The sequence below is a fragment of the Cajanus cajan genome, chromosome 10 (genome assembly GCF_000230855.2).
Source record: "Cajanus cajan strain Asha chromosome 10, NIPB_CcT2T_4, whole genome shotgun sequence".
Taxonomy (NCBI): Eukaryota; Viridiplantae; Streptophyta; class Magnoliopsida; order Fabales; family Fabaceae; genus Cajanus; species Cajanus cajan.
Genome location: NC_138526.1, coordinates 35,830,608 through 35,901,579, shown reverse-complemented (window position 1 = coordinate 35,901,579; position 70,972 = coordinate 35,830,608). Strand labels below are relative to the sequence as shown.

Sequence of the window (70,972 nt, the reverse complement as noted above, 5' to 3'; positions counted from 1 at the left end):
TTTGTTTCACAAGTTGAACCTAAGAACATTGATGAAGCACTTAAAGATGAACATTGGTTAATGGCTATGCAAGAGGAACTAAATCAGTTTGAAAGAAATGAAGTGTGGGATTTAGTGCCATTACCAAAAGATTATCCAATAATTGGAACCAAGTGGGTTTTCAGAAATAAGCTTGATGAATCTGGAATAATTCTTAGAAATAAGGCAAGACTAGTGGCTAAGGGGTATAATCAAGAAGAAGGAATTGTCTATGATGAGACTTTTTCCCCTGTAGCAAGGATTGAAGCAATTAGACTACTTCTTGCTTATTCTACCATAAGGAATTTCAAGCTTTATCAAATGGACGTAAAAAGTGCTTTCCTCAATGGGCTGATACAAGAGGAAGTGTATGTGGAACAGCCACCTGGATTTGAGGATTTCAAAAATCCTAATCATGTGTACAAGCTCAAAAAGGCACTTTATGGCTTGAAGCAAGCTCCTAGATCTTGGTATGATAGGTTGAGCAAATTTCTAATTGAGAATGATTATGAAAGAGGAAAGGTGGACAATACATTGTTTGTTAAGAGATTTAAAAATGATACAATGTATGTGCAAATATATGTGGATGATATTGTGTTTGGATCTACAAATTCCTCTCTTTGTAAAGAATTTGCTAAAACAATGCAAGGAGAATTTGAGATGTCAATGATGGGAGAACTTACCTTCTTTTTGGGATTACAAATCAAACAAATGCATGATGGAACTTTCATAAGTCAAAGCAAGTATTGCAATGAACTTTTGAAAAAGTTTGGTATGGAAGGGTGTAAGGAGGCTGCCACACCAATATCAAACAATTGCAATCTTGACTTAGATGAGAAAGGAATTGCTGTTGATAATTCAAAATATAGAGGTATCATAGGATCACTCTTGTACTTGACGGCAAGTAGGCCTGATATAATGTTTGCTGTGTGCCTATGTGCAAGATTCCAAGCAAATCCTAAAGAATCTCATATGAAAAGTGTAAAGAGAATCCTTAAGTATTTGAAAGGTACAACTACTGTTGGTTTGTGGTATCCAAAAGGAGTCTCATTGAGTCTAATTGGCTACTCAAATTCAGATTTTGCTGGGTGTAGGCTAGACAGAAAGAGCACAAGTGGAACTTGTCACTTGTTAGGTAGTGCACTTGTTTCATGGCATAGCAAAAAGCAAGCTTGTGTTGCCTTAAGTACAGCTGAGGCTGAGTATATAGCAGCTGGAAGTTGTTGTGCTCAAATTCTTTGGATGAAGCAACAGTTAAGAGACTATGGAATTGAGTTGAACAAGATTCCTTTGAGGTGTGATAACACTAGTGCAATAAATCTGACCAAGAATCCAATTTTGCACTCTAGGACTAAGCATATTGAGATAAGACACCACTTTTTGAGAGATCATGTTCAAAGGAATGATTGTGTTGTGGAGTTTGTAGAGACAAGTAAACAACTAGCTGATATTTTTACTAAACCTCTACCTAGAGAAAGGTTCAATCAATTGAGAATTGAGTTGGGAATAATTAGTGAATCAAGTTTGAATTGATTATGTTGTGAGAATGAATGTAAGAGATGTGTGGAAGAATATAATTGAAAGTGGCAAACAAGTCTTGGTAAAATTTGAGAAGTTAAAGCTTTTCAGAGAAGTAAATCTTCACTGTAATAATCGATTATCTTAAGATATAATCGATTATCTTAAGTGATTTATGGAAATAATCGATTATCTTGGGAAATAATCGATTATCTGGAGCATGGAGAATTCTAAGAGTCTCTGAAATAATCGATTATTTGGGAAATAATCGATTATCTGAGTAGTAGAATCTGAAAGGCCATTGGAATAATCGATTATTCTGTAAATAATCGATTATCTGGGGAGTATAAGGAAAATGAACCCTCTGTAATAATCGATTATCCTTAAAATAATCGATTATCCATATCAGAAAGTGGTTTAAACTGAGTTTACTGATGCAAATAATCGATTATTTGCACAACTAATCGATTATTTGGGCGTTTTTTTTAAATTTTCCTAAAACGGTTAACTCCGCGCCAAACCTTAAAACCACCCATTTTCTCTATACCCAGAACGTGTTAGGACCTTAAAACATCACACAACCTCTGTTTTCTCTCATTCTCTCATTTTTCCCAAACCCTCAAAACCCTAACTCTCTCAAAACCTCTCAAATCCTTCATCTTCTTCATTTCTCTCTAAGACCCAACCATGGCATCTTCCTCCAAGAGACCCAAGAAGCTGGAAGTGAGGGGGAGCAAGCGCCCTCTTCCCTCGGAGCAACTAATCTCGAAGTGGTTCGCTGATGAGAAAGCCCAGGAATACTATTTCGAATGGTATGCCGGTCGGAGAATCATCCCTCCGAAGACCCTAAAGCTTGATTGGTTCAAGAATGAGGGTTTTAGCTTTCCAACCCTCCTGGAGTATCAAGAGTTGAAGGCGTTTCTAGAGATGGACGGACCCTATTATCCGGAGCTCATCCGGTTATTCCTCTGCTTTGCCACCACAAATGGAGGAGTTATGCAATCCGTGGTGAAAGGCAAGCTGATCAAGTTAGATGGACCAACTTTGAAGGCGGCTGCGGGTCTGAGCGGAACTGGAGCAGAGAAACCCCATCCATTCAACTTTGGAGATTTTGAGGAGCTGATCACTTTCCGGGATTGTCAACGGAACCCATCCAACACCAACTATGAAAAGTTCTTGGCGGGAGGTATGAAAAAGAACTCTCGCTTGATTTCCTTCATTATTGCCTGGATGTTAAAGCCTAGGTTGCACAACCATGCACAAATGTCTCGGGATGACATTTTGTTAATGCATGTCATTAAGAAGAAAATTAAGATTGATTGGGTGGCGGTTGTGAATGACTGTATTTGGAAGGCAAGGAGAAAGGAAGACGGTCCAATTCCTTATGCTTTGCTTTTGTCAAAAATTTTTGAGATTGCTGGTGTAGATTTAACAGGTGAAAGAAAGATTGTTCTGCACGCATCGAACAAAATAGAGAAGTCTTCTTTGCATCATATGGGGATGCTGAAGCAAGAAGACAAGTGGGTTTTTAAAGGAGATGTTCCTCCTACCCCGGAGCCAGCTACAGATGAGGACGGTGTGCCTTCTCATGATGAGGATCAGCCACCACAGGTGGAAGCTGAGCCTGGAGAAGCTGAGCCGGAGCTGAAACCATTCTCACCGTTTGAACAGATCATGATCAACAAAATGGATGCTATGATGGAAATGTCACGGAAACATGAATCCATGTTCTCTGGAATTCTTGATAGGTTTGACGACCTAGATCATGAAGTCAGAATCATCAAGACACAGCTTGGTATTCCGGATGATGAGGAGTGATTTCTGTTTTTGTTTAGTTTTTAAATTCAAGTTTGGAACAATTTTAAGATCATTTGGGTTGTAATGATTTTTGGTTATTGAACAATTTTAAATTCCTGAACACTTTTAATATTTTCTGTTATTGAACAATTGCATCTTGATGAATTTGAAGTTTGTTTGTTAATGTGTTGGTTTGATTCTGATTCCAATGATTGATTTGGAATGCTGGTGCAGGGTATCATATGTTCTGTTTTTTTTGTGAGCATATATGTTGATTTGTATGGTTCTTTCTGGTTTACATTGGCATACTCTGTTTTTGAAATGATGCACATTCTTGCCTAGTTTAATTTGGTCTGAATTGAGGCTATCTGATGCACAAATGAGTTACCTTGGTTATTGCTGAATCTGTTCTGTACATAGCTTATCTTTGCCAAACTTGGCTTACTTTGTTTTTGATAATGCCAAAGGGGGAGAAATGGTATATGGTGTGTTTGGTAGTTGTTTGCAGGTACCTGTGCTTGTGTGTGTATTGTGCAGGTTTTGGTTCATGGTACAATAAGAAGTTTCAGGCACAAAGTGCATTGTGGGCTGAGATCATTATCCATGGGTTGTCATCATCAAAAAGGGGGAGATTGTTGAGCTTAGGAGAGCTTGAAGCTTAAGGAGTTTTGATGATCACAACATGCAACAACTTGGAGAACACAAAAACAAAGTTAAAGAAGAGTCAAGAGAATGCTATGATCTAAGACTATGTAATAGAACTTAGGAGATGAATTTTTATATTTGTGTATACTTGTGTGTGTGCTTTGTGCATTGAGCAAAACTTGTCTAAAATCAAGTAGGGAGTAGATGATGATGAATTGAGAACATTGGAAAATTATTTTGAGACTTAAAATGAAGTTTTAAGAACTGACTCAAAATAATCGATTATTGTTAAATATAATCGATTATTTCAGCAAATGGGCTAAGTGGAATGCCTTGCTGTAATAATCGATTATTTGTCAAAATAATCGATTATTTCAGAAACAACTCTCTGGAATAATCGATTATCCAGCTAAATAATCGATTAAATTGTTCTTGGTTGATTTCCAGAAATCTGAAGAACAAAATAATCGATTATTCTTTAAAATAATCGATTATCTGGGTTTGAACTTTTATAAATAGACTTGAACTATTTTGAAACTTCATAACATTGAGTGAGAACTGATACTCAACTTCTAAAAACGCTTTAGAGAGTCTGTGTGACATCTTGGAGAGGTTTCTTTGTGAAAATCCAAGAAGAAAAACATTTGTGAAAGAACTTGTGAAAATCATCATCATCATCATACCCTTGAAAGAGAAAGACAAAGAATTGTTCAAGAATTCCAGGTGAATTCGTTTCATGTTTGTTTCTTTGTGAATCTTTGTGGAAAATCTTGAGAAGAGTTTCTCAAGTGATTAAGGTTCTTGTAGTGGGATCTACAAGGGGTGCTTTCTTGGGGTCAAGAAAGTGATTATCTTTTAGTAGTGAAGTATATGCATGTGTGTTTGCTTGTAAACCTTCTTGCTTAAAGATAGTGGAAAAATCTTAATCAGGTGGTGATTAAGGACTGGATGTAGGTCACATGTGGAGTGGCTGAACCAGTATAAAAGACTTGTGCAATCTTCTTCAACCTTATCTCTTGTTTTGCAATTTCTTGGTTGAGCTTTAAAGAAGATAAAACTTGATTAACATGTGTATGTGAATTTAGATGGGTTAAATCTATAATTGGATATTATATTTGAACATCATTATCTTGTAATCAAGTTGCACATTGCATTCATATCATTGTAACAAGTCTTTAAGAGTGCTTCATTTGAAAATTCTGTCATAGAAAAGTTTTGATTGAAATTAAGATCCAAAAAACTCTGATAAATTTTTAAAGGGTCATTAAATCCAATTCACCCCCCTCTTGGATTAGGCCATTCTTTTCTAACAATAGAATCATCAATTTAGTAGAATCTTAACTCAAATAGTAAAACTCCCCAATTTTTCCAAAACCTAACTCACAGGCATTTTTCTACAATTTCGTTCTCTCTCCTAGATCATCATTTTTGCAAATTAAATATATATTTCTAATCCTCAATACATACAGAATCTAATGGGATCATCAATTCCTTAAACAGAAATAATTATAAAATTACCCGTAATTCTAAGGGACTCTTTCTTTACCCAATTCCCCCATGTAACTCTGCATACAAATAATCTCATTTTCCCTCGTACCTCGATAAGCAGTAGCTGAAACTAAAGCAGGATCTGGTTGGTCTCTTCCTTTAGGTTCCCCTTGGTCTTTGGAGAATGTAGAAGGAAAAAAAAGTCAGAACTGAAAGAAGTCGAAACTGAAAGGTGTGCTTTTTGGAGTGTCAGAGCGCTTTATTTATAAGCATCAGGAGTGGCCGGAATGGCCCGTTTCAAATCTGGAACGGCCTGTTCTGGACTCTTTGTCATGTGTAAAATTTTACATCCAGAATGACCCGTTCTCAAACCAGAACAACCCATTATAGGGTTGCATTTAACCCATAACGGCCATATTTGGAACGGCCCATTCCCAACTAGGGTTATAGGCTTTTTTAGTAGTTTGGAATGGTCCGTTCTAGTTTGAGAATGACCCGTTCTAGGCTACTAAATCACCCTTGTTTTAGTAGTTTAGAATGACCCGTTCTAATTTAGGAATGGTCCGCTCTAGGCTACTACATAACCCTTATTGGGCTTTTGGGCCTTCATGCAATTTGTGAAAATTGGATTGTTACAATTCTCCCATTCTTTTACAAATTTTGTCTCCGAAACCCTAAACCCTAAACCTCACTACCCCACTAATGTACATCTATATCAATCTCTCTAAAGAATATCTAATATCAACAAGGGTAAGGTGAGCCACCTTGGTGAGTTTATCCACTATGACCCAAAAAGAATCAAATTTATTAAGCATCTTTAGGTAAAACTACAACTAAGTTCATAGATACAAAGTGTCACTTCCAAAATGGGACGTCTAAAGGCTGCAAAATTCCTAAAGACTTCTAGCATACTAAACATGAGTCCACAAATTACTCTACTCCTCTCTTTACCTTAGGCCACTACGCTTCCGCTGCGCCACTCTAATACATCTTAGTAGCTCCTAAATGAATGCTAAGAGTACTCTTATGTCCTTTCTCTAAGATCATCTTCCTTAATTCGGGATTACTAAGCACCCAAGTTTTGTTCTTGCACCTCAAAACAACGTCGATTCCTACTCAGAAAAGGTTATCTATACTCCTATCAATCTTCTCCACTTGGTTCACTAAGAAAAGCTCTAACTCCTGGGCTTCTATAATCTCATCCATTAATTCACTAGTCACTTTCGACATATCCAATCCAATGCTCTAAAGGGTGAGCTCACACATCACGCTTAAGTCTCTAAATTCTTCTATCAGATCCAACCTTTAAATCATCAAATATGATAGGTGAATGGTCATCCTAATCAAGGAATCTGCCACAATATTAGTTTTACTTCTATGATCCTCTCCAAAGATCAAGCACCTAAGCGTAAGTTCACTAGGTATACATACCAGATCTCTAATTTCACCACTCCATCTATACCCAAGTCAAACTCTTATCCATCACCTTATCCTATAGCCTCACGTTTTACCACCAAAAATGAATAATCTAAATGTGCTTTTCCAATTTCCTTTGACAATCCATTAGTTACTCGAGTCATACCTAGTTTCACACTACTAGGAGTAATTTCATAAGTCAAACTTAAATCCTTAGACCGAGCCAAAAGGTCTATCTCTCTAATCTTAAAGGAAGTTAACTTAGAGGCTTCCTACTCAAAGCATCGACCACTACATTCACTTTACCCAAATAACAAATAAGATCAAAATCTTATTCCTTAAGAAATTCTAACTATCTCTTTTGTCTCATATTCAACTCCTTTGGTCAAAAGATATTTAAGGTTCTTATGATTACTAAATACCTCAAGCTTAGAATCATATAGGTAGTGTCTCCAAATCTTAGTATAAATATTAAAACCGCTAACTCAAGGTCATGGGTATAAGGTAATTCCTTTCATGAATTCTCAATTTCCTAGAAGCATAAGCTATTATTATTCCTTCTTACATCAACACTCTGTCCAAACCTATCTTATAAGCATAACTATATACCACAAAAGACTTACTAAAATATAGTAGTATTAACACTAGTCAATCTTTCGTTAAAAATTTGGAAACTACTCGCACACGTACTATCCCACACAAAGACAATACTCTTCCTAGTCAATCTAGTCAAAGGTAATGGTATCTTAGAAATTTTCTCAATAACCACCCATAATAATAAGCTAATCTAAGAAAACTCTTAACCTCACTAATTGACTTAAGTACCTCCCACTTAAGGACAACTTCTACCATGGATAGATCTACATTATACCTTCGCTAGAATTTATAGGGCCTAGAAAACTCATTTCATATAACTAAAAATCATACTTAGATAACTGCATAAAACTTCCTTGGATACATCTTCATCCTCATCTCCAATATGATGATATCACACCCTAAGATCAATCTTTCTAAACACATAAACACTCGCTAATTGATCCATAAGGTCATCTATCCTCATATCAACATACATGCATATCAAATCATATTAGAATACCTACTTTAAACCTTCATATATACCATCCCTAAGCATGTACGAATCAATCATCGTTTACACCATATAGCATGTATATGAACCAACCTTACCACATAACATCATACCATCTTAAACAACCTCTCAATGACAACACCTCAGAACATCATATCCAAATCATTTTTTATCCTTGTTATGCCTAACAACTCAAAAATATCATGACAACATATACCTCCCTTCAACAACTGTCAAAGCAAATGACACACAAAGAGTTATACTCATCCAAATGATCTCAAACCTATCTCAAAAGAAAGCTAAGAGAATAAGCTATAACTCTTATGAAAACATAAGATTCTAAAACAATCATATTCTTAGCTAAAAATTCAAAAACCACAACAAATATATTTAATGCTTACAACTAGACTTATAATCACCAAAGCATTTATAACTGAAGTTCTAGACCTCCATTTTACCTGATTCCAGTTCCATTAGAAAGATAACGTCCAAGGCTACAACTTTTATGAAGACCACAAAATCTAATTCTATCAATATAACACTTGTACTGGCACAATAAAACTACAGTGCAAACATCCCCTACACCAGACAACAATAGTGTATCAACACCTAAGCCCACAATATAACACTTGTTAGTTTGATTTTATTGTGAAAGAAACTCTTCTTCAAACGTTGACCTTGAATTGGAAGGAGCACTTGGTTTAGATGAAAGCCATCTATACTGATTTTTTTCAATAAACAATTAATTTGGATCAAAAAAGGATCAGAATCATCAGATTGAATTACACAAGATCCATGTGCATGCGCGCATGCTTGCTACAGTATATGTAACAACCCGCCTAGCTGTCACATAGGAAAACACCACAGTCCCACACAGAAAAGAGCATGCATATATATATAAGCAGCTAAAATATATACACAAGGTCTAGCTTGGGGCATAAAATCAATATACAAAATACAGCCCAATTGCTACACTAAGTAGCTAAAACAACAAAATATCAAAACTACATCCACTGCATCTGTCAGCTACAAATCTGCCTCTACACACCAGACAATCCCTGCTCTGCTCCCACACATAGTATGATCATTGCAGTCCAAACTACATGGAAACAACAAAGGATAAGCTAGTGAAAAGAATCAACTTATACACATATAATTACAAGAATTATAATCAGCTACAACTATCAGCACATCATTAGATTCAGCATGACTCAGCATACAACACAACACAACATACATCTCACATCATTCAGCAAAGCAACATTAAACAAACAATGCGTTGTCACGCATATCAGCTCAGAGATCTCCTACAACAGCTCAGCCTTACGGCCTACAACAGCTCAGCCTTATGGCCTACAACAGCTCAGCCTTACGGCCTACAATAGCTTAGCCTTACGGCCTACAACAACTCAGCCTTTCGGCTACAACAGCTCAGCCTTACGGCTTACAGCAGCTCAGTCTTACGGCCTACAATAGCTCAGCCTTACGGCCTAAAATAGCTCAGCCTTTCAGCCTACAACAGTTCAGCCTTACAGCCTACAACAGCTCAGCCTTACGGCCTATAACAGTTTATATTCACAACACAGCTCAAAATCAACATTCATCACAACACAACATAATAACATTAACAATTTAGACAACATACAACTCAGCTCGGCTCAACAACATTAATCAGCATAAGCATCATACAACATAAACATCATACAGGACAGCTCAGCTTAACAGCAATAACAGCTCAAACAACATACAGCACAACTCACCTTAACATTATTAACAGCATGATCAACAACTTCACAACATACAACATATTCAACACATAATACGACTCACCCATCTTGTTTACAACTCATCTATCATGCTAAATTACTCACCCAAACAACACCAATCAACCTAAGCACCTAAAACAACTTTCAACTTAACCAAATCACTAATTGTCAAATGGAAACCTTCACATAAAACAGCGTATTAGGAGTTATACTACTCCTACCATGCTCATCCTTATCTCATATGAAAGATAAGAAGATTTCCTACAAATCTCATGAAGACACCAAGTCCTAATTTCTTCATCTACCTTGTTAAAAATTCTAAAAACCACAACAGCTATAACCAATACTGGAAGCTTGACCCTTCTTCACTAAAACAGCCATATCTGGAGTTATAGAACTCATTTTTGGGTGATTCCAGCGCCATTGGAAAGCTAACATCCAAGGCTACAACTTTAATGAAGACTATAAAGTCAAATTCTAAAAGCAAACGCACGCCCGGCGCAAATCTCAACCAAAGACCTACAAAGGTCTTTGCGCCCAACGCAATTATCCTATGCCTGGCGCAATATCAGTAACAAAACACAAGACTCACATCTGATAGTGCGCCCGACGTGGTTATCCTCATGCCCGGCGTGATTCACCTAGGGATTCCTCATTTCAAATCACGCCCGGCACAAAGAACTGCACCCGGCGCAATTTTAAACAGTAACCCTCACCACTTCGAAAAATTCAACCAAAACCTGCAAATCAGCCAGCTCAAACACATGCAATCCATAAAATGAACTACATTTACATCATACAACTCAAAAACCATCTCTTTTTCGACATGCAACCATCAAACGCATCAAAATTCCCATTTTTCTCTATTTTCCTGAAACCCCAAAAATGCATAACTCATCAAATCCGACCATCAATCTCCAGAAATCAAACAACATTTGAGTTTCTAAACTCATTACCAAACAATCTGCACAAGATCTAGCTTCCCTTACCTCGGTGAGACGATTCCGAGGTTCGGGAAGAGAAGAATGGAAGAAGAATGAATGGAGGAAAAAAGAGACAGAGAAGAAAAGAAAGCTCCACGCCCACAGCTAGCTCCAAATCACCTACTCAGCACCTAAGAATCACCACAGCCACCACAAGAGATGAAACGAGCAAGTGATGAGAATGGGGAAGAAGAGAGTGAGAGTGAAAGTCAAGGGTAAGGGTTGGAGAGAAAATGAACGGGATGGGGTCTCACAACCTTCCCAATAACAATAATTTTCGTCCTCGAAAACAGACTTACTTGGGAATAGAAAAGGATATCGCTCTCTGCACTGCTGCTCAACCTCCCATGTAGCCTCACCAGTAGCTGCATCCCACAACACCTTCACCAAAGCAATGGACTTGCCTCTCAGCTCCTTCAGCTTGTGATCAACCACAGTTACCGGCGACTTCTTAAACGTTAGATTCTCCTTCACTCGTATATCATCCAACTCAACCACATGACCAGGGTCATGGACATACTTCCTCAACTGGGATACATGAAATACATCGTGTAGGTTTGAAAGAGACGGTGGCAAAGCCAACCGATAAGAAACCAGACCCACACGCTATATAATCTGATAGGGACCAACAAACCTAGGTGTCAACTTTCTTGCCTTCGGCGCTCTACCCACACCAGAGGTTGGAGTCACCTTCAGAAACATATGCTCCCCTTCGGCAAACTCCAAAGGATTTCACCTTTTGTCAGCATAAGATTTCTGCCTACTCTGAGTAGTCTTCATCCTCTCCTGAATCAGCTTCACCTTCTCAGTAGTCTGTAAGATCAGCTTCGGTCCCACAACCACTGACTCACCATCTTGATACCAACATAGAGGAGTCCTACACCTCCTGCCATACAAGGCTTCAAACGGCCCCATCCCAATACTAGAATGAAAGCTATTATTGTACGTAAACTCCACCAGCAGTAGGACCTCTTCCCAACTTCCTAAGTGGTCTAACACACAAGCCCTTAGCAGATCCTCCAAGGACTGGATTGTCCTCTCTAACTGACCATCCGTCTGTGAATGATAAGCAGAACTCAACTTCAGCTTCGTGCCTAAGGCTTGATGTAGACTCTGCCAAAATCTGGAAGTGAACCTCGGATCTCTGTCTAAAATAATACTGGAAGGCACCCCGTGCAACCATACTATTTCCCTCACATACAATTGTGTCAGCTTCTCCAAGGACCACTTGATGTTGACAGGCAAGAAATGCGCACACTTGGTCAACCGATCAACAATAACCCATACAGCATTACTATTCCTAGCCGACCTAGGCAACCCCATAATGAAATCCATAATGATACTATCCCATTTTCATTCCAGAATCTCCATCTGCTGCGTCAAACCACTCGGCTTCTAATGCTCCACCTTCGCCTTCTGACAAGTTAGACAGGCCGTCACATATTCAGCAATGTCCCTCTTCATACCATACCACCAGAAAGTCTTCTTGAGGTCTTGGTACATCTTAGTCATACCAGGATGTATGCTAAGTCTACTCTTGTGGCCTTCCTCCATCACAGCTTTCTTCAGCTCAGCATCATGAGATAGGAAAATTCTGCCCTTAAACCTCAAGATCCCATCTCTGCCCAGCTCAAAACCAACAACCTTCTCGGTACCCAGCAACCTAAGAAGTTTCACCAACTCCACATCCTGCAACTGCTTTAGTCCAACCTGCCTCAAGAACTCACTAGTTATGGTAATCATCCCACAACTAATGTGATCCTGAGCTAGCTCCACACAGAGATTCAAATCTTTGAATTCCTCCACTAGCTCCAGCTCTTTCACCATCATACTCGACATGTGGATGAATTTCCTACTCAGCGCATCCGCTACAACATTGGCCTTCCCAGGATGATACATGAACTAGAAGTCATAATCTTTCAAAAACTCCATCCATCGCCTCTGCCTCATGTTCAGCTCCTTTTGATCAAACAAGTACTTCAGGCTCTTGTGATCACTAAAGACGTTGAACCGAGCACCATACAAATAAGGCCTCCATATCTTCAAGGCGAAAACAACTGCCGCTAACTCCAAGTCATGAGTGGGATAATTCCTCTCATGATTCTTCAGTTGTCTTGAAGCATATGCCACCACTTTCCTGTTCTACATCAGCACACACCCCAATCCCTAGTGAGAAGCATCACAATACACATCAAAATGCTCACCAAAATCGGGCAACACCAGCACAGGAGAAGAAGTCAACCTCCTCTTCAGCTCATCAAAACTCCATTCACAGGCATCTGTTCAAATGAACGGCTGATCCTTCCTTATCAACTGGGTTAGAGGCGCTACTATCTTGGAGAATCCTTCAATGAACCTCCTATAGTAACCCGCTAGACCCACAAAACTCTGAATATCAGTGACAGTTCTTGGACGCTCCCACTGCAACACCGACTCCACCTTAGATGGATCAACAGTAATCCCCTCAACTGAAATCACATGGCCCAAGAATTTCACCTCTTCCAACCAAAATTCACACTTTGACAGCTTGGCGTACAACTGTTTCGCCTTCAAAATCTCTAGCACCAACTGCAAGTGCTCTCCATGCTCCTCTGAGGTCCTTGAATAAATCAAGATGTCATCAATAAACACCACCAAAAATTTATCCAAGAAAGGGCGGAAGATCCTGTTCATGTAATCCATGAACACTACCGGGGCGTTGGTCACACCAAATGACATCACAACATACTTATAGTGACCATACCTAGTCTTGAAAGCAATCTTAGGTATGTCACCCTCCTTCACCCTAATTTGATGATATCATGACCTCAAGTCAATCTTGGAGAATACTGATGCTTCCTTCAATTGATCCATTAAGTCATCTATCCGGGGAAGTGAATATTTGTTCTTAATGGTCAATTTGTTCAACTGCTGGTAATCAACACACAGTCGACTACCTCCATCTTTCTTCTTTACCAATAACACGAGAGCACCCCACGGAGATACACTCAGCCTTACCAACTACTTCTCCAGCAAATCTTCCAACTGACCTTTTAGCTCAACCAACTCAGCTTGGGTCATCCTATAGGGAGCAACCAACACTGACCCTACACCAGGAACCAAATCAATGCTGAACTCCATCTCCCTAGTAGGAGGCAACCCAGGCACCTCATCCGGAAATACCTCAGCAAAATCCTTCACAACCTCAATCTCAACAATGACCCTCTCGGTCTCCACACTCATAGCAGCAAGCAGAATACAACACTCTGCTCTGTCTCTCATCAATGTTTTAGCTTGGCTAGCTGAAAGCAACAACTCTTCCTCCACTTGAGGAAATATCAACCTCCTAATGGCACAATCTATAAGGATGCGATTGGCAGACAACCAATCCATCCCTAAGATTATGTCAATATCTACTAAAGGCAAACAAATCAAGTTTACCTTATACCTCTTCTCATTCACAACTATCGGACAACCAGCACACAGATCTAGGAAGTACTTATCGAGAAACACCCTCTTGAGCACTCCCAATCAACCATCACTCTTCATAAATCAACATCACAATCAGCACAACACAGAGTTCAACACAACAAAACCCTAAAGGAACCATCCCCACAAAGTGTCCACTAGACTCGAACTGCTCTGATACCAAAAAGTGTAACGACCTGCCTGGCCGTCACATAGCAAAACACCACAGCGCTTCACAGAAAAGAGCATGCATATATATATAAGCAGCTAAAATATATATACAAGGTCTAGCCTGGGGCTTAAAATAAATATACAAACTACAGTCCAATTTCTACACTAAGTAGCTAAAATAGCAAAATATCAAAACTACATCCACTACATCTGTCAGCTACAGATCTGCCTCTACACACCAGCCTATCCCTGCTTTGCTCCCACACATAGTATGATCATTGCAGTCCAAACTACATGGAAATAACAAAGGGTAAGCTAGTGAAAAAAATCAAGTTATACACATATAATTACAAGAATTATAATCAGCTACAGCTATCAGTACATCATTAGATTCAGCATGACTCAACGTACAACATAGCACAACATACATCTCACATCATTCAGCAAAGCAACATTAAACAAACAATGCGTCGTCACGCATATCAGCTCGGAGATCTCCTACAACAACTAAACCTTACGGCCTACAATAGCTCAACCTTACGGCCTATAACAGCTCAGCCTTTCGGCCTACAACAGCTCAGCCTTACGACCTACAACAGCTCAGCCTTTCGGCCTACAACAGCTCAGCCTTAAAGCCTACAACAGCTCAGCCTTACAGCCTACAATAGCTCAGTCTTTCGGCCTACAACAACTCAGCCTTATGGCCTACAACAGCTCAGCTTTACGGCCTACAACAATTTATATTCACAACACAACTCAAAATCAACATTCACACAACACAACATAATAGCATTACCAACTTATACAACATACAACTCAACTCGGCTCAACAACATTAATCATCATAAGCATCATACAACATAAACATCATACAGGACAGCTCAGCTTAACAGCATTAATCAGCATAAACAACATTCGGCACAGCTCAGCTTAACAGCAATAACAGCTCAAACAACATACAACACAACTCAGCTTAACATTATTAACAGCATGATCAACAACTTCACAGCATACAACATATTCATCACATAATATGACTCACCCATCTTGTTTACAACTCATCTATCATGCCAAATTACCCACCCAAACAACACCAATCAAACTAAGCACCTAAAATAACTTTCAACTTAACCAAATCACTAATTGTGAAATGGCAACCTTCACATAAAATAGCGTATCAGGAGTTATACTACTCCTACCATGCTCATTCTTATCTCATATGATAGATAAGAAGATTTCCTACAAATCTCATGAAGACACCAAGTCCTAATTTCTTCATCTACCTTGTTAACAATTCTAAAAACCGCAACAGCTATAACCAATACTGGCAGCTTGACCCTTCTTCATTAAAACAGCCATATCTGGAGTTATAGAACTCATTTTTGGGTGATTCCAGCGCCATTGGAAAGCTAACATCCAAGGCTACAAATTTCATGAAGACTATAAAGTCAAACTCTAAAAGAAAACCCACGCCCGGCGCATTAAATTCACGCCCGGCACATTAAATTCACGCCCGGCGCAAATCTCTTTTTCAAACTATAACCCTCACCACTTCGAAAAATTCAACCAAAACCTGCAAATCAGCCAGCTCAAACACATGCAATCCATAAAATGAACTACATTTACATCATACAACTCAAAAACCATCTCTTTTTCGACATGCAACCATCAAACGCATCAAAATTCCCGTTTTTCTCAATTTTCTCGAAACCCCAAAAATGCATAACTCATCAAATCCGACCATCAATATCCAGAAATCAAACAACATTTGAGTTTCTAAACTCATTACCAAACAATCTAGCTTCCCTTACCTCGGTGAGACAACTCCAACGTCCGGGAAGAGAAGAATGGAAGAAGAACGAACAGAGGAAAAAAGAGACGGAAAAGAAAAGAAAGCTCCACGCCCACAGCTAGCTCCAAATCACCTACTCAGCACCTAAGAGTCACCACAACCACCACAAGAGAAGAATCGAGCAAGTGATGAGAATGGGAAAGAAGAGAGTGAGAGTGAAAGTCAAGGGTAATCCGACCATCAATCTCCAGAAATCAAACAACATTTGAGTTTCTAAACTCATTACCAAACAATCTAGCTTCCCTTACCTCGGTGAGACAACTCCAACGTCCGGGAGGAGAAGAATGGAAGAAGAACGAACATAGGAAAAAAGAGACGGAAAAGAAAAGAAAGCTCCACGCCCACAGCTAGCTCCAAATCACCTACTCAGCACCTAAGAGTCACCACAACCACCACAAGAGAAGAATCGAGCAAGTGATGAGAATGGGAAAGAAGAGAGTGAGAGTGAAATTCAAGGGTAAGGGTTGGAGAGAAAATGAACGGGAAGGGGTCTCACAGTATAATGTGCTGAAAATTTAAACCACATAGAAGATAAATAAATCTACCAAAACCAAAAGTTCTGAAAGTTAAAATATTTCTTCTTTGCTTTCAACTTGAGGCCTGATACCTAAATTTTACATTCCCAAATCCATGATTAACATATGTAGGATTACAATGTCGAACAAAACATGAGTTTAGCAGAACCTTTATGCTAGTAATGTGATAGGAAACCACTAATTACCAAGGAGTATATTAGGAAGGAGCACAGGGAATTCGAGCCTTTGAATATATTAGATGCAAAAAAGATAATCAAGGGATATTGAAATCCTCAGGTAGGAAAAATTGATGTAACAGATTACTAATAAGGCAATTAAGGGGAGAGAGCAGGGTTTCTAATATACCCTGCATCATTTGTTTCTATTTGTGTTTCAGTATTTACCTTTCATGGTAAATCCACTCACAGGTGTTAACAGTACACTAACATCAGTATCCGCGGAAAAATAATACTGAGGGCTTATTAAATTTGTGTTTGATTGCATTACTATCATAATGAAATTGAAAAGGACAAACACCTAATTTTACCATTATTAAGTCAATTCTAGCGTTCCTGTTGAGTGTAAAATAAGATCAAACAACACCAATAAAACAACAAAACTGCAACATCCATGGTTATAAAAGAAAGGAATGACATCAAAATACCTACAATGACATTAAATCTAATCCTCAGAATAATCTGATATGTTTTCCGTCAACTATCAGTTATCCAAACCAATAGGCATTTTAAACAAAACATTTAGGACATAGTCAAAGATTTTTCAGGCAGGAAACATGATCAATGGATAAAACTAACCTTGGAATTCTTGCACACGTTTCAGAAGCACAAGCTATAGCATTCAATTTTCCACACTAGGAAACAACACTAGGAAAAAAAATCAAGTTGGGCAAGAGACAACCCACAGGCATACACGAGCATTTAGGTGCTGGAGAACGACTCTCACCTGTCATTGTCGTTGGAGGAAGTAACGACACTTAAGGGTTTTCGAAGGGTTTCTTTGGAGAGGGAAGTCAACCCACAAGCATACACGAGCATTAAGGTGCCGGAGAACGACTCTCACCCATCATCACCGTTGGAGGAAGTCACGGTGCTTAAGGGGTTTCAAAGGGTTTCTTTGAAGAGGGAAGTCATGGGTTTCTTGATTTTTTAGGGAGGGAAATCACAATTTTTTTTTAATTTTGTTGGAGAGGTAAGCAGTAAAGTTAGAGAGGGAAATTGAAGATTTTGGGATTTGTTTTAGAGGAAAATTTATTTGGAGGTGGAAACTAGAAAAATATATTTAATTAATAGAGGTTATAAACCTCTGCAAATTAAATAAAAAAATTGTAGTTTTTAATAAATTAAGGAGGTTTTAAAACCTCTACAAAATAACCTCCACTATTTAACATTTTTGTTGTAGTGATTCTTTGACCCAAGGATCTTCTTCAAGAACAAACTACCATCATTGATTAGTCTTTTAATGAAATGGTATCTCAATTGGATGTGCTTTGTCTTTGCATGGAACACAGGATTCTTTGCAAGATGAATGACACTCTGATTATCGTTATAAAAAGCACTGTCACACTGCTTCTTGCCCAACTCTTCAAGAAAATTCTTCAACCAAATCATTTCCTTACCAGATTTTGAAATAGCCATGTAATATGCTTTTATGGTTGAAAGTGCAACACTTTTCTGAAGTCGAGACATCCAACTAACTGTTGTGCCACCTACTATGAAAACAAATAATATAGTACTATTCCTTGTGTCTAAACAACCTCCCAAATTTGCATAAGAATATCCTTCCAAAACAACATCATTCTTACTAAAACATAATGCAATCTTAAAAGTACATTTCAAGTAGCATAGCAACCTGTTAAACGATTTCTTCCAATATGGCAAGCAAATCAATCGCACAAGTAGTAAGTAGAAGTAATAGTCGTTTTTCCCAAAGGACTTGAGTAATACAATGGCAATATGTGAAATTTAAGCTATACAGACTAAAGAATGATTTCATATTTGGTGGATTGTAATTTTTAAGCTAAAAGGAGAAAAATGAACTAAAGTGAACTTTCATCAAACACTTGAAATGCGGTTTTGGAAATTAACAATATGAATGAAATGTTAAGGTTAGACTTCACCAACTTTAATCTCATGCATAGAAAGCTTCTTTCTCATTCAAACATTAATGCTAGCCCACTAATTTTCTCAAATTCCAATTCCTTGGTTAAAAGAGCCTAAGTTTCATTACAAAATATCAATCCCTTGAATACTTCAATAAATCCACTTGCATTAAATTTAAGGGCTCCAAACAACAAGTAACTCATTTTCCATTCCTAGACACAAGTTTACTAGGTACCACATTCTCAAACAAGATTACCAATGATATTCCCACACCAAAAGTAATCACCAATAATGTAATAGTTGATCATTCTATACAAGCATTAAGCACAAGAACATGATACTAACATTTGAATGAAGAAGATAGATATATATATTCAAACAAGTTACATGAGAGTCAAGTTGGCTACATCTAACCCCAACAAGGGGTTTTAACAATCCATGTCCATGAGATTAGCAAGATACATCAAATGGGTGAGAATGGAAGAAAACCAATGAGAAACAATGGTGAAGAGATGAGCCCTAGCTTCTCCCTTTCAGACCTGCGCTCTGCTCCTCTTTTGATTCTGCTTCCAATCACCTCTCTTCGCGCTCAGCCAAAAATTATATCAATCTACGCAACTCTTTAAGTGACGCGCTCAGCGGGATACAATACGCACTTGGCGCATGACGGAAGGCGCGTCGGGCGCGTGATTGAACACACCCAGGGTGATGCCAAATCTCCATCAACTCAGCCTGATCCGTTGTGTTGAGCGAGCTGAGATATGGGCTCAGCGCAGGTCTACTGAAAATGCCAGCTAGCTTCACTGGAGTTCAATCGAGCTTCTTCTCTTTGACATGACTTCTTCCCACATGATTACCTATCCAAAAAATCACAAAAAATGAGGATTAAATATGTATAAATTGTATGTGTAACCAAAGTGTCTTTACTTACAAAAGAGAAGTTAAATTGAGGATTACATAAGTCAAAAGTTAGAAAAGAGTTGAATGTGTTAACAAATTTGGTACTAGAATGTAAGTAAAAATTAACATTATCACAACCACTTGACAACTTCCTAATGCTTCCTTCCTGGATTAGACATGAATCTGCTAACAACTCCCACTACATGAGCAATGTCTGGTCTAGTGCATACCTTTGCATACATTAAGCTACCAACTACATATGCATAAGGAACCTTAGCCATTACTGCCTTGGCTTCATCCATCTTAGGTGAATGCTCCATTATGAGATTGAAGTGAACCCCCAAAGGTCTACTTACGATCTTGGCATCTTGTATGTTGAATTTCTCTAACAATTTCCCAATATACTTCTGATGGCATCCTCACTTGCATGGACATGAGATGATGGACAAGGAAGATGATGCCTCACTCCAAGGATCAAGTTCTTCAAAGGTGGCATAAGGTTTTAGGGTGGATGATGATAGAATGGATGAAAATGGAGGTTGGGTAGAAGGTGTTTGAGGAAATGCTTGAGAAGGGTACTCTAGGGTTGGCTCACTTCATGATGATGAAGGCCACTTCTAGGGTTGTTTCTCTCAAGGTGGAGATGGGAGGGAGGTGGCCGAATTAGCCAAGGGTGACTAAGGAAAGATATAAAGGCACAAAAGGCTCTCTTTATATTTAATATCCAAAGTATTTACAAGGTGTGGTGCATTGGGTATTTATAGGAGGGGATGCATCTAGGGTTGCATTTGGAGTAGGCAAATGCATTCCAAATGAAATGCAAATGAACCCTAGATGCAACTTGGTGGCCAAGGATGGAATCTTTGGGTTTAGATTGGCTATATCTAGGTGCATGATAAGACCATGCAACCTTTGCCCTCCATTTGGGCCTAAGCCTTTCTAACACCAAAAATAGACCCAATAGGCACCAAAAATATGTGTCACCCTCTAATTAACACCCTAGCCCAAAATTAAAAACCCTAATCATCTAGAGCACCCCATAATACAAGGGTAAAATGGGAAATACAAGGGAAAATAAATTCTAAGTCCTAAACACCCCAAAATACAAGGGTAAAATTGGAAATACAAGTAAAATAAATTCTATGACTAAAATACCCCAAAGTACAAGGGTAATTTTGGAATCAAAGATAAGGGAAAAAATAGGAATAAAAATAAATGCTATGCTAATAAGAACTTAGGAGCTAAGGTCCAAAAGTGGCCTCACTCCTCCTATGGTTTTTTTTCAACACTAACCCATTCCTTTTGCTTCCTTCAATACATCACCTCTTGGACTTCTTGGCCTTAGTGTTATTCCATCAACTTCTCTTGAGATAATATTAAGGAAACCTTAAATCTATTCCTACTGATGTTCATGCCCAAAATCTGCTTTGTAGCACCCAAATCCTTCATTCCAAACTCTTCAGACAATTGTGCCTTTAATTTATTGATTTCATCCATATTAGATCCTGCAACTAACATGTCATCAACATATAATAGTAATATGATATAGGATGGACCAAAATTTTTCAAATAACAACACTGATCCATGCTACATTTCTTGTACCCTTTCCTACTTATAAAATTGTCAAACTTCAGGTACCACTGCCTTGGTGCTTGCTTCAGCCCATACAAACTCTTGGTCAACTTACAGACCAAGTTCTCCTTCCCTGCTATTTAGAAACCCTCTGGCTGCACCATGTAGATGTTCTCATCAAGGTCACCATGTAAAAATGTTGTCTTAACATCTAGCTGCTTTAGATGTAAATCCTCTATAGACACAATGTTCACACGAGTCTAATGGTAGTCATTTTAACAATAGGAGAGAAAATCTCATTATAGTCAATACCTCTTTTCTACTAAAAGCCTTTTACCAGTAACCTTGCCTTATACCTCTTGTTGCCATCATGTTCTTCCTTCATCCTGAATACCCACTTGTTCTGCAATTCCTTCTTTCCTATTGGTAGGTAAGTCGAACACCAAGATTTATTCTTCTCAAGTGAGTTCATCTACTCTTGCATGGCTAATTCCCACTAGGTTGCATCGTCCATCTACAATGCCTCATGATAACATATAGGTTCTTCAATGTCAGTCAACAATAAGTAATTTGCTGAAGGAGATAATCTATAAGGAGGCCTAATAACTCTGCAAGATCTCCTCACTTCAATTACTGGAGCGATCTCCTTAGTTGTCTTGTTTCTTGAGCTCTCATCTTTTCTTGTAAGATCGTCTTCTGTAATGTCATCTAACATTGCCTCTTACTTTTTTGTTGGTCTCTTTTCATCTTTAGCATTTGTCTCATGTTTATCCTTGAACATTTCATTTTCATTGAAAGTAACATCTCTACTTCTAATGATCTTTCTGTTTTGATCATCCCAAAAACGGTATCCCATATCATTTTCTCCATAGCCAATAAAAATGCACTTTCTTGCTTTTGGATCAATCTTGTCCCTGTTAGCATCTTTAACATGAATATACGAAACACAACTAAATACTTTCAAATGAGAAAGACTTGCATCCTTGCTTTGCCATTCCTCCTTATGAATCTTGAACCCTATGGGAACTGAGGGTCATCGATTAATGAGGTATGTTGTTGTGCTCATTACATATCTACCCAAAATGTCTCCAACAACCATGCATGAATTATCGTACTCTTTGCCCTCTCATTCAAGGTCTTGTTCATTCTTTCAGCAATACCATTCTGTTGAAGTGTCTCAAGAATAGTTTTAAGTATTCTAATTCCATTCTCAGCATAGTAATTAACAAATTCAGTACTACTATATTCACCACCATTATCACACCATTTTGAACATTAAGCATACCCATAGAGATTAACATTCTCTTTAGTCTTGGAATATATCTAACATCCTTTAGTGTCCATATTGTACCAGATAAAGTTCTAAGATTTATATCTCCCATGCCTACGATGTCTAAAACTTCATCATCTATTAGACAAACTTTGCCAAAATTCCCAGTTCTAAAATTTTTCATCAAGTCCTTGTAAGGAGAAGCATGGATAGATGCACCAAAATCCATGATCTAGGATTCAAACTTACTCTCAACACAACCGATTAATGCATCATCAATGTCTTCTTATGTTGCATTATGTTGTCATGCCTCTTTCCTTTAAGAGTAAAAAGAGTAGTACACTGGTTTCTAAAGTGACCATTTTGCTAACAATTCCAATAGGTCATATCCTCGTGAGGTTTGGACTATCCTCACTTCTTGGACTTTGATCTATCTCGCCTAGAACCTTGCCCCCTTTTAAGCCTTCTGCCTCTACCTTCTATGCTCAATAAGGAACTTGTTGGTTCTCCAACGTTTCTCCTACAAACATCCTCACCAAGGATTAAATCCTTAATTCCTTTGAAGGTCAATTTTGTAGTCCCAGATGTACTGGCGACTGTTGTGACTAGGCATGGCAATCTAACCCGCCCCCGTGGGTACCTGCCCGAACCCGCCCCGATTTAGATGGGGAAAACCCGTGTTTATCGGGTTCGGGTTTTCCCCGATTGATAAAATCGGGGGCGGGGATGTTAATACCCACCCTGCCCCCGCCCCGCTTAATAATATATTTAAAAATTATTTTTATATATATATATAAACCAAAATTATAAATATTTATATGTAAAAATTTATATTATTTTACTTTTCTTTTATTTTGTTTTAAAATTGTTCATATTTATTTAAAAGAAAAAAAAGAAGAAAAAAATATAGGAGCAGGGGCGAGGGCGGGGCGAGGAAACCCGAACCCTGCCGGGGGCGGGGATGGGAACCCAGATTTTATCTCCAGCGGGTATCGGGGGCAGGGGCGGGGGCAATTTAAATTTGCGGGAGCGGGGGCGGGGAACATAAAACCCGCCCCTGCCCCGCCCCGTTGTCATGCCTAGTTGTGACAGTTCTTGACCAACTATCAAGTAATGATGATAGTAACAATAGGGCTTGTACCTCATCATCAAATATAATATCCACTGATACTAATCTCGACAACAAGGAATTAAATTCGTTAACATGATCTGTAACACTAACACCTTCTCGCATCTTCATATTAACTAGTTGACGAATCAGAAATACCTTATTTGATATTAATGGCTTCTCGTACATGTTTGATAACGCCTTTATCAAACCATATGTCATTTTCTCGTTGATGATGTTGTAGGTGGCATTCCTCGCCAACGTCAATTTGACGACGCATAGAGCTTGTCGATCTAGCAACTCCTAATCTGTCTAAGACATCATTTCTGGTTTATTCTCGGACAAAAGGCTGGTACATCTTCTTCTGATATAGATAATCTTCAATCTACATCTTTCAAAATCCGAAATCGCTCCCATCGAACTTGTCAATCTTCACTTTCCCGTCTTCTGTCATTACTCCCACTCGCGTAAAACCCTAGGCTCTTGATACCAATTGTTGAGGATCACAAACCTACTTACACGCACAATTACAAGAGAGAAAGTAAATTCACAAGACACAAAAATTTACTTGATTCAGTCAGAATAACCTATGTCCACGACCTCACTTGATGGTATTTTCTATTTCATATTTAGGTTTACAATTATATGAGTATTTTTATAAAAGAAAATACAAGAAAATGGGTCAAACCCAATAAATCCTTCAGACTCCACATATTCAACAGATAGTTCTCATAAGCAACCCACACTTTTATGATTTTTTATTTATCTCAAATTTTTATTTTTCCAATTTCAATTTTAGTTTTATTTTTCCAGATCTTGTACCGGGTTCCATTTCAAGTTTCAATTTTTTTCGCCGGATTTTATATTGATTTATTTTTCTTGTTTATGATGTATTTTGAAGTTATTGTATTTGTTGAAGGTTAAAGTTTTGATATTTTTGTTCAAGTTTCGGTTTTCTTTTTTATTTAGATGTATGATTCTTCTTTTTCTTCTTCTATGATAGTATTGTTTCTTTCCTACTATCTGATTAGGATATTTGTAGGCAGACTTTGAAAAAAACAATTATTTTTTATTTATAAGCGCCATCTTTTATTTAAGTAAAGTTGTTTATTTTCAAATAACTCAATTTACCACATAATCAAACTCTAGAACAAGTTGTATCTATGCATTTATTAATAGTAATATATAATACAAGCAACCCACAGTAGACACGCTCTTATGAACTTTCGAAGGATGTATCATTTTCTTCTTCTTTTAAAGGGATAGCGACACTGTTGTAGTTAATCGCCTGATTTAGAACTTAATGCAACTGCAATGTATTTTCGGGCTATACGAAAAGTCTTCTCTTGACTAGTTTATATTTTTACTTTGTCCAAGTCTCACCATATAAAGATGATGTATGCGAATTAAAGCATGAAAAGACGTTAATTAACCCACAAGGTTGATATAGGATTTTTTAAGGAATTAAGATATGTTTGGTTTCATGACCGAATTCAATTCTATTTCATCTAAAATATTATAAATATATTTGTAGCATGTTTAATTATTGAGATAATTAATTTTAAGGAGTAAAAATTTGTTATTAATAGTTTTTTATTAAACAAGATTAACTCTAAAATATTTGTATTCAGATTTATAATTATACATTCAAAAATAATTTTGATAACAAATTTTTAAATATTTTATGTGAAAATTAAGTCTATGTCTTTTGTCTTTTAAATAAAATTATATTATTTTTTATTTATATTTACTTAAAATTAATTGTACAAATTCACATTAATTATAAATAAATTATATCGATACATATCTAAACAATTTATATAGATCACAAATCACATTGAATGCTTTTGGAGTCAATACCAAATAGAGTACTATATGTAAAAGGTTTTTTGAGATAAATTTATTTTAAAAAAATATTTATATGAAGAGAAAATAAAAATAAATATTTTTAAAAACTAAAATTACCTTGTTTATGAATTAATTTGCAGAGATTATCTCATGTTAAAAATATTGGGAAAAAAATCCAACAATATAAAAAAAAAACCTAAAAATACTACAACAAAGTCTTTATCGCCCATCCTTATAATGGTCGAGAAAAATGTATAACTTTCTATGACATTTTTTTACTAGTATTTAATATTTTTTAATTATCTTATTTCTAGCCGATATGAAACTTGTAAGATGAGTACAAATATTCTTTAGTTACCTTGTTTATAGTCGATGTGTGACTTGTAAAATGAAGGTTATCTTCTACTTATATATTCTTTAATTTCCTTTTTTTTTAATTGTCTTATTACCTAAATACCAACTTAAAATAGTAAGTTATAGGTCTAACTCAACCCTACAAAATAAACTTGTAAAGTGAGAGTTATCATCCACTTATATACTATTTAATTATCTTATTTCTAATCGATATGAGATTTAATTTTTTTCTAACAAATAATTATCGCTAATAGTAAATTTTGATGTGATGTAAATATATTTTTAATGACCATTATATATTAATCATTAATATTTTTTGTACTATCCGTACTCCGAAGCCGAGCTCCGAGCTCGGTACCACAGCACGAGCTGACCTCGGACACGTGCTACGTGGGATCAACTCGGCACTTAAATAGGTCGTAACCGATCTCAGGAAATCCCGGTCTAGGCGAGATTCTCTACCTAATCAAATCACAACTAATCTCGGGCCCAAGGCCCAACGCAACCCTAATATACATCAAGGTACGCGCATTATATATAAGAGATTCATACTCATACAAACCCTAACTTTGGCATCGGAGTCTCTTTTGCAGGTACCACCCCCATCTTGGAGCATCAACGTACTAGTGAAGGAGGCTCATCAATCTTACCCAGCGGATCATCCCTACCTCGGATTCCCGGTAAGTGTAACACCCAGTTTTTTTTATTTGATGGCATTTTCGTAATTATTGACGGCATTTTCGTAATTTTATTAAAGTTATAGGGGTAATTTGGTAACTTGGAACGGGCTGTTCCAAAAATGGAACGGGTCGTTCCAAGCATTAAAAATGTGTTGTTTTTGTTGTTTCAGAACGACCTTGGAACGGGCCGTTCTGGAAGCAGTACGGCCGTTATGCTGAGTCTGGAAGAAGAACGGGTCGTTTCAGAGGGAGAACGGGCTGTTCTGCTAAGATTGAGAACGGGTCGTTCTGGTTTCAGAACGGGCTGTTCTGCTTTTTGGGAACGGGCCGTTCTGATTTTGGAACGGGCCGTTCCAGTTGAGAAATTTGCCCACGTTTGAAGGCTCCGGAACGGGCCGTTTCGAAATCAGTACGGGCCGTTCCGGGGACCCCAAGATGCCTATAAATAGAGACTGGGGGGTGAAAAATTATAACTGAGTGAAAAGTGAAAATTCTAGAGAGAGAGGGAGAGAGAGAGAGAGAGAGAGAGAGAAAGAAAGAGAGGGAAAGAAAGAGGGAATCTAGAGGAGGAGGTTCTGCTCAAGTTTTAGTTCCTGCTTATTCAGGTAAGGGGGAGGAGAACCTTATCTCTTTAAAAATTTTATATACTACTATTTTTATTTATTTATGTTATTTTTTATGTATATTTATTTAGTGGGGTGTCCCTAACCTCATTTATTTGCTTAACCTTTGATTATTTTTGTCTATAATAATTATTGAAGTGTTCATATTTTATATTGTTTCATTATTTTATAATGATTGTCATTTTTATTTATATCATTGGTATTCTTAATATATTCTTTTTACATAGATATATTTATGGTAAATATATTTATAATCAACTATGTTATAGTTGTGATATCTTGGACTCGTTTTGTTATTATTTCTTCACGTATTTATGAAGATAAATATTGTTCTATGGCCATAGAAGATAAAGTTTGAATTATTTGTAGCTGGAGGTTTGACCTTGGGGATTTAAATGAGTAAAGAATGAAGGTGGAATATCCTATTGTTGGTTAAGGTGAAATATCCTTTTATTGGTTGATATTTTGATGATGCTCATTTATCCTGACTAGTCACTACAAGTATAATTCAAATTTTATTGTATCATGAAAATCTAATATATGATCTTTATATATATATTATATATATATATATGTTTAATATTGATTATAAATAATTCTTTATATTCTTTTGAATTATTGTATTTATTGGATATTGTTCTTACTCCTCTCTTTTCTTTGTTTTTTTTAAATTAAATATATTATAAAATAGATGGATCTACTTGGGATTCCAGAGCATTTTATAGTGATTATAGTTGTTGTCTTTCTTGGAAGAAATTGGAATGTGGAGGCTATTTGATGAATCTATTATAATTGTTATTGTAAATTTATTTCTATTATCAATGTAAAGTTTGTAATAGAAGTGAAAGAAAGAAATATTGTGTATAATAATACATTATTATAAATACTTATGTTATGTATTAAATTCACAAAATATTCTGTTTCTTTATCTTTATCCATAAAAAAAAATATTGTTAACGATATATTTGCGAAAATATTATATAAGAAATATATAATTATTATTATATAAATTGAGCGTTAGAATCGTGCGTTACAGTAAGAACATTTGGCGCCCACCATGGGGCCGATCAAAACAGCTCTTATCGGCCACGCTTAAGGTTTGCACCAGAAGTCATAGCAGACGCGCAACAGATGACCCAGATCATCCATCTACCATGGATAACGAAGCAGCATTGAGGAGGCTGATTGATCAGGTCGAACAGATGCGGCAACAACACGACGTCGATCTGCAGAACATGCGTGCCAAGCACGAGATCGACCTAGCCGCAATGCGAACCGCTAATGAGGCTGACCTAGCGGCTCTGCGCACGAAAAACGAGAGGATTCGTGCTCAACTCCTGCGGCGACACTCTGATCACCCCCCTCATACGAACAACCACAATGAGGAAGAGAAGCACTCAGTCCCTCAACCCCGGACCGCGACTAGGATACCGACTCAACAGCCTGCCACGCATCGGTCTCACGCACCGACGCACAAGTCGGCCCACGAAGTCAGCAAGGCCCCTACTCATGTCGTAGGAGACCAGGCAACCTTCTGCCGCCACCCTTTTGTGGATGGCATCATGGAGACACCACTCCCTCACGGGTGGAAACCTCTCCACCTCGATCGCTACGATGGCACGACGGACCCGGATGAGCACATCGACCTGTATACGATGCAGGTAAACCTCTACACTAACAATGACGCTATCTTGTGTAGGGTTTTTCCAACCTCGCTCAAGGGGGCCGCGCTCAACTGGTATACCCAACTGCCTGCCGAGTCCATTGATAGTTTCGGCACTCTAGTCAAAAGGTTCACAGCGCAGTATGCGACGAGCCGACCTCACCATGTCACTTCAGCCGCCCTGGCTAGTCTTAGACAAAACGACGACGAACCACTCCGGGCGTTCATGGAGCGATTTGCCGCCACCTCGGTTAAGATCAGAAAACTGAATCCCGAGGTCACCCTACATGCCATGCTTATGGCACTCAAACCCGGGTCATTCGTCGACAGCCTATGTCGTGAGTCTCCTCGCGACATGGACGAGCTTCGCGCCCGCGCTACAGGCTACATCCAGATGGAGGAACACTCCGCTTTTCGTGACTAGGTTTGCAGAAAAGGACCAGCGAAGCCAGAACAGGGGCACAAGGATAAAATCAAAGTCAACAACGACAGCTAGTTCAAGAAGTCGACTAGGGCAAACAGAGGGGGGAGATATGACTTCTACACTCCCCTGAACGCACTCAGAGTCCACATCTTGGAAGAAGCCAGCAACAACAACCTACTCGCCCTTCCACTACCAGGTTACACTCCCAACAACCCGACAAGTCCAAGCATTGTCGGTACCACAGGAACCACGATCACACCACAGAGGAGTGTCGCACGCTCCGGGACCGTATCAAAGAGCTCATCCAGGTAGGTCACCTCGGCCAGTACGTCCAGCGATAATAGGGTCACCGAGGTGGCTATGGTGGTCGGGGACGGGGCAGAGGCTGTGGTTCGGGAGCTCGCACGGACCAACCCTCTAGCTCCCAACAAAATGCCAGCGGCACAGTGCAAGCCGAGATAAGCCAAGAGACAGGGACAGACCCCTTACGGGGAGTGATTAACACAATCGCAGGTGGTTTCGCTAGGGGAGGTGCCAGCAGCTCGGCCTGGAAGAGACACGTACGGAATATCAATTGCATCCACTCTACCACCTCGGCCTCGCACCAAAGCTCACCGCGGATCTCTTTCTCTGATGAGGACTACGCTGGTGTCAGCCCTAACCAAGATGATCCCATGGTTGTCGTCGTGGAAGTCGCCAACTGGGGGGTACAGAAGACACTCATTGACCAAGGGAGTTCGGCCGACATCCTGTACTGGCCGACGTTCCTCAGGCTAGATGTCCCCCATTCTTTCATCCAACCTCACACGGAGCCCCTAGTCGGTTTCGCAGGAGAGCGAGTTCACACTTGGGGGTACGTAGACCTACTGACAACTTTCGGAGTACCTCCAGACACAAGACGGGTCATGGTTCGGTACCTCCTCGTGGAAGCCAACACTTCCTACAACATAATCATCGGGAGGCCAACCTTGAATCAGCTCGGAGCAGTGGTATCCACTCCACACCTCACCATGAAGTTCCCCGGAAATGACGGTAAAATCATCTCCATCAAAGCAAATCAGAAGACAGCTCGGCAATGCTACGCTGAGAGTCTGAGGATCTCCTCATCTAGCAAGAAAAGCAAGAAGGACTCCCCTACGAACTCGGAGCGCCACACATCTTAAACCCTATTTCAATTAGTCTTGTACGAACAAGTCGTGCACTCTTTTCCCGCCTCAGTCCTTCATCCCGAAAGAACAGAGAAACGGGTTTTGGCTGAGAGGGTTTTTAATGAGGCACACTCACATAATAAATAAAATGACTCATTCACTTAAATTCATTCTCCTTTCGCATTATTTTACGCTTTATATCAACTCGAGGTCGAGTACGAACCTTTGCAAGACTTAAACAATGAAAATCCGAGTCGAGTTCGAACCTCGTAATGAGTAATGATCAACTCGAGGTCGAGTACGAACCTTTGCAAGAGTTATATAATGAAAATCCGAGGTCGAGTTCGAACCTCGTAATGATCAACTCGAGGTCGAGTACGAACCTTTGCAAGAGTTAAACAATGAAAATCCGAGGTCGAGTTCGAACCTCGTAATGATCAACTCGAGGTCGAGTATGAACCTTTGCAAGAGTTATATAATGAAAATCCGAGGTCGAGTTCGAACCTCGTAATGATCAACTCGAGGTCGAGTACGAACCTTTGCAAGAGTTATATAATGAAAATCCGAGGTCGAGTTCGAACCTCGCAATGATCAGCTCGAGGTCGAGTACGAACCTTTGCAAGAGTTATATAATGAAAATCCGAGGTCGAGTTCGAACCTCGTAATGATCAACTCGAGGTCGAGTACGAACCTTTGCAAGAGTTAAACAATGAAAATCCGAGATCGAGTTCGAACCTCGTAACGATCAACTCGAGGTCGAGTACGAACCTTTGCAAGAGTTATATAATGAAAATTCGAGGTCGAGTTCGAACCTCGCAATGATCAACTCGAGGTCGAGTACGAACCTTTGCAAGAGTTATATAATGAAAATCCGAGGTCGAGTTTGAACTTCGTAATGATCAACTCGAGGTCGAGTACGATCCTTTGCAAGAGTTATATAATGAAAATACGAGGTCTAGTTCGAACCTCACAATGATCAACTCGAGGTCAAGTACGAACCTTTGCAAGAGTTATATAATGAAAATCCGAGGTCGAGTTCGAACCTCGTAATGATCAAATCGAGGTCGAGTACGAACCTTTGCAAGAGTTATATAATGAAAATTCGAGGTCGAGTTCGAACCTCGCAATGATCAACTCGAGGTCGAGTACGAACCTTTGCAAGAGTTATATAATGAAAATCCGAGGTCGAGTTCGAACCTCATAATGAGTAATGATCAACTCGAGGTCGAGTACGAACCTTTGGAAGAGTTATATAATGAAAATCCGAGGTCGAGTTCGAACCTCGTAATGATCAACTCGAGGTCGAGTACGAACCTTTGCAAGAGTTATATAATGAAAATCTGAGGTCAAGTTCGAACTCATACGAGACATACCCAAAATCTGAAATGAAGACGTCAAACACATGTCTCACAGCGCAAACGGGAAAAACCAAAAAGTGCAAAAGGCAAAAGAAAGCGAGAAGGCAAAAAGACAAAGAAAAACATATATACATACTCAAGCAATAATCCAAAGTTCTATACTTGAATTCCAAACAAAAAGTAAAACAGAAAAACATTAACTAAGCTACAACAAAAATGGCCTACACAGAGGCGTTCTTGCTGGAGCTGCCCTCGAGGTCGTCCTCTTTACCAGCTTCCCAAAGCGGACTACCTTCTCCACGTGCATGGCAGAGAAGTCGAACCCCGGGGCGAGAAGCCTTGCCTGGCGAGCTGCCTTGAGGAAACCCCGCTTGTGTTCAACCACGATAGATCGTTCGGTTTCCTCCAGCTTCTTCTCCAGCGCCTCCCTCGCTGCCTCCTGCCTTGCCAGCTCAGCTTTCAAGGTGGCGACCTCCTCCTCTTTGCCGCCAATCACGACCTCGTCGCAGAGACGCTTCTCGGCCACCGTCGCCAGCTCACTCTTCAGGGAAGTTACTTCATCTTCCAAAGAGCGAACCCGACCACGGGAAGACGTCACCTCATCTTCGAGGAAGCGCACCCGACTTCGGGACAAGGAGGCCAACCCCCGCAGCTCGCCCACCTGAGAAGCATAGTTCTCGTTTGAGCGTAGAGCAATCTCCATGGACTTCTGCACCCTCGCAAAATCCCCCCTCGCAGCTCAGAGCTCGGCATTTAGGACCTTGTGCTCCTCTTTAAGAACCTTATTCTCCCCCTTCAAGACCTTGTTCTCGTCCCTCAGGGGTTGAACTCGGCCCCTTAGTCTGGCTAGGTCCTCCTACTGCTTGGACCACTGAGGCTTCCAGTGGCCCATAATGGCCATAGCCCTCTGCAGAAGGACCTGGGCGGCGTCAAAGCTATCCACAGGCCCGACCTCATCTATCAGCCCCTGGTCTTCAGAGCTTAGCGAGCCTGGAGGGAAGAACTTCTCAGCGGTCACCCCCGCGCTCCATAACGAGTCCATGTCAGCCGAGGTGCTCACATGGTCCAATCGCACCTTTAATAGGCCCTTCCTGAAGCAGTGGGCTATGTATCAACTCCGGGAAGCCCCCTGCGACGAACTGGACGGCGGCGTCGTAGCTGCAGGGGTGGACACGGGAACCTCAAGACTCGGCCCTTTGCCACGAGCCTCGGCAGAGGCGGAAGCCGGCATCCCCTGCTCGGCGGCTGGAAAGTCCACGATAGGAACCTCCGACCTCGCCTGCGAAAACTAGCACCATGTCAAAAAAGAGAAAAAACAACATACAGGAAATCACGAAAATCAGAGAACACTACTTACCTCAGCAGCATGGGCAGCCTGCTCGGTGGCTGGGGCCGCCACCTCGGCAGCTTGGGCAACCTGCCCAGCAGCCTGGGTCGCCGCCCAGCATCTCCTGCCTGCAGAAAATGCCCCTAGGTCAGAACACAAAAAAGAACAATAGAAGACATCAAAAATTCGAAGAGACAAGGTACTCACCACCTCGACAAATTGAGCAACCTGCTCGGCAGTCTGAGCCATCCCCTCAAAGGCCACCTGAGGGACCCCCTAGGGCGGTGGACTCTCGGTAAGGTCCACCGCACCAGCGTCGGCAGCCTTGGAGGTTACCTCCTCGACTTCCGGAGGGGCAGAGGTCCCCCCGACCTCCTTCGTTCCCCTCTTTCTTTTTCGGTTAACTTTCAGGGGGGAAGCATCTTCCTCTCGAGGCTCGGGGACCTCGAGCTCGGTAACATTGTAGCGATACTTTAGCTCACGCCACAAGTTCTTCCCCATGATACCTACAGACAGGAAATAAAACACATCAGCAAAGGGAATTTACACAAACTCCAACAAACCACCAAAAAACAAAATACTCACTCTCCAAGCCCCTCTCCTTGTACGCCGAGTTCGCAAGCGACAGAACGAGCTTGCAATCCAGCGGACGAGGAAGCGCGGCGAGGTTCTCGATGGCGGCCGCCTCCGAAGCCGTCAGCTTCACTTGGCCCACCCCATGAAACCTAGACGGTCGGGGGCACCAATGGAAGGGAAATCTCGGCAGCCTGCCGAAGTAGAATGCCCCGTCTTCCAATGGGTCGACATTCACAAGAGCGACTCGGAAAAACTCTTGTTTGAAATTTTTGTACGAATGGGAGTAGAGTGTAAAACAACCCCCATCCCTACTCCCACTCAGAGATAGTATGTCGTATGGCAGAACGCCTACCTTCAACTGGTAAAAATGAAGGAAGACGGGAAGAGACACCTCTATCCCCAAAACTGTACACAGGACTTGAAAAGCCCTAAAAAAACCCCAACTATTGGGGTGCAACTGGCAAGGAGCCGAGTTGACAAAGTTCAAAATATCACACTCGAACTGAGTGAAGGGAAGACAGACACCTAAATCCCTAAAAAAATAGTGGTACATATAGAAATGGGGAGGGTCGGTAGACTTCCCCATGTACACGCCCTCATCGGCCTGACAGGGCTCAAGCCGGATCATCCGGGAAATGGAAGGGTCACAAACCCTACACGATCTCGGGATCCCATTTACCTCAAGAAAGGACCGAAAAACGCTCTGGACCCCCGCCATCTCACGCTTGAGCCAGTCGTAGCCAGGGATGCCTGGCTCCAGGCCCCGGGGCGGAGGTGGATCCTTCTTCTCAACGGAGGCTTTCCCGGTAGCCACCGCCTTGCCGCGTGCCTTGCCCCTGGCAGGCGCAGAAGAACTGGCACCACTCCCACCAGCCATTAAAGAAAAAGAAGATCTGGGGAAAAGAAAAAAGAAAACTGTAGAAAGGAAGTACCTGGTACTCTTCCTCACAAAACAACCCTAATAATGACGGGGTTACCGGAAACGGCGGCGGAAACGGTGAAAATAGCGACGGAGACTAGACGGAATCGAAGGTGCACAAAGCAGCTTGCGCAAGAAGCCAAGGAAGAAAGAAAACGAAAAGAGTAAAGTGAAAGGTGAAAAGGCGTGAGCAAGAGAAAAGAAAGTTTTCTCCCAAATTCAAAACAGCCACGCAACGTGTCAGCCAAGAGGCACGTCTGACGACACATTAATGGAGAACCATCATGACAAATGCAAACCATCATTACATAACCGTCACTTCCATCAACGCGCCACTTGCACGCTTTCGGAAGTGACCAGTTATGACACGTGGCACCTCAGCGAGCAGGCGTACACGAAAGGTCGCACCCACTTGACGAGCTCGGTCTTAACTCCTCGACCTACGGTCTTTGGAGCTCGGGGGGCTAATGTACTATCCGTACTCCGAAGCCGAGCTCCGAGCTCGGTACCACAGCACGAGCTGACCTCGGACACGCGCTACGTGGGATCAGCTCGACACTTAAATAGGTCGTAACCGATCTCAGGAAATCCCAGTTTAGGCGAGATTCTCTACCTAATCGAATCACAACTAATCTCGGGCCCAAGGCCCAAAGCAACCCTAATATACATCAAGGTACGTGCATTATATATAGGAGATTCATACTCATACAAACCCTAACTTTGGCATCGAAGTCTCTTTTATAGGTATCACCCCTATCTTGGAGCATTAACGTACCAGTGAAGGAGGCTCACCAATCTTACCCAGCGGATCATCCCTACCTCGGATTCCCGGTAAGAACATTTTTATTAAATAATAAAATAGAAATAATTAATTTATTATCATTAAATAATTGTTGATAATAATAAATTTTATTATTGTGAAAATTTGGTTCTGAATTTTGAAATGTACGAACAATCTATAATTAACATATATATAGATTAACAAATTCATATTATAAGACTTTTTAAATCTTAACACATGTAAAAATTTGGATTAATTAAATCGTTTTAGTAATACTTTTTTAGTCTTTTCTAATTTAAAAATAAAATAAAATGTAGAAGAAAACAAGTGATCATGAAAAAAAATACCGATACATATTGACACAGAATACTTACTGGTTATATACAGAAAAGACGTACATGGGGTACAGACAGGTCAAATAGATGAGTTTGATTGGTATGATATGTCACACCAAAAATAGAGATTGAAGACTAACTTTTTCATTCATTAGTCGTTTTCTTCTAAATTTAATCACCTTTGCTAGATAATCGTCTCATTCTTTGGTTTATGTCTGAAGGCAACTGCAATGTAGTTTCTTGCTTTTGAAAGAGTCTTTGCTAGAAAAGTTTATTTTCACTTTCTCCTAATTTCACCACATGAATACGTGCTTTCGTATTAAATGTCATGGAAAAGTCATTAGCCGATAAGTTTGACTTAGGTTTTTAAGGATTTAAATCATACACATGTAAAGTAGGTTTACAGATATTTAATGGAATAATAATAAAAAAAAAATAGCAATAATGATATCGAATTAATTTATGGCGTATAATTATTTTATATTGTATTATTAAAAGGAAATTCTCAAAGTTCTCCACCTTTAATTAATACTATGTGCAAAAGTGGCTTGTTTTTACTAATTAGTCCACTTTGGTTAATTAATCTCCTTAATCAAGTTATAATTCTCCTACATTTGCAAATATATTCAAACTTGTCTTGTTTCTCCTCCCTAACTTATGTACTTCATGCACTCTCTAACAACATCTTAAATTGAGTCCTTTGCAATTGATCTCAACTTCTTTTCCATATCTAATACCTGTGTCTTCAATCAGCATGAAGAAGAAGAAGAACACCCAATTTCTCTTCCTTTCACTTCTTCTCTTATGTTTCACATCGCTTTCTTTTGGAGCCAACACCAACACAACTCAGCCAGAGGAAGGTATGATGCATATAAATTTTGTTTCGTTTTTTTTTCCAAAAAATACTTATAAAATGAAAATAGAAATAAAAAATAAATTAAACTTCTCATTAAGTAAGTTAAAACTAGTTTGTGTAATTTAATTGGCAGAAGTTATCTCATACTAATTTTCCTAAATAAAATTAATTTATAATGAATCATTTTTAGCTTATGAAAGTGTGTTTCATTGTTTCTTCTTATTCTCTTCTTCTATATGTGTTTTCTGAAAAAAATATATCTTAAAAGACCCATGTTTTTCTTCATAATTTCTCAAGATATGATGTAAATTTTTGAAGATGGATAATTTTGTTGATACCCTCTGAAATTTGCATATGAATAGTGGAAGCTCTGAAAGATATAGGCAACACCCTTGGTAAGAAGGATTGGAACACAGATATAGATCCATGCAGTGGAAAATCTCCATGGACTGTTGCTAATACAACGAAAGGCGTAGGAGACAATGTCACTGTAACCTGCAATTGCACTATTCCCGGTGACAACTTCTGCCATGTTGTTTCCATGTAAGTTTCTTTTGTTTTCTTTTTTGGTGTACAAGCTTCTTTACTATATCTCTCTTTCTTTTAATCCATTGTTTTTTAAGGAAAAATTATTTATGTTCATTGTTCTTTTAAATTTTGAGAGAAACAATTGCAGATATAAGAGATAATAAATAACAAATTAAGTGATAGATGAGAGAGTTAAAGAAGACACACTAAGAAATTATGTATTTTTATATATCATTTTAATTAACTTAAACGATCCACAAATTATAGCTCTAAATTATATTGAAGTTATTATTCCTAAATAATATCTTAAGTTTGAATCTTGTGATTAAAAATATAATTGGAGAGGAAACATCAATAAAAAATAGTCAGCAAAATTCTTTAATAAAAGTTAATCACTAATATTATAAATGGATATTTCGTATTAATAATATAATTAACTAAATAGAAAACATGACCTTTCTGATTTATACTTACAAGTTGATGATATTTTAAATAATTTGGTGTAAGAAAACTTGCAATTAACCTATGTTATTACCAATTAAATTAGTTTTCTAATTAAAGTTGTAGCAATTGTGAGTCAGCTTTGACGAAAGTGGTTATAAAGAAGACAACTTTTCGGCCGACAGAAACACCTCGCAATGCTTAGTGGTGACAGTTAGAGGTGATAAATGATAAATTAAGTGGGATAAGGTTTCGAGGTTGGGGTGGATATCTTAGTACGTCAATTTACCTTCCTCATCCTATCTACTTCACTAATTTGTTGGACCAAATGATAGAGAGAGACCAATTGACTAGTTGCTTTGCCCTTTTTTTTGTTTTTTTTTAATGTTAAATTTAAATAAATAAATAAATGAAATTTATTATATAAGTAATTTATAATTTATTATGCAGCAAATATGTTATATAAAAATAGAAATTTATACACACAAATTTGAAAAGACATTGTCTATCGAGAGTACACATTAAGGCATATGATAGGAAAAGTAATATAAGAGAAATGTTTTAGTAACCGGACAATCTATTGGTTTTACATTATTTAGTAAATAATCAACCATATAAATAAAATAATATTAAATTTAATATAATATTTTTAAATATTAATTATTATCATAAAATATTATTATCTTCATAAGAATAATAGGAACAAAAATTATTGCAATTATAACAATAATAACGATCACAATAATAATGGTTATATATGATGACAATAATAATATTAAATAACAATGATAAAAGAAAAAGTATTATTTGTAAAGTGTTTTTATATTTTGAGAAAAAAGCATGTCTCATAATTTATTGAGTATAAAAAAAAAAACAAAAGATTTATTTTCAAGTTACTCTTTATCTATTTTATCTTGTATATATCATAATTCTTTTATAAATTAAACATAAAACAATCATATGCGTCCTTTTCGATACCCTGATTTTTTAGCAAATTAAACAGACCTCTAAAGTGAGTAAATCAAAGTTCCTTTATAAGCACTGTTTGATGTAAGAGATTTTTCCTATCGATCTTAATAAGCTGGGATACCATTTCCATGTTCTTCGTAAATTTTCTGCAAAGAAGTGATTAACTTAATTGACAGATATTTATTTACAAAGACTACTTTAAAATTTTAATAATTTCATAAATTGAATTAACTGCGTCCAGTTATCTTTATGATTAAAACGGTGATTCAGCTACCAGACTGACGTTCTGTATTTGTATGATTATCCTAATGTCGAAAATCTGTTATTAATTTAATTATAATGTTTTCTAATTATCTTCAATTTTTTATGCTAATAAATATATAATTAACAGATTGCTGAAGTCACAAAATCTTCCAGGCATGCTCCCACCCGAACTGATAAGGTTGCCATACCTCGAAGAAATGTACGAAACAACGATTTGTTAATTGTTAGTCTTAATATTTGAAGGATAATATTAAACTTAATTGTTTCATATTAATTTGTATTATTTTCTTTAATTATTTGATACAGTGACCTCACTCGCAACTACCTTAATGGGACAATACCTAGTGAATGGGGCTCCTCCAAACTACGCATTATGTGTTATCTCTTTCTCACCTTTATTCTTTGATCTACTATTTTTTTTTTTGTTTTTTTTTATATATGTGATTTTCTTTTTATAGTTTTGGTTATTTATATAGTTGTTTTGTGACACGTTTGTCTAATTTATGTCTTTCATGCATGGTAGTTCTCTTCTTGGAAATCGTCTCACTGGTCAAATCCCAAAAGAGATAGGAAACATCACAACCCTTGAAAGTTTGTGAGTTTTCGATTATTCATGGATAGGTTAAGAATTTTTCCTTAATTTCCAATTAATTTCATGGCATATTCATTATAACTTACTAATGAACAGCGTCCTGGAATTCAATCAATTCTATGGAAATCTCCCAGAAGAGCTTGGGAACCTTTCTCGCATTCAAAGACTGTAAGCCCTGCATTCTTAATTTGATTCAGTTTTGCTATTGAGACTTGACATATCAAGGTGATGGGAGAGCAAATAAAAATATAAAGGATTAAATATGTTTTTAGTAATTGTAAAATGATTGAGTTTTAACTTTAATTTCTATACAAAATTTATTTAAAATTTGGATTGTTATCATTTTTAATCCATAATAATAATAATAATAATAAATAGATAGTATAAATAATTTTTGTATTATTATATGGTAACAAACTATTGTCTAGTGAATAAGCATATTTTAGACTTCTATAATAAAAAATATTAAAAGTTCAGCTATAATATATTGAATTAATTGATTATATAAAATAGATTATTAAATAAAACTATTGTCTAGTGAATGAGCATATTTTAGACTTTTATATTCAGCTAAAATAAATGTAATTAGTTGATTATATAAAATCGTTTACACTAACAATACAATACAATTCTATTGTTACCACACTTTACCAAAAAAAATTCTATTAAATTTAAACCAAGAGTCCATTTGCTTGTGGTTTTAATTCCTATTTTCAATTTCTATTTTAACTTTTTAATTACAAAACTTGTCACCTTGTGCTCGATTTGTTTCATGTTTTTAAATATTTGTACATAACACACTGAAAATAACTTTTTTTTGTTGTTGTTTTCTCTAATTCATGTACAAATCTTTGAGAAGAGGAAACACATTAAAAATAATGTAGCAATTTTATAACTAATGGTGAAAACAAAAAATGAAAACAAGAAATAAAAACACAAATAAACATGCCCTAAAATAATAAGTTTTCTTTCTTGTAGTTAAAATGAAAAATACTTTTAATTAACTCAAATTCTATAGCGCGTGTAAAAGTAGTCTAAAAAGTGAGTTCACAGTAATTTATTTAGTGTCAACCAATGAGAAATCATCGGTCATTAGTATTATTTTTTAGATGATAATTGTAAAAATTAATAAATTTATTATATATAACAATTTATAATAAAATAATAGTTCTAATATTAATGGATAAACTATTTACTCACTTTTGTCGAACCAAATAATTGTAAAATTATCCAAAAATTTCTACATTCATATTTTTACTTATCCTAGGTCTCGTTTAATGTGGTTTTGAGTTTCCTCTCTCTCTCTCTCTCTTTTTATTATTAATGTTATTAACAAATATTAATTAATCACACTTTTATTTATATTAAAAAATTATTGTCGCCACAGGCATCTTAGCTCTAACAACTTTACCGGAGAGTTGCCTGAAACTTTGGCGAAACTTACAACATTGAAAGAACTGTAAGCTTCCCATTTTATTGTCTAATTAGTTGTTACTTTTTATATTATGATATTGTTATTATTTTTATTAGTTCTGAATGATTGTTGATTCTTTTAGTTACTCTGAATTTGATTCACACTGTTCAATGTTTACATGCAGCCGGCTTAATGACAATAATTTCTCTGGAAAGATACCCGATTTTATTCAAGAATTCACAAATCTTGAAAAACTGTAAGAACCATTTGTTTTTGGACCAAGTTTTAATGTTGTGTAATATTTCTACTATATTGTTCATCTTTACATATGTGGCAATTGTATTGTTATTTACAGTTCAATTCAAGGGAGTGGTTTAAGTGGGCCAATTCCTTCTGGAATTTCATTTCTGAAAAACTTAGATGATTTGTAAGTACAGTGTTTTCATAAGTAGCCATAATTTTAAATTAATTGACTGAATTTCTTATTGTATATATACTTCATCAAAATATTCAATGCAGGAGAATTAGTGACTTGCTTGGACCTGATTCTACTTTTCCACCAGTTAATAGTATGACAAAATTGACAGTATTGTGAGTTAATTAATTGCTTTCGTTTAGTTTTTTTTTCCCCCTCTCTTTTGCATGTCTCAATGTGACACCAATTTTAAGTAATATCCAAATGAAGAGATATTGGCATAATTTTGTTGCTGACTTTACAAATTTGGTATTGTTTCACAGGATACTAAGAAGTTGCAATATTAATGGCACATTACCTCAATATCTTGGCAACAAAACAAACTTTAACGAGATGAGCACCTTGTAAGTGCTCATTGATCACTTCTTTTTCCAATATCTGCTAACTACGTTGCAATTTTGTGGCAAAATTTTCTAGGATATGTTGTTTTCTGAATATAGTATTATGAATACATTTTAAATATAGAATTAATTAAGAAAAGAGTTCATTAAATAAAAAAATTTTAATTAATAAAAGAGGATGTACTCAAAATAGTGTGTCAGAGAGAATTTAATCTTAACAATACCCTTGTTTTCTGTTCAAATATTGAGTATTTAAAAGTGAGCAAAAAAATAGATACATTTCATATGTACTTTTGTTTTTTATACGATAGTTTTTGTTGACTTTTACTGTATACTTTATTACATGAATTATACCGTGGTGAAACTTTAATTTAAATTGGAGAACAAATGAACAATATTAAAACACTTAAAAATTTTATGTAATTTTTTTTCTCTTGCAAATTTTTTTAATGTTATATCTTAAAAAAATTCTTACCAAACTTTATAGTAAAGTAGTTATTAAATGAAAAATAAATATATTTAATATATTTAAAATATAAAAAAGTACTTCATACTTATATAAATTAATTAGAAAACAAGATGACTAGTAACAGAATGTTGCGAAAGATTAATTAGAATTATTTCGATTGATAAAAATGTTAAATTTTTATTATTTTTTATACAAAATTTTATTATTACCTGATCATGTCTTGGTACATCTTTGAAAAGGTGTTTGTCTATTACGACTACATTCAAATATTTTAATATAATAATGTGATAACAAGTAATTATATATTTTGCAAGAAATAATAGATCAAAATTAATCTTGAAATGAAAAACACATACCAAATGTTGCTTTTAGTGTTTTTGAGCACGATATAGGAGTGTCAACATGGCCTTTTTGTTTCCTATTCTAGAAAAGTTTTTTTTTCTTTAAATAAGAAAAAAAAACTTATTGAATTGGTGTATGTTTTTAAAGTTGTTTTCAAAATTACAGTACTATTTTTCAGTTTTTAAAATAAAAAAGTAGAACATCTTAAAGTTGTTTTGATTTTCTATTTTTTATTTTTCAATTACTTATATTCTTCGTACTATCTCATATTCTTCTCTCTCACTCCTACTATCTAAAAGTTAATTTTTGAAAATTATTTTATAAAATAAATTTTCGAAACAAAAATACAATCAAAGACATCCATAGATTATGTTTATTCTCTCCATTATTGAGTAATCAATTTCTCATCCAAGCTTTATTAAGTTTTAAAAATTATTTTCAGAACAAATATTTTAACAATTTATTAAAGGTCTAGTATCTGAATTTACTCAATGCCCACCACAATGACCTTATTACTTCGAAATTCATGATATTACATATAATTCTTATGTCTTTTTAATATATGTATGAACTTTTATAAGATTGTAGGATAAAATAATTAAAAGAGTGTGTGAATATTGTAAATATTTTGGTACTAAATCCGATTTTTAAAATAAATAAAAAAGTTGTTATAATGAATAGGGATATTATTGTAATACTTTTCAAACAATTAAGTAAGATTAGTATCGGGATAAAAAGAAGAAAAATAATCAAGGAGAATTTAACAAAATCTAAAGAGGTAGTGTAATTTGCCATTTTAATTGAGTTATAACTCAATTAAATTTGGTCTATAAAAATATTAGTTAGATCCAAGGCCGAGTAAGCCAGCATAGCAGTGTGATACGTACAATTTTATTTTTCTGGTACGTACCCATGTTAAAGAGAATGTATATATCACATCACTATATACATTAAATATCTTAATGTTTGATTCTTTATTATTATTATTATTATTATTATTATTATTTAGCATTTCTTAACTTATTTTCATTAACATTTCTCTTTCAGAGACCTGAGCTTTAACAAATTAAGCGGAAACATTACAGAAAGCTTTAAAGATCTGATGGCAGGATTGACTTACTTGTAAGAGAATTTTTATTTTTCCATATGAAATAATCGAATCGGCATTAGACGTTTGTTTTTGACCGCATAGATCGAGTTAGGATTTTTTGAAAAAGAAAAAAATCTCTAAAAACACTTTAAAAAAAGAATAAGTTTTTTTTTCTTTCCATAAGTTAAAATTAATTTATGAGCATAATGGATAAATTTTCTATGAAAACTTAAAGAAAAAGAAAATAATAAAAATTATGATTTTTTTAAATTAGGTTATATACAATAAATTAACCATTAAAATTGATCTAGTAATATTGTGATAAAAATTAATATTCAAAATAAATACAAAAGGTCTAAGTTTAAATTTTGTTACGGTGATTGTAATTTTAACTGAAGAGAAAAAGAGAAGTTCATGCATAATTAGTTTAACTTTTTCGAGAAATTATTTAATTTAATTCTTATGTTTAAAAGGCCAATTAATTTATACAATTAGCCACTCATTAACATATTACATAGTTATTTTTACCTCATAGTCTCCTACATAAGTGTCACTACTGACATATTATTTTGGATATGGAGCTACACTATTTATAGTATCTTAATCGGTGATGTTTTATGCATAACCAAATAAATGCAACATCTTATCAACAATTTGTGTTTATTCGTCTTTACTTATCACAAATATATTAATCACATTAGTCATTTATCTTTCTTCTTTTTCTATTTCTAGAATGGTGATTGAAAATTTTATTAATTTGTATATTTATTACTAATATATGTTATCACTAAAAAAAAATGTTATATATAATGATATACGAAAAATATCATTATAAATATAATAATTATAAGTAAAAATTTATTTGATATATAACTACACATAATTTTAATGTTAATTTTGAATGAGATTTAACACTATATATTGTGTCATTATATTTTATATCTACATGTTTTAACAATATATCAATATATATTATATTTATAATGTATATAAAAATAATTTTTAGTGACAAATTTATGTTATCATAGAGTATATTATTATAGAGTGTGTTACTATAAATCAAAGGTTTTTTTTAGTGTATTAACTTCCATGCAAATCTTATTTTGATACTAGGAAAGGGAAAAGAAAATGGCTGGGGTTAAGGATTATTATTAATTTTATCATTTCAATTAATTGACCAATAATAATTGACACATGCTATGCATTATTTTTATTATTTTTCTTAGATATTTAACTGGAAACTTATTCACTGGATCAGTCCCGACGTGGGCGTTAGAAGATCATAAGCACGCCATGTGAGTTCTATTTCTTTCAAATACTAATTATATGCATTGTTGGGCTGGGCTATGTAAATGTAAATACAATCATGCACCAATAATTGGTTTTACTTCTTAATTATAAATCATCATGCAATTCATTGTTTACCAATATTTTAAACTATTCTGTTGTTGCGCACACCAAAACTTGATATACCATTTTTCATATCAGTTAGTAACTTTTTCGGGTCACTATTATTTACTAGGCTTTGTCAACGACTTTGTGTTTTATCTTAGTTTCTAAATTGCAATTTACATTTATGCATAGAGATCTTTCATATAACAACTTCAGCAGTGGAAACCAACAGCAGACATGCCAACAAATCAGTACAAAAACAGAGCTGTAAGACTAAGAATTCAAGTATTCCATTTTTTGTTTCTGGTAGTTTTTAATTTTAGGTTATACATATGAGTGTTAACCATATTTAAAATGCCACAGGAACTTGTTTGCAAGCTTTCCAATGAGCGAAAAGTAAGTTTTATATTTTCAAGCCCCAAAATTATCTCACAACTCACACATGAAAACTTGTACATATTGTTTTCTCTTCCTTGCTCTTGTCTGATTTGGTTTCACTCTGTTGACTTGTTTTGGTCTCCTCTTAATATTCTTTCAGGGGCCCTGTTTATTGTCCAGTGGGGAGCAATGAATGTTCTAATAAATGTAAGTTTAAAAGTTTTTTAAATTGCAAGTGCTACTTTAAGCAATATTAAACATTGTTAACCATAAATATTATATAGTACAAAAGAAAAGGGGGGAATAGTCAATTGTTCTTCTAACAAGTGTTATACTTCAATATATCAACTATTACATTTAAAAAATGACATTCCCAATAATAATACTATAATAAGAATTGTATCCTCGATAACTTTAAAAATACTTTTGATTAAATTTTAATATTTTTATAAGAATATTTTGTAAAATTCAAAATGCATGATTTGAATAAAAAATTAGAGTGGAAGTTGAAGTTATTGTTATCAGTTAAGAAAATAACTTTCTATATATGTTTCCATGAGAATAGTTTCTCATATTCAGTATTAGTACTTTCTTGAGCATGAGCAATACCTTATAGTACGTTAGATAAGCAAATAACTTTCTATATATGTTTCCATGAGAATAAATTCTCATATTCAGTATTACTAATTTCTAGACTACCTAAAACTAATTTTGTAAACCCATGAGAATATTACATCTCCAAATTTACATTCTTGAGAATAATTTTTTACACCTTGAAAGAGACATTCAAAAGTTTATTGTAGGAAGACCTTGAGTAGTCCGTGCAATCTTTTAAGACTTATGAACACATCAGGTTCTTAATTTCCATAAGACATTTGATTTTCAAACACTTGGATACATAGATATATACTTTAGTCTTATTAGATCTTTTATACTAAAAGTTATTTTGGTCATTTTGCACGACTAGTACATTTGCCAACTTTTCATAGAATATCGATAAATGTTTTATATTTTGTCATTCAGCAAGAATTTGTAGTGCCAATGGTTTTGACTCTTACAAGTTAATTTTAATGTATAAGAGAACATTTATTTATTTTACTTCCTTATTTTTTATCTTTTAAATATTTATTCAAAAGTTTGTCCAAACTAAACCATTGTTGACTAGTATCGACAAACTCTAACACCCTTTTTATGATTTCATAATCTTACTTCTTTTATTTTTGTTTTGTACCAGTCTCTAAGTCTCTCTATATAAATTGTGGTGGTGGAAAGGTGACAACCAGTGAAGGTATAACATATGTTGGTGATTCAGATTCAGCAGGACCATCAACATTAATACCTGAAGAGGCAGAAAAATGGGCATTTAGCAACACTGGTCACTTCTTGAATAGTGGCTCACAAGAAACAACCTATATTCATGAAAATATAACAAGGCTTTATATGTCTGATTCCACCCTGTATCAGAACGCACGTGTGTCCCCCATTTCTTTGACTTATTATGGCTTTTGTCTGGAAAATGGAGACTATACAGTAAAGCTTCATTTTGCTGAGATAATGTTCACGGATAATGACACATTTAGCAGCCTAGGGAGGCGTATATTTGATATTTACATCCAGGTATACTATATATGGTTAATTAATTTAATTATTTTTCCAATTTGGTCAACAAAATATTTGATAGAGAATAAGACTGGTCAATAGTATTTTGTTGTTTTGTAAAATACTACGTAAGACCTTTATCGACGACACTGATGTCGTCAATCTTAACTAACTTCAGCATATTTGTCTCCCATAAAAGTTTATAAAAAAAACTACATATTTAAACATATTGAACTTATTTAGATACATGATGGATACACCTTTAAAAGCTTTTTGATTATAAGCAATGATTTTTTTCAATAGAAAAATTATCAAAATTATTTCTATGTATCTAAATATGTTTATAATAGAATTAACCCTGCATAATGCTTTTTGACGTCACTTCTAGAATTAGTCACTGCAATTAATATTATGTTTTCAATAGAATCTAGATTGCATATATTTAAAACTATAAAATCGAAAGCGATTTAGGTTTGGATTTGAAATATTGCATGCAGAGAAAACTGGTTTTGAAGGATTTCAATATTGCAAATGATGCAAAAGGAGTTGGAAAGGAATCTATAAAAGAATTTCATGCTCTTGTGAGTAATAACTCTTTAGAGATTCGACTTTATTGGGCTGGAAAAGGGACAACGGAAATCCCACAAAAATCCGTATATGGCCCTCTTATTTCAGCTATATCTATCACTCATGGTGAGTTTCTTTGTCTCTTTGAGTTTATCTTTCAAATTTTACATTGACAAAATCAAATGACACATTGTTCTTTTGCAATGATGAAGCAGACTCTTCAAGTAGCATATCTGCAGGGGTTATAGTTGGAATAGTAGCTGCTGCAATTGTTCTTATCATCCTAATTGTACTTGGGTGGAGAGTTTATATTGGGAAAAAAAATTCATTAGCAAAAGGTGATTCACTAGAATAAAGTAACACACTATAGATTATGAAATATGTTTCATGATTCTGTCTAGCTAGTTCTCATTTCCAATCTTTCCAAAATAAAATTTGATAACTTAGTTTTTGTAAATCATTATTTGTGCCCTTAATTACTTAGTTATAGGATAACAAAGATAAAAAAAAAAAAAAACGGATAAAAGATTAATCCCACTAAAATAATACCAACTAATTCCAAATATTTTTTATTAATATAATACTTATTTGTTTAACACCTTCAATAACATGAACAGAAGATATATAAGATTATTATTTGAAATATTATATAGTGGTATATAAAAAATGACATTATAGATGTAATATATGTGAGTATAAATCTATTTGACATATAATTACAAATAATTTTAGTGTTAATTTTGATGAGATCTAATATTATATATTTTATGTTATTATAATTTATATACTTACATTATTATTAAATAACATACTAACATATATATTGTTTGTATAGTGTAAGTAAAAGTAATTTATATAATGACAAATATTATATCATTATATGATATATGTCATTATATGAAAATTACTTTTTTTTAAGTGATATCTCATTTTCGTTTTATTCTATTATTTGCAGAGTTGAAGGATTTAAATCTACAAACGGGTGTATTTACTCTACGCCAAATTAAAGTTGCAACAAATAACTTTGATATTTCTAATAAAATTGGAGAAGGAGGCTTTGGTCCAGTCTATAAGGTATTCTACATGATATTATATAGCATCTCATAATTATTCTATTGATCTATTGTACTAAATAATTTAAAGATTCACAAACATTGTACATAATATTTCATAAATACAGGGCATTTTATCAGACGGTACAATAATAGCTGTCAAGATGCTTTCATCTAAGTCAAAGCAAGGAAATCGCGAGTTTATAAATGAGATAGGAATGATTTCAGCTTTGCAACATCCTTGCCTTGTCAAACTTTATGGTTGTTGTGTTGATGGAGATCAGTTGTTGTTGGTATACGAATATATGGAAAACAATAGCCTTGCACGTGCTTTATTTGGTAAATAATTGTCTTATATAATATACTAATTTAGTTACTTTAAATGTGACTTAATTTCAACCTTAATATTACTAAATGATATTGATGATAACTAACTTTTGTTTAATATATGAAGGTAATGAAGAATCTTGTTTAAAATTAGATTGGCCAACAAGGCATAAGATTTGTGTTGGTATTGCTAGAGGTTTGGCTTTCCTACATGAAGAATCAAGATTAAAAATTGTTCATAGAGACATTAAAGCTACTAATGTGTTGCTAGACAAAGACTTGAACCCAAAGATATCTGATTTTGGTCTAGCTAAGCTCGACGAGGAGGACAACACTCACATAAGCACTAGAATAGCTGGAACTTAGTAAGTTAACAAAAAATTTCAAACTTTTTTTTTATTGTTTGAATTTTACTAAAAAGTCTTATGGAAAGAAAATTTACATTACAAACTTTACCAATTATGAATTTCAATTATGTAGTGGATATATGGCTCCAGAATATGCAATGCATGGTTATTTGACCGACAAAGCAGATGTTTATAGTTTTGGAGTTGTAGCTTTGGAAATTGTAACAGGAAAGAACAACACCATCCATCGACCCAAACAAGAAGCATTACATCTTCTAAATTGGGTAAGTTCTATAAATTTTCTAAATATTTGTAGATGTGAATCAAACTATCCTTTATATGATTGTTGTGTTAGACAAGTTGTGTAATTCAATTTTCATCAATGATCTCTCTGGCCATTTAAATAATGCAATACATGATTCATACATAACATGATTTTCATAAAATCTACCAACTTGGAGACATTAATTAAACTAACAACATTGTATTCTTTTCTTTTTCAAAATTATAGATTTTTTTAAACACAAGTATAGCCAATGTCCTCCTACTCTAAATCATCTTCAAATCAGGATTCTACACTGTGATATACTTCTTCATCAACTATTGGTATTTGAATTCTGAAGTGTTCTAAAATCAAACTGATTTATGTATTTTGTTTCAACAGGCACATTTATTGAAAGAGAAAGGTAACATAATGGAGCTAATTGATCGAAGGTTAGGTTCAGATTTCAATGAAGTTGAGGCAATGGTGATGATCAAAGTGGCTCTCCTATGCACCAATCCCACTTCAAACCTTAGGCCCACCATGTCATCAGTGCTCAGCATGCTCGAAGGAAAAATTGTAATTCCAGAATATGTTTCAGATCCAACTGAGATGATGGATGAAATGAAGTTAGAGACAATGCGACAATATTACTTTCAAGTAGAAGAAAACGAGAGAAGTAAGACACAAACACAAAGTCATAGTTCATCAAATGATGGGCCATGGACTGCTTCATCTTCATCGGCTGTAGACCTATATCCTGTCCATATTGATTCTTCCTATTGGGAGAAAAGAAATTAGAAATAGGTATAAATTGTTCATTCTAGTATCCCTTATTCTTTAAAGCTCGTTTTTCCCAATTAAACCATAATTTCATTTTAATCATATTTGTAACTCATGTTTGTTCGTAGTTATCAACAGTTGGTTGATTCGAATGGTACATGCTTGATTTTTCTAAACAATTAAGGTCTTGAGTATGAACCTTGGTCTAGTGCACAAAATATTTTCATTATAAGAGTTAGCCACATCACATTATGAATAACCCTATTTCGAAAACTAAGCTATAGTTATCCATGAAAAATGCATACGATATGTGATTGAAAAAATATCCAACAAATTTCTTACAACACTAAAAAAATAATGGAGTTATCAAGATTACTACAAGATATTGAATAATCCACCACTACACATAATTCCTTCTTTTAGTCGGAGTAGCTTTTTTATTTTATATTATTATTAAATATAGGTACTTTTTCATGGGAAATAATCTTGCTTATCTCTGCTAGGAATATTATGCGTGGACAAACGATCTTGCAGTTTAGAATAAATTAGTTTATCTCATTTTGGTATAGCATTTTATTAATTTATTTTGCGAAGTATACAAGCAAATTCCTATATGATGCTCTCATGTTGTGTTATCTCCTTTTGTCCTAGCATCATATACACAAAGCTGTGAAGCCAAGATTAGCCTAACACGTTGAAAGAAGTTGTTTTTTTATATTTTTTTTATCCGGATTATCAAATTAAATACATGATAAGGCTTTGTAGCAACCTCGGTCGCGACGGGACGGCGAAAAATAAATTGAAAAAGAGGAGTCACCACCAATGTTGTTTTTATGGAAAAACATTGGAAAAACCATAAAATAGAAAATAATCTACGAAAACCAAATTTTTGAGTTCGGGAGTCGATTACATGTGAGGAAGGTATTAGCACCTCACAACGTTCGTCTTAAGACGATTACCTTTAATTAATTAAACTAATTATTTATAATTTATAAAATATTTATCTCACTAAAATGATCAAATATATTTTATTTAACTAAACTATTATTGTATATAATAAAAAGTTTAAAATTATTATTGTTATATAAAAAGGAAAATATTATATTTTTATTTTTTGGCTCGACAAGATTTATTTCTTGCTCCTACGTATCTCCATGTGTAATGAAGAATCAGAATCACGTAGTTCTTTGTAGAAAATATTTGTGTGTTGATATTTTTAAATTAAATTTTATATTTAGGATTCTTGAACTGTCTCAGCTCATTCACCCTAAAAATATAAAATTGACTAAGGCGTACACCAAAGTCAATTCAATAAAATTATAATTATAATTATTGTTAGAGATGTTATGAGGTTAAAAAATTTCTTGGTTAGACATTTTTATTTTTGGAGAAAAAATTTAAAGATAAACTGTCACAACTTGTACTTTAAATTCAAAGGTTAAAAAGATGTCACATCTAATTAACCATTCCTCCAATAAAATTTTTGATACAATAATCACTACAAGAAAAATTGATATTATCTACGGAATATTATCTACGGAAATTTTTCCGTAGATAAAATTTAATTATCTACGAAATATTATCTACGGAATATTTTCCGTAGATAATATTTAATTTTCTACGGAATATTATCTACGGAATTTTTTTCGTAGATAATTTCCAGTTATCTACGGAAATATCCGTAGATAAGTTATCTACGGAAATTTCCGTAGATAACGTATCTACGGAAAATTTCCGTAGATACGTTATCTACGGAAATTTCCGTAGATAACTTATCTACGGATATTTCCGTAGATAACTGGAAATTATCTACGGAAAAAATTCCGTAGATAATATTCCGTAGGTAAAACATTTTTTTTATAAAATAATTAAAATATTTAATTTAACATCATTAAAAAAATTAATTATTATAAAATTTATTTTTTTTAGTTTAATTATTTATTATAATACTTTTTATTTACTAAAAAATTATTTTTAATTAAAATATAATTTAGAATAATGAATAGCTTTAACTTTTGTGTACCATATTTAATGGAAAACATAAAGAAAAGATGAATTCAGTTTTACTTTATTAAACGTAAGAAACAAATTAAAGATTAAATTTTTTTAACAAATAAAAATTAATATAACAATTAATAATTTATATTTCTATTTATATTAATTATAAATATTTCTTATATTATATAATAATTCATATAATTTATTTAATATTTTTTAAGTTAAATTTGATTATCTTATTTTTAAAAGATTCAATAATTAATTTTCTTATTTAAATATTAAATTTATTTTGAAAATACTCAATTGAGTCTTTAATTTTTTAAAATATATTAATTTAATCAAATTTCTTTTCCTTTTAACTTCAATTATTTTTAAAGATTAATTAAATATATATATTATTATTATTCATAATATAATAATTAATTATCGAGTGGTGTGTAATACTTAATAAAAGTTACACCCGGTATTACTGTTAGTATAACCTGTTTGTCTATATATATATATATATAGAGACAGAGACAGAGAGACTGAGAAAATGAATGGAAGAAAAATAGTTAAACATATAGTTGTTTGATTATATGTATATAGTAATAGATAAAGGGAAATATATATACGTCATCTTGTAACTAATTTTTGTCTCCAAAATAATGGATAATTATATACCCTCAATTCTTAAGAAATAAATAAATAATTTTTAGTTATTAATTTAACTTTTTATTAAAAGATTTAAAGACATGAAATGTATAATGGTATGTGATAACCTAAATAAATAAATAATTTTTAATTATTATTAACGATCAAACTGTTCAATTTAAAAATTTTAATGCATAGATCAAATTTACAAATTTGTAAAAAATTTAAAAATCATTTGATACTTCATTTCATTAATTCAAATTGACGGATAATCATAGAATCATTTTATACATTGATTAAAATTAATGAAACGAAGTATCAAATGATTTTTAAATTTTCTAACAATTTACATATTTGATCTATGCATTAAGAACTTTAAATTGAACGGTTAGATAATTGAAATTTCATAGAGAAAATGAGTTATTGAACGGAGTAAGTCTATGTAACTCTTAGAGTAAAAAGATCCATCTTCTTTAATATATATATATATATATAATTTGCTTTCCTTTTGTGTTTCATTTTCTGTTTATGGTTTTTTAGTTTATTAGTTGTCATGGTACATGTGTTTGTTACCTTTTTCTTTAATTTGGATTTTATACGATGTAAGTTTTAATTAGATATTCAGCGAATCATATTAATAAAGATTTGAACAAATTATATTACTATTAAACATCCGATAAATAAGGATATATTTAAAGAAATAACTTATTTAAGATATTATATAATAATTTTTTATGTAATAAGATCAATGAATAATGATATGTTTTAAGAAATAATACTTGTTTAAGATCTTATATAATAAGTTTTTATATGATAAGATCTTATAATGTTATATTACTATATATTTTTGAGAAAGTTGAATTGAATCTTTAATTTTTAAAAATAAGATTAATTTAATCAATGTTTACTTAATTAAAAAATAACTTATTTAACATATTTTAATAAATAAAACTTAATTGATACCTTCTAAAATAAAAATAATGTTATTAAACGTAAGAAACAAATTAAAGATTGAATTTTTTTAACAAATAAAAACTAATATAACAATTAATAATTTATATTTCTATTTATATTAATTATAAATATTTCTTATATTATATAATAATTTATATAATTTATTTAATATTTTTTAAGTTAAATTTGGTTTTCTTATTTTTAAAAGATTCAATAATTAATTTTCTTATTTAAATATTAAATTTATTTTGAAAATACTCAATTGAGTCTTTAATTTTTTAAAATATATTAATTTAATCAAATTTCTTTCCTTTTAACTTCAATTATTTTTAAAAAATAAGAGTAAATTTAATTTTAAAATAAATCAAATTCAATAAATTTGAATAAATAAAAACTTAATTAATACTTTTTAAAATAAAAATTATAAAATTAAAATGAGTATAGTTGCTGACCCTCTGAAACACTCTCAAATGCACTCTCGAACCCTACCTCTTGCTCACTCTAGAACGCTCTCTCTCGCACACCGTAAGACCCAAACCCTCTCAACTCAGTGAAACCTAAAACGCTTGTTTATCTTCAACAACCCTCGAAGGAAACATTGAAGTCGTATTCGACGAAGGGCAACACAGGGAAGTCATTTTAGGTGCGTATCTTCATTTTGTGTTTTGGTTGTTTTTGCCTCTCTCATCTTGTACAAATGCGTGGGTGCTAATGTTTTAGGGTGTGGAGGAACTCCCGGAGGAGGTTTTCGGAAACGCAGTCGTCCTATTGTGCGACTCCCTTGTGAAGGTATTTGTTTCATTTTAGGGTTTCCTCTGTTTCCTCTGTTTCATCATTCTGTATGAGCCTGATTTTGCAAAGTTGATATAGCCCTCTGTTTTGTTTTTGCGATGCTTCATTCTGTGTCCAGTATGTCGTTTAAAGCATCTAATTTATTTATTTTATATTCTATTTGTAGTGATTCAAAATGTCTAACAATGTGATTGTTGTATTATCCAAATAAATTGATTTTTAAATAACGTAGTTTGTGCTTGGATTTGGGTTTGCAAACTTTATTCTATATGAGCCTGATTTTGCAAAGTTGACTTTGGTTAAAGAATGGGTTTGAGTGAATGGATTTATATGTGTTTGAGTAGACACATGAAAAATTGATTTTTTTTAGAAAATATGATTGTTCTATTACTAAATATAATCGCCAGGAATGCTAATAAAAGACACCTTCTAACGATTTCTTCTTAATATTTTTCTTATTATTAGTTGAAATAGATTAAAAATTATAAATTTTGTGAGTCTCATTTTATGCATGATCTAATAGTGACCCAATAACGCATGATTGGAAACATTCAACTCTCATTGATCGTATATTAGAGTATAAGAAAGAGGATGATAAATAGAGTGTGGCTAGAAATTTTCTTTTAATCATACATGGAGAAGTAAATTCAACAACCACAAGACCATAATTGCATTGGCTTGTGATATTTTTTTACAATGTTGACGATAGCCTCTGTTTCAGGTTTATCAGGTTCCTGATTTGATATATTTACAACATAAGAATTTACTAGCAAGTGCTGCAAGGACTTATTTGAACTACGAAGACAAAATCAAGTGCTGCAAGGATCCTCATATGTAAGTCAAAATTACCTTATGTAATATCGACTTTTTCACAAACTTTCTCATTTAATTTTTTCACAAACACCTATAAAGTTACAAGGGATTTTTTGCAAGTTAAGGAATCAAATACCTATCTCAATCAAAAGGCTCTCAAGCTAGATGCTAATCTAAACTAAGCCTAAATCTCAATCTTGATTACCGCAATTGAATAGTCACTAGCTTATACTAATAGTCAATCTTTTTTCAGCTAACAAATTTTTTTAAAGTAAAATACTGATCTTTTATAATAATTAGCTTTCATATTTTTTCATTCTTTTGTGACAATGGAGCTTGATGCAGAGTTGAATTTATCTCACATTGGCTGTTCTAGCTGCTATTCTGGTCAAAGAGATTCCTGTGCTGGTGGAAATCAAAACAAGGAAGAGGAAAAGAAAGTCAATACGGGTTTATTGGTAGGAAGTGGGGAATATACTCTTGTTTATTCAATTCAATATTTTTTTCCATGCCAGCGAGTCAATTCAGCTTTCCTGTGTTATTGTTTTAATTTTGTGTTTATAATTTAGTTATTGGAAACAATATGTCGGTAATAATTTAATTGCCTTTGTAGTCTATAGTGAGAACTTTGGGAATGATAGTCAACTAGTCAGAAACATTTCAAAGGATTTTTAAAACTTAGCACCCAAACAATTAGAGTGGTGGGTATATAAAAGCATATTGAATGCTACTGATAAACAAGTGAATAGAAATCCAACTCCACTTCACTTTTAGTCTATATTTCCTCAACTTATGAATAATGCTAAATAGTACAGTACAATTATTTTGGCATTCGTATATTCCTCTTTTATGTCATCTATAACAATCAAAACTGGAATCACTTCAGTAGTTAAAATTGTAATGGTGGTAGTTAAAATGGTGCATAAAATTAATAGTTATTATAAAATAAGTTTCGAAACTGTATGTTATAAATAAACTGTAATAGATGATCGACCAAATTGGTTCTTTAATAATTGACTCCTGAAATAAATAAAATGATCAAATTATAGTAACTTGGAATTTATATAATCAAATAATGATAGCATGGGAGATTGATTTTAATATTGAATTGAGGCTGGTGTTGATCTAGATGGAAATTTAGTACTCCTATTAGCATGTAACACAAGAAGGAATCTAAAGTTAAAACTTTGTTTCTAACTTGTACAGCTGACTTTTACCTCATAACATGGGTAAATTTTACCACATGTTAAAACATTAGTTGTAATTTTAGTGTTGTTTCATAATTGTAGGCAACTAGTATGTGTCATCCAAAGTTTGTTCGTTCATAATCTCACTTACCATATTAATGTGTTTTCTTGGCAGCATGTTTGTGTCGACAGTGAAGAGGCTGAGGGTGTTGAAGAGATCTGATCTTCCTGCTTTTACCCGTGAGTTGGAGTATTTAACTTAATTTAGCAGAATTTATGTTTTGTTTTGGTTGTGATGAATGATTGAAGAAATGTGTTTGATTTTTGTTTTGATTTTTTTCTCTTAAAAACGCTATTGGAGAAGTTTATGCACACATACTCTATGTATGTGTTATATGTACCTCTTGTATCAAACACAATCTTTTGTACAGTGGCATAAATCAAAATGTGTATTTTTCTATTAAATGTAACTTTAAACTGATATCGAGCTATAAAAGGGTAAAAAGGGTAAAAAGGTAAAACTACCAAGATAAAAATTACAAAGATAAAATAAAAATAAAACATAAAACTTAAAAAGCTGGGACGCGAAGTGAATCACGGCCGTGACTGAGAATCACGACCGTGATCTTCTCTGGAGCACATCTATGAAGGGTCAGTGGCGTTCACGGGTGTGATTGGGAATCACGGCCGTGATTTTCTCTGGTGAATCACGGGCGTGATTTAGAATCACGGCCGTGATTTTCCCTGTAGCTCAGCATTTCCTCTTTAATTCTTAAATCTTGATCCTGCTCAGAGAAAACACAACACATACCAAGAAAAGCATAAAATAGGAAAATGATATAAAAATTTATTAAAAACATGAAAGATATGCATGATTATGCTATGAATTCTTGTGAATTAAAGTGCTAAAATACGAGTAAAATACACAACATCACTGGTGCTTGTGTAATTGTGTTGATTGTTGAAGTGGATTGATGAAGTGGATTTTATTTTTTTTGTTTTATTTGATTTGAATTGTTTGACTGTTTTGAATCTGAGTTGCTATTAGATATTTTGGTGCTGGTTTTCATTTTTTATTATTGTTATGCAGTTTTTTGTTACATTTTATTTTCTGATTGGATCTTGTTTTCGAGTTGTGTTGCTGGTGCTTGTGTAGTTGTGTTGATAATCAAAGAGAAATTGTTGATTTTTTATTTTTTTTATTTTATGTTTTAATCTGTGGCGAATCTGAGTTGTTAGATATTTTGATGGTTGGATCAAAATTGGGAAACCAGAATTGCCTAATTAAAAATAGGAAGACCAGAATTGTTTTATAGGTTAACTGCACATATACTTGCTACATGATAGGTATTTTTCTTCCCTTTTCTTGTGGCTTTTCTTTGGTGGTCTGCCATGAACTTTTTCAATGCAAAAACAATGGTGTTTTTGGTGGCTGGATCCTTATTATGTATAATTTTATGCAAAAATAGTCTTATTTTACACTATGACATGGAAACTAATTATGCATAATTGCTATGAGTATTTAGATTTTAAAGATGTTTGATTTCATATTGTGATTATAAGATATTTAAAGAAACCTGATAAGTGATTTTATTAATATTTCTGACCAGGTAAAACTATTTATAAAGATTGGTGTGGAAAGGTAAACAAAATAATTCATGCAATGTTGAAATTAGTTACCTACGGAAATTTCCGTAGATAAATAACCTACGGAAATTCCGTAGATAAGTTACCTACGAAAATTTCCGTAGGTAATTTATCTACGGAAATTTCCGTAGGTAAGTTATCTACGGAAATTCCGTAGATAAGTTACCTACGGAAATTTCCGTAGGTAACTTATCTACGGAATTTCCGTAGATAACTTACCTACGGAAATTTCCGTAGATAAATTACCTACGGAAATTTTCGTAGATAAATTACCTACGGAAATTTCCGTAGATAAATTACCTACGGAAATTTCCGTAGATAACTGCATCCGTAGATATATTCCATAGATAAACGCATCCGTAGATAAATTCTAAATCCGTAGATAAAATCCGTAGATAACGTTATCTACGGAAAAATTTCCGTAGATAATGTTATCTACGACCTTATTATCTACGGATTTTTTTCTGTAGATAATCCGTAGATAATTATCAGTTATCTACGGATTTTCATCATTATCTACGGAAAAATTCCGTAGATAATGCTGATTTTTCTTGTAGTGAATTTGAGATATTTACATTAAATATTGTAACACTATATTTTGATATTTAATCACATTTTAAATTTAAATAAGGACTACCGACAGATATTACTAGTATAAAAATAAAAAAATAAAAAGAAGTGAGTTTAATATACTCACAATTCTTCGCTACAGAAGCGGTAACTTGCTGGTCACTTCCTCTGGGTTCCCTCTGGTCCAAGGTGGAGATGTGTGTGTGTAGGTGCCCTTTGGGAAGGGCAAGGGTCGCTATTTATAGACTTTTAGGAGGGACCGGAACGGCCCGTTCTGAATCCGGAACGGCCCGTTCCGGGGCTGCAATTTTACTCACAACGGCCATTTTCGGAACGGGCTGTTCCAGTTTCGGAACGGCCCGTTCTGGACTAAAATTTTAAATTATTTTGGTAGTTCGGGAACGGCCGTTCTGGCCTAAAAACTATAGGTCTTTTTTGAAAATTGGAACGGCCTGTTCCAGTTTGGAAACGGCCCGTTCCAGTTGTGGGAACGACCCTTTCTAGGCTAGAAATATTAGGGCATTTTGGAAGGATGGAACGGCTCGTTCCAGTTTTGGAACGGCCCGTTCTGGGCTAGAACTTTTAGGGCTCTTTAGAAGGTTGGAACGGCCCATTCCAGTTTTGGAATGGCCCGTTCTGGGCTAGAACTTTTACGGTTCTTTGGAAGGTTGGAACGGCCCATTCCAGTTTTGGAACGACCCGTTCCGGGCTAGAAATTTTATGTCTTTTCGAAAGGTTGGAACGGCCCGTTCTGGGCTTCTAAAATCATATGAAAATTACTAAATTACCCCCCATAAAAATATAAGAAATGAGGTGTTACATTTGGCTTCCATATTTTTGTCTTTTTTATTCTTTCTTGTATATACCTTTTTTGCTATTTTTTTAAACAAAAATTGACATTTCCCGAACGAAATTGGGTTACTACAGTTGCCCCTCTTTACTTAATTTTACTAGATAATATAAACAACTCTTGTTTCCATATTATCGTAGTAAAATATAAGTAAAGAAAACACCAATTTCGTCTAAGACAAAAGTTGCATGTATTCACCACTTAGAGAAAAGATAATCATGAGATTTTAGCATAAATTAGAGAATATAAGATCTAAAAGCAATAAGAATAGTAGACACAGGGTTCCAAACGGTTGAGAGTTGAGCATAGGGCTTGAAATGTGAAAGTAGTGAACTCGGAGATCCAAAGAGTTAAGAGTTATGAGCGCGAGGACACAAAACATGAAAATAGTGGGCTCGGGGATCCAAAATATTGAGGGTCATGAGCGCGGGGACTCAAAATGCGAAAAAGTGAATGAGTGTGTGGGGTTTGGAACATCAACAGAATTAGTATAGAGGCTAGAAACAGTAAAAGAGTGAGTACAGAGGCTCAAAATATTAACAGAGTGAGCACAAGGGCTCAAAAGATTGATAGAGTGAGCTTAGAGGCTTGAAAATTAAAAGAGTGAGCACGGGGGCTCGAAAGATTGATAGAGTAAGCATAGAGGCTTAAAAATTAAAAAAATGAGCACGAGAGCTCGAAAGATTGATAGAGAGAGCATAGAGGCTTCAAAATTAAAAGAGTGAGCATGGGGGCTCGAAAGATTGATAGAGTGAGCATAGAGGCTTGAAAATTAAAAGAGTGAGCACGGGGACTCAAAAGATTGATAGAGGCTTGAAAATTAAAAGAATGAGCACGGGGGCTCGAAAGATTGATAGAGTGAGCACAGAGGCTTGAAAATTATAAGAGTGAGCACGGGAGCTCGAAAGATTGATAGAGTGAGCATAGAGGCTTGAGAATTAAAAGAGTGAACACAGGGGCTCGAAAGATTGATAGAGGCTTGAAAATTAAAAGAGTGAGCACGGGGGCTCGAAAGATTGATAGAGTGAGCATAGAGGCTTGAAAATTAAAAGAGTGAGCACGGGGACTCAAAAGATTGATAGAGGCTTGAAAATTAAAAGAATGAGCACGGGGGCTCGAAAGATTGATAGAGTGAGCACATAGGCTTGAAAAAGAGTGAGTACGGGAGCTCGAAAGATTGATAGAGTGAGCATAGAGGCTTGAAAATTAAAAGAGTGAACACGGGGGCTGAAAGATTGATAGAGGCTTGAAAATTAAAAGAGTGAGCAAGGGGGCTCGAAAGATTGATAGAGTGAGCATAGAGGCTTGAAAGTTAAAAGAGTGAGCACAGGGGCTCGAAAGATTGATAGAGGCTTGAAAATTAAAAGAGTGAGCACGGGGGCTCGAAAGATTAATAGAGGCTTGAAAATTAAAAGGGTGAGCACGGGAGCTCGAAAGATTGATAGAGGCTTTAAAATTAAAAGACTGAGCACGGGGGCTCGAAAGATTGATAGAGTGAGCATAGAGGCTTCAAAATTAAAAGAGTGAGCACGGGAGCTCAAAAGATTGATAGAGGCTTGAAAATTAAAAGAGTGAGCACGGGGGCTTGAAAGATTGATAGAGGCTTGAAAATTAAAAGAGTGAGCACGGGGGCTCGAAAGATTGATAGAGGCTTGAGCATTAAAAGAGTGAGCACCGGGGCTCGAAAGATTGATAGAGTGAGCATAGAGGCTTGAAAATTAAAAGAATGAGCACGGGGGCTCGAAAGATTGATAGAGGCTTGAAAATTAAAAGAGTGAGCAGGGGGGCTTGAAAGATTGATAGAGGCTTGAAAATTAAAAGAGTGAGCACGGGGACTCGAAAGATTGATAGAGGCTTGAAAATTAAAAGAGTGAGCACGGGGGCTTGAAAGATTGATAGAGTGAGCATAGAGGCTTGAAAATTAAAAGTGTAACACCCCGAATTTTCTGTTGATATAATATTAATTATTATTATTTTTATATGTATGAAAAATTAATTTTTATATTAATTCAGATTTTTTTTAGGCCCAGAACGGCCTGTTCCGAAAAGCGGAGCGGGCTGTTCCCAAAAAGCGGAACGGGCGTTCCAAAAAGTGGAACGGGCCGTTCTAGGGTAATAAAATGGCCTAAAATTTTTAGTTGGAAACGGGCCGTTCCAAGTATGGTCAATGTGGGTTAAAATCAACCCTAGAACGGGGCGTTTTGGTTTAAGAACGAACTGTTCTGGTGTTGAGAACGGGTCGTTCCACTTATGATTAATATGTGTAAAATGAACTTCGGAACGGGCCGTTCTGCTTGTTGAAAACGGGCTGTTCCAATTTTGGAACGGGTCATTCCAGTTGAGAAATTTACGTATATTTGAAGGATCTGGAACGGGCCGTTCCAGGGACCCCAGAATGCCTATAAATAGGAGGCTGAGGGGTGAAAAATTTATACTGAGTGAGAAGGTGAAATCTTAGAGAGAGAAAGAGAAGAGAGAGAGAGAGAGAGAGAGAGAGAGAGAAAGAAAGAAAGAAAGAAAGAAAGAGAGGGAAAGAAAGAGGGAATCCAGAGGAGGAGGCCCTGCCCAAGTTCCAGCTCCTGCTTGTCCAGGTAAGGGGGGGGGGGAGTGAGAAACCTCGCTCAGGGGTGTGGGGATAATTGTTGGATAGTTTGTTAATTTGTCAGATTGGCCCCCAATCCCTTGCCGTTGTTCTGTCTTATTTTTTGTTTGCTCTACTTTATTTCTTGTTGGAAATAATAAATGATTATGTAATCCCAATCCCTTGCCGTTGTTCTGTCTGGTTTTCTATTTGCTCTACTTTATTCCTTGTTGGAAATAATAAATGATTATGTCATTAACGTTAAAAATAAATAAGTTTTAATATGAAAAAGAATGTTCTCTGTGAATTCCTATGCGGACCTTATGAGGAGTGAGTTTAGATTTGGAGTGGATGGAGTTTTGAGATTTAAAGATAGGTTGTGCATTCCTAGTGTGCTAGAGCTTAAGAGAGCAATCCTAGAAGAAGGTCATAAGAGTGGCCTTAGTATCCATCCAGGAGCCACTAAGATGTACCAAGACCTTAAAAAGATGTTTTGGTAGCCTAAGATGAAGCGGGAAGTGGAGGAATTTGTGTATGCTTGCTTAGTATGTCAGAAAGCTAAGGTAGAACACCAAAAACCTTCAGGTCTGATGCAACCTTTAGATGTGCCTGTGTGGAAATGGGATAGTATCTCTTTGGATTTTGTAGTTGGGTTACCTAAGACTATGAAGAACTTGGATGCTATGTGGGTCATTATGGATAGATTGACTAAGTCTGCCCATTTTATTCCCATTAATATTAGGTATCCTTTGGAGAGGTTAACCAAGTTGTACATTAGTGAGATCGTGAGGTTGCATGGAGTTCCTAATAGTATAGTGTCTGATAGAGATCCTAGGTTCACCTCTAGATTTTGGGAGAGTTTGCATAAGGCTTTAGGCACTAAGCTTAGATTGAGTTCAGCCTACCATCCCCAAACAGATGGTCAAACTGAGAGAACCATACAGTCTTTGGAAGACTTGTTGAGGGCTTGTATCTTAGAACATAGGGGTAGTTGGGACAGTTTCCTACCTTTGATAGAGTTTACCTACAATAATAGCTATCATTCTAGTATTGGGATGGCACCCTATGAGGCTTTGTATGGTAGGAGATGTAGAACACCTTTATGTTGGGTAGAACCTGGAGAGAATGCCATGTTAGGACCTGAGATAGTTCAACAAACTACTGAACAGGTTAAGATGATCCAAGAGAGGATGAGAGCAACCTAGAGTAGGAAAAAGAGTTATAATGACAAGAGGAGAAAAGACCTTGAGTTTAAAGAAGGTGATCATGTATTCCTTAAAGTCACTCCTTGGATAGGAGTAGGCAGAGCACTGAAATCCCGTAAGCTTACTCCACGTTTCATTGGTCCTTATCAAATTCTTAAAAGGATCGGTGAAGTAGCCTATCAAATTGCCTTGCCTCCATCTCTTTCAAATCTTCATAGTGTCTTTTATGTTTCTCAACTCAGAAAATATGTCCATGATCCCTCCCATATCATTGAGTCTGACAACATTCAGTTGAAGGATAATCTCACCTATGAAACGATTCCTTTAAGGATTGATGACAAGAGGGTGAAACAACTAAGAGGAAAGGAAATCCCTTTGGTTAAGGTCGTGTGGGGAGGAAATATTGAAGAAAGTGCTACATGGGAATTAGAAAGAAAGATGCGAGAAGCTTATCCATTTCTGTTTTCAGGTAAATTTCGGGGACGAAATTTCTAAAAGGAGAGGAGAATTGTAACACCCCGAATTTTTTGTTGATATAATATTAATTATTATTATTTTTATATGTATGAAAAATTAATTTTTACATTAATTCAGATTTTTTTTTAGGCCCAGAACGGCCTGTTCCGAAAAGCAGAACGGGCTATTCCCAAAAAGCGGAACGGGAGTTCCAAAAAGTGGAACGAGCCGTTCCAGGGTAATAAAATGGCCTAAAAATTTTAGTTAGAAACGGGCTGTTCCAAGTATGGTCAATGTGAGTTAAAATCAACCCCAGAACGGGGCGTTTTGGTTTAAGAACGGACCGTTCTGGTGTTGAGAACGGGTCGTTCTAAAATTTACGTATATTTGAAGGATCTGGAACGGGCCGTTCCGAATTCAGTACGGGTCGTTCCGGGGACCCTAGAATGCCTATAAATAGGAGGCTGAGGGGTGAAAAATTTATACTGAGTGAGAAGGTGAAATCTTAGAGAAAGAAAGAGAAGAGAGAGAGAGAGAGAGAGAGAGAGAGAGAGAGAAAGAAAGAAAGAGAGGGAAAGAAAGAGGGAATCCAAAGGAGGAGGCCCTGCCCAAGTTCCAGCTCCTGCTTATCTAGGTAAGGGGGGAGTGAGAAACCTCGCTCAGGGGTGTGGGGATAATTGTTGGATAGTTTGTTTGTCGGATTGGCCCCCAATCCCTTGCCGTTATTCTGTCTTATTTTTTGTTTGCTCTACTTTATTTCTTGTTGGAAATAATAAATGATTATGTAATCTCAATCCCTTGCCATTGTTCTGTCTGATTTTCTATTTGCTCTACTTTATTCCTTGTTGGAAATAATAAATGATTATGTCATTAACGTTAAAAATAAATAAGTTTTAATATGAAAAAGAATGTTCTCTGTGAATTCCTATGCGGACCTTATGAGGAGTATTTATGACATGACCATGTGAAATATGGACAAATGACATGAGACCTAAGAATGGACTATTGAGACAAACTGTGATTATGAGACTATGACAAATGAGGACATGATGTACTTAATAAAATTCTGTAATAAATTAAATGTTGAGTTAATGAAATAATGAATGTGTGACATGCATCATATGCATATATTACTCCAGGTGTGCCGCTGAGGCTGCATACGAGTGATGCTAACAAGGTGTACCTTAGGGTCACCGACAGTTGTGATATGCTAACTAGGTGTACCTTGGGGTCACCAGTGATGTAACTTGCTAACGAGGTGTACCTTGGGGTCACCAGCGATGTAACTTGCTAACAAGGTGTACCTTAAGGTCACCGATGATGTAACAAGCTAACAAGGTGTACCTTAGGGTCACCGGTGATGTAACAAGCTAACAAGGTGTACCTTAGGGTCACCAGTGATGTAACCAGGTGTGCCTTAGGGTCACCAGTGATGATATGTGAAACTTCCTTATGGCGCCACATGCATGCATTTATGAGTCAAATCCAGGACATCATAGCATGATAAATGAATATGTATGTGATATTGATTATTTATGTGTATTGTTTACATGTGACTTATATTTGTTGTGCGTGTGTGTGCTATCTAACCTTTATTTCTTCACCTAAAACTAAGTGATAAGTTTCTCACTCCCTTGTTGTTTTTGTATATGTCTAAATTATGTTGCAGGTGATCAACATCATGAGGATGTTGGTGATGAGGCTTAATGCTTCAGTTGGGCATGCTCTGATAGGATGTGACATCGGGGCTTAGCTAGCTTAGTCTAATATATTATTGTTTTAATAACTTTAGTTTGTTTTCTTTTGTAATTTCTAGCAAAGAAATAACGTAAATAAAGTTTGTAATCTTTCTTTTGTAATTGTGAACGTTTTTGATAAAAGACCAAAATATGTATCTTTGTCGTATTATTTTTATTACATAATTTGAAAGTAATAAATTAATTCCTAACTAGGAGGCACTGCCACCTTTGCTGGAATTAATCTAAATTTTACTTTATATGATTTATTGAGTTTTAATACTTATATGTTGACGTTTTATGATTCATGAGTTACGAATGTGAATCTTCTACCTTATGATATTTGAAACAATTATTTTATACACGAAAGATGTTATTAAACTATGAAAGATTTTATTTACTCAAAAAGAAAAAAAAATTTAATTGTTGTTTACGTTTATTTTGTAATGGGGTAGAGGGTGTCACAAAAAGAATGAGCACGGGGGCTCGAAAGATTGATAGAGGCTTGAGAATTAAAAGAGTGAGCATGGGGGCTCGAAGAATTGATAGAGGCTTGAAAATTAAAAGAGTGAGCACGGAGGCTCGAAAGATTGATAGAGGCTTGAAAATTAAAAGAGTGAGCACGGGGACTCGAAAGATTGATAGAAGCTTGAAAATTAAAAGAGTGAGCACGGGAACTCGAAAGATTGATAGAGGCTTGAAAATTAAAAGAGTGAGAATTTTGATGGAAACAATGTTGATGCCAAGTAGATAATAAACTTCAATGAATGTGTTATGCAAGTACATTACTTGATTACATGTGCATGATAAGTACCAAGCTTTGGTACAAATGTTGTGGATGCTAAGCATGTATTGTACTTGAATGCATGAGTTAGGGATGGACCAAACTTTTGATGATGCAAATGACAAATATGCATTGGGCTTGAATGAATGTGTTAAACAAAGTATTAGACATTAATGTGAATAATGTGGGTGTTGGGCAAGTATTGGATTTGAATGGATGTACCAAACTATGATGTAATGAATGTCAAACATGTGTCAAATTCAAAAGTAGATGATATAGATGTCAGACAAGTGCGAGACTTTATATGCAAGTGATGAATTTGAATGCATGTATTAGGAAAGTACCAAACTTTGATGCAAATAAAGTGGATGCCAAGTGAGCATTGGACATGAACGAACACTTCAAACATATTAATACAAATGATGTAATGCTTGATTCGGTGTTGGGATGCTTATGAGGTGTTATAGACACATTTCATTTTGTTTTTTTTTTGTTTTTTTTTTGTTTCTTTTTTAATTTTCAAAGAAAATCATAAAAATGATTATTTTCTTTAGAGAAAGCAAATCCATGCAAAGCCCTTTCACCCCTTTATTTTTATCCTTTTTCAAATCCATGAAATCCTGTTATTTTCTTCTTTGTCAATCGTTGAAAAATAATCTCACAATTTATCCTTTCAAGCTTATCCCACCTAGAATCAAGTGAGACTCATTTGGCCTAACTTATCAATTAAGTGATTATCACCATCTTGTTATTCCCTTTGAAACATCATTTAACCAACATGCATAACAATGACAAATGATTTTTTTGGAAGACTATTCAAAAAGGATATTTGAACGTGACTTTATTTTGATGTAGAGAAAATAGAGCAAACTACACCAAGATATGACAAGAATTGAGAACCTGATGGGAATAAGAGATTGAGCAATTTCCCCAGTTTGAAATTAATGGAGTAAAAAGTGGAAGAATTTAGACTAACTTGGACTTTGAACAAGTGAGGCAAATGATTTACATCACTTTAGACTCGAGTTGATAGAATCAAACAGTGACACGTATGAGAAGGATAACCCGTATTTAGAATGGTGGAATATGGATGATACAGGCATTAACTTGATTAAACTTGAGACACATGGATTATATGGTTGGAATGAAAATGTGATGATAGTTGAGAACTTGTCCCGGTATAAATGGAGTACTTTGAGTTGCCCCAGTTTATGAAGAAATAGGGAACAAAGTTGGATTAGACAATTATTCCAATTGAAAGTTAAGATGATGAAATGACAATGAGATCCTTTGCCCCAGTGTGAAGTGGTTGTTCCAATTTAGTCTTGAAAGGCAGGGGTAGAGTAGGAGACAATGATGAATGTGATTGTTTTGTTTTCTGACTCAAGAAAATAACATTGATGTATGAATTGATGGAGGAATAAGACATAAAACAAATGTCTCATTTAATTGTGTAAGGGGGAATCAAAGGAAGGCATGACTTGTGATTTGTTCCCAATCTATCCTTTTGAATGATTCTCATAATTATTGAGCGTAGTAATCAATGAACATTGATGAAAAAAAGATTTTGCACTAGATGTTTGTTTCTCTTCATGATGTGATGGATGTGCAAGCCTTACGAGCATTTGTATTTTTTTTTTGAGCAATCATTTTAATGATAGATGAGTTTAATTGGTTTGTCTTAAGGCTAAACTTTAAAAAAAAGCAATCAATTTTTGATCTGTATGGACTTTATCGGGTTGTAACACTGGTCGGTGAGATGGATATGAAAGAAGGATACAAAGGCCCAAATGTGTGTTTAGAGGTTATTTGAAACAAGGATTTTTGCTATAGTGTTAGCTTCAGTGCTTTATTCGATTTCTTTTCCTTGCCCCTTTTTTTTCACCCCAGCTTTTGCCTAGGTTTTTCTTTTGGAGTTTGCAGCCTACCAAGTTGCTCTAACTTTTGCCTAGGCCGCCTTTTTGAGGTTTTCAGCCTAGCGAGCTCTTGTTTCTTTTATTTGTTTTCATTTTCTTTTTAGACCTTAACTTTTGCCTAGACTGCTCTTTTCGAGTTTTCAGCCTAGCAGGTCGCTCTAAATTTTGCCTAAGCTGCCTTTTCAGGTTTTCAGCCTAGCGAACTTTTTATTTTTGTTATTATTTTGCATAGAATTTCTTGACTGCATCAGAGTTTATTGGTTCAATAGATCTTCCCGTCCACTTTCCTCTATGATCTTTTTGAGGTGGTATGATCTTCAATACCAAATCTCTTTCTTGAAACTCTTGTGGGTGGACCTTTTTGGCAAAAGGCCTCTTGATCCTTTCTTGATATATAATTGACCATGACACAAGGCATTCAATCTCTTCTCTTCAATTAGGTTCAATTGATCATAGCGAGACTGAACCCATTATGCTTCTTCAAGTTTAGTTTCTGCCAATACTCTTAGAGAAGATATCTCAACCTCAATGGGAATGACTGCTTCCATACCATAAACCAGAGAATACGGAGTTGCCCTAGTAGAGGTGCGAACAAAAGTGCAATATCCATGTAGGGCAAAAAAAAGCATTTCGTGCCAATCCTTGTAGGTGACCACCATCTTTTGAATAATCTTTTTAATATTCTTGTTTGCTGCTTCTACTTCCTCGTTCATCTTAGGGCGATATGGTGAGGAATTTTGACGTTGAATCTTGAAATATTCACACAACTCTTTCATCATCTTGTTGTTCAAGTTGGTCCCATCGTCAGTAATGATACGATTGGGCAACCCATATCTGCAAATTAAATCTCTTTTAATGAATTTGACCACCACATTTCTGGTCACACTAGCATAAGAAACTACCTTAACCAATAACATCAAGGATAAAACAATGCCTTTTTGATGTCTTTGGTTCATCTCTCTTCTTTTCCTTTTGCATTGTTTAGATGGTATCACAAACAAGTTGAATTAAATGTGAACATTATGTTGCCCCTGTTTTGAGGGTGAGCCTTGTTTGAGGTAATTGAAGAAAATTTTCACTTTTAGACTTAAATTTGGGTGGCAAGTGATATATATTTTTTAGAGATAGAGAAACATGGTCATACATCATTTCAAATCTTGACCGCTTATTTTTTTAAGGTTAATCCTAAGACAAAACTTAATGAACTTCATGTTACTCCTTTTCTTTTTATCTTTTCTCTTTTTTGTTGTCCTAACTTTTGCTTAGACCTCCCTTTTGGACTTTCAGTCTAACGGACTTTACAATTTTTCACTTTTTTTTTTTTTTTGCTCATAAGACTTGTCTCCATTAAATGTGGTAGATAGTTGGATAAATACTCATAAAATGACAAATTTGCCTCGATAAGAAATCTTCAAATTTCTATTGCCAAACTTTCTAATTGAGAATCATCCAACAAACTTGACTTTTTATGAGGACAAACTCTATTTTTTTGGAAGAATAATGAGAAAACTATGAGATGCAATGGGACAAAGACAAGGTATGACAATGAAGATAACAACACAACTTGTTATGCATGTTAATGAAATAAATACTTCAAAAGGCTAACAATGGTTTTAAAATCATGTCAATTGACAAGTTAAATTGTAAGAGAGCTCATCTTCTCGGTTGAGAATTAAATGTAAGTGAGAACAATAATTTCATGTTATTCCCCATTTTTCTTTGTTTCTTGTTTTTTTTCTTTTTCTTTTGAGACATTGCATAAATTTGTTGTTTGGCATCCTTATTAAAAGAAAATAATCAAATTATATATTTTTTTAATGACATGAATGAGCAATCAATTAGACCTTTATTTTACTATGAAATTCATGTATAAAAGAAAAATGTTGGAATGAAGAATTTGAAATAATTTTTTTTTTAATTTTTTTTTTAGAGAAACAAATGCATTTGATTCGCGATGATAAAGTGAGAATGAATGCAATTATGGAGAATGACAAGAAAAGACGATGATATGCCTAATGAATATACCTGACATGATTACTTAATCTAAATAATGTTTATGCATGCATGAGTGTCATGAAAAATTATGAAAATATTGAATGTTATGAGATACATTTTAGACTAAATGCTCAAATGGAATAATGATCTTACTTTGAATTATGCAAGAGAGAACTTTATTCATTTTTTTAAGAAGCAAATGTCAATGATGATAACAATTGCAATCTTTTAAAGTTGTATGAATGATTTTATAGAGTATTATTTTTTATGCAAAGATGTAAAATGCATATCATGAATGAATTATGAAATGTAGATGAATGCATGCATGCATGAATAGTTTTTTTGTGATGAGTGTTATATTGAAGGAGTGTGAGATATGATAAAAGTTAAAAGATAAATGTATGATGTGTATTATGAAATGGAATAAATTTTTTTTTTTTGCGTCATTCGAACGTAGAGGTAGAATTTGCTCATGTGATACTTAATAAGGGCATCCTTAAGTTGAAGACTCTATGGACTACTAACATGTGTTCCTCTCAAAAGGGTAGGACTATAGTTCTAAAACAGGTTCCTAGAGCCAATAACCCTTCTTAGGATATTAGTCACAATAATAGGTAAACTATTAGAGATGATAATACCCTTGAAATGATCAAACTC

General features: G+C 35.1%; 1 protein-coding gene and 1 long non-coding RNA gene across 3 annotated transcripts; both read left to right on the top strand.

The window, feature by feature from the left end:
• The first annotated feature begins 36,301 nt into the window (after positions 1 to 36,301).
• Positions 36,302 to 50,396, top strand: LOC109818244 (putative leucine-rich repeat receptor-like serine/threonine-protein kinase At3g14840). Its single transcript, XM_083065251.1, has 24 exons — positions 36,302 to 36,570; positions 36,929 to 37,109; positions 38,896 to 38,967; positions 39,075 to 39,143; positions 39,292 to 39,363; positions 39,457 to 39,528; positions 40,748 to 40,819; positions 40,959 to 41,030; positions 41,130 to 41,201; positions 41,294 to 41,365; positions 41,513 to 41,593; positions 43,449 to 43,523; positions 44,718 to 44,786; positions 45,076 to 45,150; positions 45,247 to 45,279; positions 45,422 to 45,468; positions 46,496 to 46,878; positions 47,358 to 47,553; positions 47,643 to 47,765; positions 48,383 to 48,501; positions 48,608 to 48,818; positions 48,934 to 49,171; positions 49,287 to 49,437; positions 49,818 to 50,396. The coding sequence occupies exons 1-24, from the start codon at positions 36,465 to 36,467 to the stop codon at positions 50,214 to 50,216; spliced, it is 3,060 nt and encodes a 1,019-aa protein (XP_082921377.1). The 5' UTR covers positions 36,302 to 36,464; the 3' UTR covers positions 50,217 to 50,396.
• A 1,552-nt stretch (positions 50,397 to 51,948) lies between these two features.
• On the top strand, positions 51,949 to 57,263 carry LOC145952864 (uncharacterized). Of its 2 annotated transcripts, XR_014430355.1 has the most exons (5): positions 51,949 to 54,426; positions 54,504 to 54,572; positions 55,297 to 55,409; positions 55,734 to 55,846; positions 56,751 to 57,262. It is a non-coding gene; the product is annotated as an uncharacterized LOC145952864 (long non-coding RNA). The 2 variants fall into 2 exon arrangements; XR_014430354.1 differs by having other exon boundaries at positions 51,949 to 55,409; positions 56,751 to 57,263.
• Positions 57,264 to 70,972: the final 13,709 nt, after the last annotated feature.

Coding starts and splice junctions, on each gene's coding strand:
- LOC109818244 (XM_083065251.1), top strand. CDS start 36,465: ATGAAGAAGAAGAAGAACACCCAATTTCTCTTCCTTTCACTTCTTCTC. Junction 41,031..41,129: donor TTCACAAATCTTGAAAAACT/GTAAGAACCATT, acceptor TGTTATTTACAG/TTCAATTCAAGGGAGTGGTT. Junction 46,879..47,357: donor TATTTGATATTTACATCCAG/GTATACTATATA, acceptor TATTGCATGCAG/AGAAAACTGGTTTTGAAGGA.